Source organism: Spea bombifrons, chromosome 3 (genome assembly GCF_027358695.1).
Source record: "Spea bombifrons isolate aSpeBom1 chromosome 3, aSpeBom1.2.pri, whole genome shotgun sequence".
In the NCBI taxonomy this organism is placed as follows: domain Eukaryota; kingdom Metazoa; phylum Chordata; class Amphibia; order Anura; family Pelobatidae; genus Spea; species Spea bombifrons.
The window spans coordinates 45,460,626-45,532,714 of record NC_071089.1 but is presented as its reverse complement, the minus strand read 5'-3'; the positions used below and the strand labels follow the sequence as shown (position 1 = coordinate 45,532,714).

Here is a 72,089-nt window from a genome sequence, read left to right as displayed (position 1 = left end):
CTGCCTAAGGCTGCCTTAGCCACATATGGAGCAAAATTAAATATTAACCTTACAAGATTAGCAAAGGAAAGAAAATAACCTGTATAAGGTAATGTTTTGGGGTTTTTCTTTTCCATCCTTCCATTTTAATATTTCAATGAAATAGTAGACATTATAAATCAAAAGTAATCCTTGTGCATTTGAAAATTCCTGCAGAACGGTTCTTGCTATAGTGACAACACCAGTTTCTAAATGTAATCTTTTATACTTAACCACCAAAGCGCATTTTTGATAATGGTTGTCAGCATAGCAATGCAGTTGTTGGGCTTCAGCTTTCATGATTGTCATCATTATGTTTTTATAACACAAGTGCAAGAAGAAAAACAATGATATTCCTTAAAGGTAACCCCACTTATTAAACTACATTACTAGATAGCCAATCTTAGCCCTTCTTGGACAAGACACTTGGCTGGGTTACTTCTTCATAATTATTCCCTGTTTTAGTGAATAATACACTTTCAAGATTACCAAGAGGTCCAGTGATCAACTGAGGCAGTTATTAAGTAATTTTAATTGCAGTATTACATAGATAGCTTGAAAAACACAACCATGTTGGGAAAGCCATTTGGAGGCCTAGGGAAAAATGCAGAGTTGGTCAGCCATGCCCCTACATACTTTATTGCTGCTTGAATGTCAGATGCTGTCTTTATTATGAGGCCATTCGCTGCATACACAAGGTTACACACTGCAAAAGGGTGTGATTGCATGTATCCAGCAAGCACATACTTTATCGGCCTTTGCAGTAAGTCAGTTCCTGAAATTTCATCCCTGCTAGATATTCCACTGTCATCTGTAAGTGGTATTATTATTATTGGAAAGTGGAAGCATTTAGGAACAACAGCAACTCAGCCACAAAGCAGAAGACCACGTAAAATCACAGAGCAGGGTCACCGAGTACGTAAAAGTCACCAATGCTCTGTTGATTCCATAGCTGAAGACACTGGCATTAATATCTGTACAAAAACTGTGCGGCAGGATCTTCATTGAATGGGTTTCCATGGCTAAGCAGCTCAATGCAAGCCTCACATCACAAGTACAATAGTAAGCGTCAGATTGAGTGGTGTAAAGCACACCACCACTGGAGAAGTGGAAACATGTTCTGTGGAGTGACGAATCACGCTTCTCTGTTTGGCAGTCTGATGGCCGAGTCTGGGTTTGGCCGATGTCAGGATAATGTTACCTGCCTGACTGCATTGTAAAGTTTGTTGGAGGAAGTATAGGGCTGTTTTTCAGGGGTTGGGCTAGGCCCCTTACTTCCGGTGAAGGGAAATATTAATGCTTCAGCATTCCAAGACACTTTGGACAATGCTATGCTTCCAACTTTGGAGGAACACTTTGGAGAAGGCCCTTTTCTATTCCAGCATGACTGTGCCCCAGTTCACAAATCAAGGTCATAAAGACATGGTTAGATGAGTTTGGTGTAGAAGAATTTGACTGGCCACAACAGAGCCCTGACCTCAACCCCATTAAACACCTTTTGAGAGCCAGGCCTTCTCCAACATCAGTGCCTGACCTCACAAATCTTCAATTGGATGAATGGGCCAAAATTCCCACAGAGACACTCCAAAATCTTGTGGGAAGCCTTCTCAATAGAGTGGAAGCTGTTATAGCTGCAAAAGGGGGATAAGCTATGTATTAATGTTTATGTATTTAGAAAGCAATGTCATAAAAGTCCATGTTTGTGCAATGGTCAGGTGTCCTAATACTTTTGTCCATATTGTGTGTCTATATATATATATGTACACACACACACCAATCAACCATACCGTTATGACCACCTTTTGGTGCCAAAACAGCCCTGTCCCGTCGAGGCATTGATTCCACTAGATCTCTGAAAGTGTGCTGTAGCACGAAAATATTAGCATCAAGTCCTATAAGTTGCGAGGTGAGGCCTCGATGGATCGGACTTGTTTGTCCAGCGCATCTTACAGAAGGATTGGATTGAGATCTGGGTAATTTGGGGGCCAAGTGAACATATTGAACTTGTTGTTGTGTTCCTCAAACATTCCTGAACGATTTTTGCTTTGAGGCAGGATGCATTATCCTGCTGAAAGAGGCCAATGCTATCAAAGAATACAGTGTCAATGAAAGGGTATGCCCTGGCCATTTTTCCTGTTACTTACACATTAACTTTGAGGACAAAATTGTCACGGATCCGGCTCCCGGCGTTGGCGGGCGAACTGCCACTCGCAGATGTCGGATGCCCGATACTCCGGCCCCCGGCACCGCTCGCGAACGCCGGGTTCCCAATCCCTCGGGCCCCGGTACCGGAGGACGGACTGCCATCCGCGGTAGCCGGAAGCCCGAGACCCCTTCCCGGAGCTCAGTTGCCGGCAGTCAAAGAATCTGCCGCCGGCACGGGACTCAAGGGGTTGAGTCTGGGGATTCCCCTGCCGGCATACTTACCTCCTCTTCTGGCGGCGACTTCAGGAACTCTGGGGGCACGGCTATGCCGCGTGGCTGGTATCAGGGTGGTGATGGATGGCTGAGGGCTCGGTCGCAACGTCACCTTAGAGGCGGGGTTTCTGAGTGGCGTCGGCTTTAAAAAGACGGAAATCCGTTTCTCCTGCACCCTGTTGTGGTCCTTTACTTCATTTGTTGCTGTGTTCCTGATCTTCATTATTATTGACCCATTGCCTGCCTGACTACTGTTTGGATTTACCTGTTGATTCGTGTACCAGTTTGGCTTGTCTGACTACCCACTCCGTGTCTCGACCCTCTGGCTTGTACTACTACCCTCGGTTCCATTCTACCTGTGGGGTTCGTTTGGAGATTCCTTCACCTTATCTGCTCAGTACCTATATCTACCTGCCCGCACTTGGCCTCCTTACTGTTGGGATCCTCTAAGTCCTGGTTCTCTGTTACTAGGGGCCTCTCTCTTGGTATCAGGGGATTGGGCAGAATAACTCCTGCGCTGAGTGCCATTGTGTGGGTAGTCCTGACAGAAATGTTCACTTTCTGCCTAATATATCCCATCCACTGACAGGTGTCATGATAGCAAGCTTATCAGTGTTATTCACTTCACCTGTCAGTGGTCATACTGTTATGGCTGATCGGTGTATATACAGTATATATTCCTTGTTTTAATTTGTAAACACAATTACATATGTTTATTTTCTGTACTGAACTGTAAGACATTGGATTTAGGGAAGTGACATTTAGTGGTGAGAGGTGGGAAAGAACTAATAATTCCTTTCTGCCTCCTTTGGACAACTCATCTCCTGATAAAGGCATAGGGTTTGTCCTATGATCTCTGAGTACACAGGGAATATTTAACAGACAAGGAGCTCTCATTCATCACACATCAGTCAGAGTTCCCACAGGGATCTCAGAAATTGGAGCTTGTCCCAGATCTGCTAAGCTTCTTTGGCTCTGGCAGCATTGTCCCCTTGTAATATGTGTATTTCCCACTGTATCGGTATGCCTTAGTTTGTCAGTTCTAGTTTTGGCATACCCTTGAATGTATTATTGTAAGAAGAGCTGCATAAATGAATGACACTTTATAAATAAAATGTAATAACAATAATATATAACATCCCTGACTTCTTGAAACTACCATCAATACGATAATTAGTTTATTAGCACATGCATATTTGAAGAAATAGTCCTTTTTAGTATTTCAAAATGCCAAGCTTTCCCATTCTTAGGAATCCTAAAAGTATGTTCAGAGTTTCAAAGAGAGAAAAAGTATTTGGGATTCTTACGTGACAGTCATGCCTATTTTACTTTTCAAGGATCAGGTAGCAGTAACTGATATCTACAAGTGCAGAGGCATTTACACACTCCCAGTGCACTTTCCACTTTGTATTCTGGCAATATCTTTTGGTATTTTCAGATAGGGTTCTACTGCATGGGAGGCAGAGAATCTTATGCCAAAATATACTGTAGTGTTTCTCATACAACCAGGACCATTTTAACGGTGGAGCAATTGAACCAATTACTCCAGGGCACCGGCTTTCCGATGGGGCCATGTCTCTGACCTGTTCCATGAAATGGAGATATGATCAAGTTACCACTTCATGGGACAGATGAGAGACATGGACCCATATGTGTAGACCACATATTGCAGCAACCACCCTCCCTCACTAACACCGGGCACCATGAAATTACATCACTTCTTGGCACGCAGTGTCAGTGAGGGTGTATATGTATGCATGTGTGTATATTTATTTATTTTAAACATACATACACTATATGTATAAAAAGCATTGGGACACTTGGCAAATACACCATTGACTTGGCATACTAAATATATAGACATTAATACAAGGTTGGTCCACCTTTGCCGCTATAACAACTTCCACTATTCTGGAAAGGCTTTCCACAAGATGTAGGAGTGTTTATGTGGGAATTTTAGACCATTCGTCCAGTAGAGCATTTGTTAGGTCAGGCTATGATATTGGACAAGAAGGGCTGGCTCACAATCTCCGTTCCAGTTCATCCCAAAGATGTTCGATGGGGTTGAGGTCATGGCTCCTTGTGGGCCAGTCAAGTTTTTCCACACCAATCTCATCCAACCATGTCTTTATGAACCTTGCTTTTAGTACTGGGACACAGTAATGCTGGAATAGAAAATTGTCCAAAATGTCTTGGAATCATTAAGATTTTCCTTCACTGGGCCTAGCCCAAACCCTGAAGTTTATATGTCCACATGTTGTGTGTGTGTATATATATATTCAGTATCTCACAAAACCGAATACACCCCTCACATTTTTGTAAATATTTTATTATATCTTTTCATGTGACAACACTGAAGAAATGTCACTCTGCTACAATGTAAAGTAGTGAGTGTACAGCCTGTATAACAGTGTAAATGTGGTTTTCCCATCAAAATAACTCAACACACAGCTATTAATTTCTAAACCTTGGCAACAAAAGTGAGTACAGCTCTAAGTGGAAATGTCCAAATTGGGCCCAAAGTGTCAATATTTTGTGTGGCCACCATTGTGTTCCAGCACTGCCTTAACCCTCTTGGGCATGGCGTTCACCAGAGTTTCACAGGTTCCCACTGGAGTCCTCTTCCGCTCCTCCATGATGACATAACGGAGCTGGTGGATGTGAGACCTGAGCAACTTTGACAAGGGCCGAATTGTGAAGGCTAGACAACTGGGTCAGAGCAAAACTGCAGCTCTTGTGGGGTATTCCCGGTTTGCAGTGCAGTACCAATCAAAAGTGGTCCAAGGAAGGAAAAGCGGTGAACCGGCGACAGGGTCATGGGCGGCAAAGGCTCATAGATACACGTGGGGGGGTGTCAGACCAAACCGTGCAGTCAAATCCAACAGACGAGCTACTGTAGCTCAAATTCATGCAAAAGTTAATGCTGGTTGTAATACAAAGGTGTCAGAACACACAGTGCATCACAGTTTGCTGCATATGTGGTTACATAGCCACAGACCAATCAGTTTGCCCATGCTGACCCCTGTTCACTGAGCATAGGAACTGGAAGAAGGTGGTCTGATGAATCACGTTTTCTTTTACAACAGGTGGATGGCAATGCTTACCTGGAGAACACATGACACCAGGATCTATTGCTAGCATCTATTGCTAGCATCTTGGTGCCAGATACCACAGCACACCTTCAGAGGTCTACTTGAGTACATGCCTCGATGGGTCATGGCTGTTTTTTTGCTACAATAGGGGGATATTAGGTATGTGGTTATAATGTTATGGCTGATCAGTGTATATATAGCCAGCAGATTCTGTAGCGTTGTTACAAAAGAGTCAGTAAAATAATTTAAAATCACAAACAATAACAAACTTGTACAAAAGGAGAAGAGGGCCCTGCTCTTGGAAGCTTGTAGTAGTTGTGGCTATAAATTCTTATGTTGAACATGTTCATGATGGTCATAACATTTTTCTTGAGCCAACAAAGGTAGGCAATACTCCATATTGGAGTGGCAGAGCAAAAGGTGAAGAGAATGCTTTGGATCCATTTGGTGCCTCTTTTTAAATTTTCTTTGCAGCTTCTTTTGCAGAATGTGTGTTTGACAGGAGTGAATATAGAATGTTGATTATGCTGTAGAGAGAAAAAAGGTTTTGGCTGCAATCTAACTGGGCCATTAGCTAGGTTTGCAACAGAGCTGAAACCTAGAAATCATAAGGGCTGGCCTAGTAGCCAATTCAAGCAGTAGAACGTTATTGTAGAATAACACTTGCTGGGTATGGCAATTATTGTTTAGGCTTGACTGTGCATGAGTACAAAATGTTGAAGGCGCTTACGAGTTGGAACTCTCTGGACTTTACAGCAGATTACTAGCCTCTGCATTGGTATCCCCAACAGGGTGATATTTGGCCTGGCATACATCCTACCGAAGTGTCAGCTCATACCTTTTTTTTCAAAGTCTGTTGAGGATAGTAGTGCATAGTGGCCAGCTTACCCCAATGTATAAATATCCCTGCACATATATGTAACTAGCTCTTGACCCTTATGCAGCCACATCAACTTTTTGTCTGCTATAATGCACAGGAGAGTGATAGCACCAAGCGACTGTTTCTGGGAAGTCAGTCTTAATTGCTATTATTTCTGCAATCTATAGCATTAAATGAATACAGACTACTGGTGTCATATTGTAGGTCTATTTGACCTCACTTGCCTCCAAACATTTAGTGCTACCTCATTGTCAAAGATCTATATTATAAATATGTCCTCACACTTCTGAAAATCATTCTCAGTTGCACAAGTTGCAAGATTTTTATTTAGAAGTAAGAGTGAATACAGACATATGTTGATCCTTTAGCAGCCAGGTCTCTACATGAAAGCTTTCAACTTGAATATTTATTTCCCTGAGCAAGCGTACACTATTTAAAGACTCTGGGGATTCCCTGTAACATTTGAGGTCACCAACTCAATAAATGTGTAAGCATTAAATTCAGTGGAGCATTTCTCTAGTCTATATCATGCTATCATGCAAAAGAAGGCTGAATACTTTAAGAAATGATATAGAGCAAGGCATAACCTGGACATTTGCAAGTATTTACTAGACTTGGGCGCTGGCCAACTCTTTGTGTTTGTCTTCATCATCGTCTTTGTGGGGAAAAAATCTTCGTATTCCACAAATATCACCCGTTCCTGTGTTCGGTTCAGGTGAATATTCGTGTACATTCTTCGTGTTCATTTTTTTTCTTTGTTTTTTGACATTTTTTGTAGAAGGGGTTAATATGGGGGTTAATCAGAATTGGTTAAACGTTGTATCTATTATTCAGTATTAATTTCTGAAGTGAAATGGGGGATTTTATAACAGGGGAGTTTCCATCTAATTGGGCAAACTCCACTATAGTTTATTACGGCAAAAAAAAACAGCAGTAATATACTGTAACTATAGGTGGTTTAGTTTTGACAGACTCTTTTGTCCCAGATTGTTCCATGACCACTTGGGTGCAATGTGATCCATCTGTCTCTGAGAACACGACTCTCCCAATATCTAGATTGACACCCACTGGGGGGCCAGCACGGGCTATAGTGGGCTCTGACTGTTGTGCGGAGGAGGGGTAGGCTTTTTGGCGGGAAATTTGGGGGTGGAGTTGGGGGTAGATTAAGGCTTTTTTTCCGGGCTCAGGAACCATTCTTGTGGTTAGCTTACCTGGTTGCGTGTCCCACTCTCCCTCCCTTTATTTTGTTTGTTGGTTTGTGTTGTTTTGTCACAGTCTGGGGGGCGGCAGCTTGCCGGGTATCCAGGGGTTAATGTGGTGATAAGTGAATGATTGGTAACATCTGGTGGGAGGTTCTTGGCTGTCAGTGCTGGGAACCTCAGGTCAGGGTGGGGGCATCCGGGTATCTCCCTTCCTTAAGTGGTATTTGGTTATGGTACCTGGATTACTTGGCAAGCTTGGTGTTTTCATTGTGTTTATTGTATATATTTATATGTTTGTGTTTTGACTCATTGTCCTTGTTAACGCACCTATGTTTATTGTTTCAGGTTTTGGCGTGACAATGACTCTAATAAATAAAATTGGCTGTGGCCTTTTCTTATCCATATTCAATGGTGTGGTGTCATTATTGGGGTTAATGGGGAGTTAAGCCTAGCCCGGAAAATCAAAGCTACAACAGTCAGCATGCTCAGGACAGTTACCACAGTTCTTGCACAAGACTCAATTGAACACTGGCCCTCTTGATGCTCACACCTCTCTGTGCATAACAGCAAGTGGAAAGAGAAATTAACAGTGGTTGGGATCTTGAAAATAATTAGAACATGAGCCAAAACGTTCTCATATGTATCTTACCATTTAATTTATCAAAATAGATTCATTTGTCTATTCACAGAGCGGTAGCCCCATGGAAAAGTACCTTGTGCCCACAGATAAATATGGCGGTAGGTCTGTAATGTTTTAAAGGTTGTTTTTCTGCCAGAGGACCTGGACAGTTTGATGGGATACATGGCATCATGGACTATCAAATATTAACATATATTAGATGATCACCTGACTGAATCTACCAGAAAGCTTAAAATGGGCCGTGGATCTGGGGACAGTCTTTGTAGAGGAATAGTCTCAGTTCCTTTGCCATGTATTCTGAAACCTCATCATGCATGAGAAGATTCAGAGCTGTTATCGTGGCAAAGGGAGGTAGGACAAACTATTTACTATTAGTGTGCCAAAGATTGTGCCAGACACATATTTCACAATTTTGTATTTGTTTGGCTAAACCTGTTTTGTGTTTGCAAATTTTTCATATACATGAGAGCAGAGTATTTTTGTGTATTTTTTTAAACGATCAAAAGGTTAAACAAAAAAACAATTTTTTCATAGCCTTCTTTGCTCATATTTATCAAAGGTGCCAATATTAGTGGGCACTGTATATGTTCATTAGCAAAGGGCTGGAGAGGGGTACAATAATTCGTGTTTGCAGGCAACAGTAAAGCACATTTTGCAATTTTGGGGCTGCCTTTCTGCAAATGGGGTTGGGGATTTGGGCAGAAGTAATGGTCTCTTCAATGCTAAATACAGGCAGATACATCCATCATGCAATACAATCAGGGAGGCATCTAATTGGCCCCAAATTACTTCTGCAGCATGACAACAACCTCAAACACATATCAAGATTCATTGGGAACTATCTTCAATATAAAGAAGAACAAGGAGTCCTGGAAATGTTTGTGTGGCCTCCACAGAGCCCTGATCGCAGCATCATTGAGGCTGTCTGGGAGTACATGAAGAGGAAGAAGCAACTGAGGCTGCCTAAATCCACAGGAAAAACTGTGGTTAGTTCTCCAAGATATTTGGAACAACCTAGATTTCAGGTTTCTTAAGAAAATTGTGTGCAAGTGTCCCTAGAATAATTGATGCTGTTTGGAAGGTAAAGGGCAGTCGCCAAATATTGAATTGAATTAGATGTTTGTACTGTTCACTAACTTTGCATTTTGTTAAATAATACAAATAAACTATTAAAGTGTCTGTTTTTGAAAGCATTCTTACATGTTTTCAAACCTGAGTAAAACTAGAGTCTATATATATAAAGACATATAAAAGCAATACAACATATACAGAATTTCAGCCTGTTGGGTGACGTCGTACTATTACAGGTAACTAAGCTGACAAAATACTGTGCTCTGCATGTGCATCTTTAGACCAGACTTGGCTCAACCACAGACCGCAACTCAAGGAAAGTCCATGTGGTATATGGATAGTTTGAGCTGACTCTGCATTTGCATTCTTCGACTTGAGACAATGCTGGCTGGTCCAATGGTGACGTAAATCATATTTTTCTTGTCACACCTGATCAACAGTTTTGTAAATGAAAGCAAAATAAGAAAACGAAACAAAAACAAGGGACAATAAAAGGCATTTGGCTACTCTGTCTTTATAATTTCTTAGATACAGTCTATCACCCGTTACCAAGCTCTTCTTTCCTATCTGCAGAATACTAATCTTTTCAAAAAGCTGCCTTTAAAAAAAAAATACACATCTATCTGAAAACCAATCTGATAGCAAATACATGCCTGCAGAAAGATGATTCAAGTTATATCTATAAACCTGTCACTCAGACTCCACTGCAATAAAAAATATATTTACCAAGGTTTGGGTGGGTGCTGAAATATGTGCGTACTTGATAATTAGAAAAAACATTAGCCACAAAACTGTAAAGAAGAAGATATATAACAAAGGTCTACAATTTATAATTCACCTTATAAGGCTGACAGCCACATCTAAGGACACAATAAGGACATAGTTCTTAAACCCTGGGATTATTTTTTTGGTAGACTGATGGTTGATGTAGGCGTTTATTTATGGAACAATTAGAGATCTTCTTATTTGCAGTACAAACAAGTTCAAAGGAGCAGGTGTCTTTGCACATTGGTGAGGGGAAAGACACACAGCCTACCAAACCAAATTATCATCAAACAAACTTTGTGAATATAAACTATAGCCTTTATTAAGGTCATAACATATGGTCTTCTGTATAGCATATATAAATTCCTAAAGGTGCTTTAGTCATCCAGTCAGATCATTATATACAGTACACTATATGGGACACCTAACCATTACACCAACAGGGATTGTTGGAGTGTTTTTTGTGGGAAAAAGTTACCCATTCATCCAGTAGAGCATTTGTGAGGTCAGGCATTGATGTGGGACAAGAAGGCCTAGCTCTCAATCTCAATTGCACCAAAACCCAAAGGCTTTCGATGGGGTTGAAGTCAGGGGCCTGTGTGGGCCAGTCAATTTTTTCCACACCAAACTCTTTCAACCATGTTCTTATGGGCCTTGATTTGTTCACTGGGACACAATCATGTTGGAATAGAAAAGGGCCTTCCCCAAACTGTTCCCACAAAGTTTGAAGCATAGCATAGACACACACCTTTCACCTGAACCCCTCATTTCCTGCTGTTACCCCTGTTTTGTACTCAGTATGTCTTTATCCTGCATGTCTCCACACCCTGCTGCTCTCAAAGGGTTAAATTTGGTGCCCTCTAGTCTAGCTTAATTTCATTTGTTAGCCATTAGTGAAACATCTGCCTTCTGTATGCAATCACCTTATCTGACCACTTGTGAGACAGCCCTATAAATTCCTAGGCCTTACTTGGAAACAAGCTTCCTTGGAAATGTAGCTGTTTTGGCCTCTTCCCCAGTGGACTCTTCATAAGTGGGCAGTAAAGAGTTACACTGAAAATAAACCGGAGGAAAACGACATACCAGGTACCACTGCAGAAAGCAGGATGTCACCTGCGCCGCACCCCGTTCCGTCAGACTCTCTACCTTGTACGCAACTTTCAAAACCTCTTAGAAAACCCACCTGTTCAGGGAAGCGTACAATATTCCTTCCCATTACTCCCAACCATCATAATTAAGCCATCTGAACAATCAACAGCTTCAACACATCATTGGAACCAGATCAACTCATCCCTATCCAAGCAGTCCTCTCCTATTGGCTCACTTCCCCCTCAACCACCGACTAGATTGTAAGCTCACAAGCGCAGGGCCCTCCTCTCCTTTGCACTAGTTTGTTATTGTATGTGTTGTTGTATGTGATATTGTTCTACTGACTGTAACAGCGCTGCAGAATCTGACGGCGCTTTATAAATAAATGTAATGTAATGTAATAGCATTGTCCAAAATGTCTTGGTATAGCACACACAGTATAGGTAAACAATATATTTTAAAATTTATTTGCAGACAATTGCAGACAATACTAACCTAAACACACTAACAATTCTAAACTGTATGGTTTATCCATTGCTCAATCCCATTTTCTGCAATAAAAAAACTTTAATTAGCATATTTTAAGAGAACAGTATGGGAAAATCCCAACAGACAGCATCAAAGTTAATCCTATCTCTAATATATATATTTCCCTGGCACCATAATAAAAGAAAATATAGGCAAGTGATCTGTTTTCAAACGTGTTTTTTCTTTCATTGCCATAGGCATGCATGTGGGGAAATCCTGTTTATAAATTAGCAACTAAGATATATAATAATATAGTGTTATTTCATACTTACAATGAAGAACATGACATGTATGCATAGCTTTATTTGTGCACTGACAACCAGGATGCTCTGGGTTCATATCAGGCTAACTAGAATACATAGATTAGAACATGCAATGCATTGACTCTGGGTGAAAATATGTGAGATCGGACTTTTAAAAAATGACAAGTATATTTCTTGCACTGCTATTAATGTTTATTTATTTTTTATTTAGAAAACGTACTCTGGGACAGCAAGGAAATTACACAGATGTACAGACAAAGCATCATAGAAGAATGATAGAGATGCATTGTCAGTACTACAATACTAAAGTTGCTTGAAATAGTTTTGCATACTGCAGGCATTGACTTGCAAAATCTTTAAAAATTAAATTAAATTCTTAAAAAAAAACAAGAACCACAAGTACCCTAACTTGAGACATAATGAAAATTAATGTGTAAATATATATGTATATGCGAGTGTAATATACAAGCAATATGTGCAAAATGTAAATAGTGTATATGCACTACAGTAATGATACTCATTATCTCCAGCATGTTCTTCTCTTTTTCATCCTGTGTGTCAAGATTCTGTGATATCAGTAAGGATTGATAAATAATCATAGTTATTGACAGGCTTGGAATTTCCGGTGGCAACAGGAGAGATACCATTTTTGACTTTGATCTAATTTGTTTCAACTGTATTACTGGATGCAGTACGTGCATTCCATACATAACTTTTGATTTGATCATCAGAACCCCTTCATTTGGTATTGGGAGATAGAATGACAGATGTTTCTAATAAATATGCCTTTTTTAAACCCCTCTGAACCTTTTCTACATAAAATCCTTCTTATCCTGGAGGTGAGAATGTTTGGTGGACATGAGCAACTCAAACTGTTGAACAGCCTTAAAAGCAACAACTATGTGTAGAAAATATGTTTAATAATGAAATTGTATTATATCAAATGTATCATTTGTTATTTAAGAGCTTTGCTAACTTACATTAAAATGTACATAAAATGTTATTCATTCATCTTAGTTTCCACCAACATATACATAATGATAATTGTTACAGCTCGTAATGTCACAATGTATGTGGCGTTACCGAAAATGCTGCATGTGCTGTGGTGTCAGTGAGCTTCAATGCTCTTTGTGTAAATTAAGTATCCTATGCAAAACAGCTTACATCCCAGGGGAAATGGTGGGAGACAAAATGTTACATTATACAGTAAGAGGTACATGGTGTGTACACCAGCCCTGTTTGTGTAATACACAAGGTGGTGATTCAGGTTCCTCTAAAGTCATCAGGCTGAGGCAACATACAGACTCGTGCTTTATAAATGTTGTTGCCTCAGCCTGATGACTTTAGAGGAACCTAAGTCACATCCTTGTGTATTACACAAACAGGGCTGGTTTTACATGGGTTACTTGAAAGAGAATAAACAAAATTGTAGGGGCTTTTCAAAAGTGGATAGAGTATGGGTTACAGTTAACAACAATTTAGTATACCAGCCAACAGTAGTAACTACTAAGAGAATATGCCTCAATATTAAGCCACTGTACAAGTATATGTTCATTAACATGGAGTTGCAACCAAATAAAATCAAAACCTTGAAGATATGTCCATCACCCTAAATGCCATGAATGAGGAATTGCTGTGGAAAAAAACACATAGGACAATAAATGGTAGACAAGTTAATTGAATACGTGAACTTGTTTTGTCGAGCTTTAAAATTAAGGGGGTTTACTCACTAAAATTAGAATTGACCAACTCTACAACAGAGTTTGTCAGAAGAAATAAAAATGTATTTTGGCAAAATAAAAAATCTAGACTATGTAAATAAGTTTTTTTAACAGAGATGTCTAGCAGTGCAAGCATGGCTGTGTAAAAAAGTGTAGTGTATTTTATTTGTCACTTTTACAGATAGGATCTGTGGTGAGGATGTAACGTTTTTAATGGACACTTTCTTTTTCATATTTTCTTTTTTATTTTATGTAACCAGAAATAATTCTTGGGGAAACAAATGAGTGAGTTCCTCAAGTTGAGTGAAACAATTTCAGAAACAATATGCTCTGAGGTGCCCTTCAGCACGGACCCCAAACAATCTCACTGTGACATTCATGGAGATTAAGAGGTACTACCAGACAGGCCCATAGTTCCCACAATGGAACGGTACCCACTGACAAGCAAAAAATGGTGGGTTAGGAGATATGTAAGCTAGGTCTTCTCTTCAATTTATTACCACTCACATACAACTGATATATCTGTGTCGAAACTCCAAAGATGGAAGGTGAGTAATGAGGGAATTATTAGGAAGATGCAGTTTGTATTTTTATGTCTCCTCTTCAGAATCTTTCACATGATAGTTGTTGGTCAGTTTAAACAGCTTAAATCACTAATATTTAGGAACACAATTATGTAAAAATGCGACAACTGTGGCCATTTCCTTGGATACTATAGTTGGAAAGTCCACTTTCCAACATCAGCATCGCTATATACATAACCCATGATGTATGATACAAAAAATGGTTAGAGCATCTGCAATTTGACTACATCTATTAGAAAATACACATGAATACACTGAATAAATATGCTACATAAACATTTGGATTATAAAGTTATATTAGGTTGTATTAAGTTATCGTATCTGGCTAATCTGGGATACAGCTAATAAATATTTCGTAGGGCACGAGTACAAAAAAAATTATTAAATTTGAAAGCATATTAAATGAGAAAATAATTGTAATCAACAATTGAATAATGAAGTACATTGTCTATTACATCCTTTTTTTAAAGGTGAGCATTCAGGAAATGCAGAAAGGAGGACATTCATGGCATAGTAAAATTGGTTTATTATCCAGATAAAAAAAAAATCCTAGCCAGGTACATGTTGTTGGCAGGTAAAAGTAATCACAGGTAGTCAGGATTTCCCAGTCTGAACAGCCTGCACAATTGAGTTCCCTGTTCATCATTTCATTTAACCACTTTAAGCGCTTCAAATACTCCTACTGGAAATGGTTTAGGGTGGGAGAGGTACGTAATTAAAGTGCATAAATGTCGTATTGTGAAAAATATACTGTGAAATAGCCATGGGGCATTTTTTACTGACTCACAACTACTACTAAAAACTAAACAGATGCTAGTTCATGAATTAGCCAAAACACTCAAGCAAGACCTTTGTTTTTTGATTTTATGGTAGCTCTATTCATATTTGAAAGCAAGTTTGCTGTGTTGCCTTAAGCCCCATTTAAAAGGAGGTTAAGTGGCATGTCCGCTACATCAATGCTAATAGGTAAGTTATGGCTTGTGTAAAATAAACCACAGATTATTATCTTTATTCAAACTTTGGCACTCATTTGCTCACACGCCCACGTATGCCAAATCTGAAATTGGAAGGTAACTGTCCATGTATCTTGTTGTAATATAATTGCCGTTTGTAATATTTTAACAAAACTGGCTTCAAAAATGGAGCCCATGAATAACAACATTATTGTAGATGATTGAAATGAACCTTTCTGACTCCCATAAATAACAATATCATAGTAAGTTAGACCCAAATCTTGACCATTGGAATTAAGGTAGTAAAATTCACAACAGCAATAGAATGCCAACTGATGTTTACAACTACTGTGCCCTTGCTGGACATTTATAGTTTAGAAGATGACCAAGCAGAAACCCCTGAAGAAAAGGTGAGGCTACAAATCAGGAAAAGGTTGTGTCGTATACTAGTCAAGGCCAACTTGACTTAGAATAGCAGGTCTGGAGTAGGGAGTGGTCCTTCTGCCACAAGACGGGGCACTTTGCCACTTAGTTATAAAGGAGATCGCTGATCTCTCCAGCTGACCCCTTTACACTATGGCTGGCACAGCCTCCATAGTGTGCTGTAGCCAGCGCGGCGCATCATTAAGAGGTGAGAAAGCAAGGACAGCGGCCATGAGGTTGTTTTTTTGTTTTCTTTAAATTGCTGTGATAAAGGTTAGAGGGATTCAGTATTTGACAAAAATAGAAATATCAAATAAACATAACTTCTTTTAAAATGTCATGCTATCTGCTCTTTTTTTAATATGCATGCAGATCAAGGAGTGTAGCTCTAACATATATTGTAGGATGATCTCACGATTATTTTTAGGAAATATGCTTTAAGGTAATTGAGCCTTAAAATATCTCTAGCTATCTTTATGCATAATGACTCCAGACAGGACAATTTCTTTTCATTAATTCTAATACAGCTAACTTTCTCCTGGCTTACCTATTTGTAGAAGGATGGGGAAGTAACTCCACCAACAGGTTTCTAAAGAGTTGTCTGGTATCTCCATTAAGAATAATGCAATTTTAGATTGGAGAATGTGTCTCTCCTAGCCCATTTGAATTGGAAAGGAACAGATCTTAAGGTATCTCTCTAATGAATGATCATATTATGAAACTTTACAAAATTTAACCCCTTGTCAAATATGAACTGTATTCCACTCAGCCTTTAAGCAGGCATAATACATCAAAATGGAACTTTGAAGGGAAATCACACAGTGATTTTAAAAAAAAGTGCAAGAGAACTATGATGCATTGGTTTTGGGGTATACAGAGAGTTAAGGCATCTAGAGGTTTCTGCTTTGGCACAGTACATTTGGGGACAAGGTATCTCCAATACTTTAGATGCATTTATAATAGCATGTTAGGACAGATACACCAATCAGCCATAACATTATGACCACTGACAGGTGAAGTGAATAACACTGCTAAACTTGTTTTCGTGGCACCTGTCAGTGGGTGGGATATATATATATGGGTTGCATAGCTGCATATAAAGGCAAGTGGACTAGTCTAATTAAGGTTATATCAGTTGTTTCTGTCAGACTGGGTAGGGCTGACAACAGGTGGGGTGGGGCCGATGTTGTTGACTGAAGCATAGACCATGTAGGAATAATTACAGAAAGTCATAATCAATGTTCCCTCTAATTTTTCTTAGATGGTGTGTGCAGAAAATTTCTCTTGTGCAAAAATTTTCCCAGAGCCAACATTTTGTGCGCACAATATGCTTCTGCAAATGTTAAATTTAAATTGTTATTCTAGATTTTTGGTACAGCTCGCTCATGGTTAATAACACTACATTATAGTGTGATAATATAGTATTAGTTACACAGCAGTATTACTTACTGTAATGTTTTTTCAAAGGTGAAATTCTCACTGCATAAGTAAATTATGAGTGAATCATGAGCGGAGGCTCCGGTTCGCATAAAGGGGCGTACCTAGAGTATTTTGGCACCTGGGGCGGATCCTGTATGTTGCACCCCCCCCACACACACACCCACCTTAAAACTGCATAGCTTCTATCGTTAGGCAAGCATTGACGTTGGTACAGCATAACACCTATCACTATTTACTGAGGCAGACATTAATGGTGTTACAGCATAACTGCTATTATTATATACTGAGGCAAACATTGACGGTGGTACAGCATAACTGCTAGCATTATATACTGAGGCAAATATTGACGGTGGTACAGCAGAACTATCATTATATACTGAGGCAAACATTGACGGGGGTACAGCATAACACCTATCACTATATACTGAGGCACGCACTGACGGTGGTACAGCATAACACCTATCACTATACATTGAGCCAGACATTGACAATAATGCAGCATAACCCCTATCACTATATGCTAATCCAAACATTGATGTGGTGTAGGCCTACCACTTCAGTGTCTGTTAACAGCAATCGTGGGCATGCCTGGGCATGATAGGAGTGTGATTGCTGTTAGCAATCATATATGTATATATATTAATATTGTTATCTAATTTTTCTGTCCAATGTTGGTGTGTTACTTACTTTTAATAAAAGTGTAGTTAACACACCAAAACTGGACACAAAAAAATCAACAACAATATAATATATATATATATATATAATTGCTAACAGCAATCACACTCCTATCATGCCCAGGAAGCCAGTACATGCTGGAACCTGGGCATGATAGGAATGTGATTACAGCCTCTCTATGCCATGGTATCCCCCCCCACTTACACATCCATGCTATCACACACACTCACAAACATTCTGCATAAAATACAGCTTAACACCCATCACTTTCACACACTTACTAATCGACTTTCATTGAATGGTTTCCTACCTGTCGCTGTCACATTTCCTCCTCCTCTTCGTTCTTCCTCTTCTTCTTCTGTGTCCTGTCCTTCCGGTGCAGTAAAGGCGGTGGGCGTGGCTTCAGTGTTGTGCGCCGGGATATGACAGTTGCATTAACAGACCTCCTGCTCCCTTGATTGTTTTTAAGCCGGTTTTTGCTTTCCGTCTCTGGAGGGGTGCCGTGCGCACAACCAGTAGCGGACCTAACACCCCCCCCCGCTAGGTATGCTACACTCGGTCGGAAAAAGGAGAGTATTTATTCCTTTTATATTTTATTATTCTTTTATCCACTTTCACTGTGAATACTGGTGTACATTTTACTTATACGCTATACATAATATTGTGTGCACAATTTTCTGATGTGTCGGCTTTTACTTCTGAAAGCTATGTGCACGCGCACAAGCGCACAGCTTAGAGGGAACACTGGTCATAATAGAAATCATTAAAATGCTTTTAAATTGTTATCAGCATACGTGGGAACTTCTTAACTCCGACTACCCAGAGCCTTCCCTTGCGAGACGCGGCAAGGACTGCCCATGACGTCAGCGGGAGGTCCTGCTGATGTCGGTGGGCGGTCCCGCTGACAACGGTGAGCGGTACCGCTGGTGTGGGGTGCGTTCTCGACGATGACAGTGGGCATTTCTGCTGACATCATGAGAAACACTCCAATTTAAAGGGGAAATTGCTGGGTAGCGGGGCGTGTCAAGACCCCGCTCCCACGACCTGGGGGAGAATCAATGTGGGTTAATACGGGGTTAACACGGTAACAGTAAGCAACAGCTTTGGCGTCAGGATTTTTAAAGGTTTGTAAGAGCGACTCTATTGGACGCCGGCACGGGCCTCCTCTGGCATCAACACCTTTTCCTTAAACCATTCCTGAATCATTTTTGCCTAGTGGCAGGGCACATTATCCTATTGAAAGAGGAGAATACCATCAAATGGTGTACATAGTCTGCAACATGCTTAGGTAGGTGGTACATGTCAAAGTAACATTCACGTGAATGGTAGGACCCAAGGTTTCCCAGCAGAACATTGCTTAAAGCCTCACACTGCCTTCTTTACATCCTGGTGCTATGTGTTTTTCAGGTAAGCAATGCACATGCACCAGGCCATCGACGTTATGTAAATGAAAACATGATTTATCAGACCAGGCCACCTTCTTCCATTGCTCCATGATCCAGTTCTTATGTTCATGTGCCCGTAACCACACGGCCAGCCTCCACCCCCTCCGTGCAGCCCTGACCGCCCATGACCCTGTTGCTGGTTCACCGCTTTTCCTTCCTTGGACCATATTTTGATGTTTCAGATTACCTTCCTGGATCTCCCTCTAACTGGACCAAATGAAGGGAGAGCAAGGTCTGTTCATACAGACCTCTGCTTCAGTGCTCCATCGCACTGTGTGCTGGCAACTGATGCTGAGCGCCAAACCGCGAAGAAGGAGCGAAGAAGGAGCACTGAAGCCGAGAAAGGAGCCAAGAAGAAAGAAAAGGAGAGACGGAAAATTACGAGATCACCGAGTCCAGCAACTATGAAAATGTCTGCCATGATTCATGTCCATGACTATCTCTGGTTAAAATGAGTGTTGGTGTCAGTGTACAGGGTTAAAATAAGTACGTGCATCAGTATAAGGTTAGAATAAAGGTGCATTTGTTTGCGTATCGTATGAGTGTTTGTATATCGGTGTACAATGGTAGACTGTGTGAGGTGTCAATGTACAGTGTCAGAATGATTGTGTATGTGTGTGGGGTGTCAGTGGCTGGCATGTTGTCTGTGATGATGCACAAAGGGGTAGATTTACATAAAACTGTTACTTTTCTTATTTAGTTTATTATTTAAGTTTTATTTATTTAAGTTTTGAATGCCTGTAATTTTCTTTTCTTGAGAAAATATTTGTCCACTTCTAAAATCTAATTTGGAATACGTCAGCCTCTTCTGATTCCACAACTGCGCATGTGTTCCCATGGTCCCCCTGTGACTATGTTTTTAGTCACGGTCGTCTTACTGTCTCCGTAATCGGGGCCATTTTGTTATAGCCGTACACATACTAAGCGATGTACTACGGTCTTCGAACAAATGGCGTCGGCAACGTAAGTGAGCGCTTCACAAAGGCGACTCTTTCAATGCGATTTTTACGACACTGGCTTTAGGGATGGCAACGTTGTGATCTAGCGGTTATGTCGCTTTATGACGTCTTTACTGTGGCGCCTGCAATCGCAAGGGCTCCGGAAGCAGATGTGGAGGTTTTGAGGCCACGAGTATAGGGTGAGGAGACGGCGTTCCATAGCAACACAAAGCATGGCTAGACACCGGAACGTGCGGGGATACAACTATGATGATGGTAAGGAGATAATACGGCATGGGTGGGCGCTGCTGAAATCATGTATGCGCATGTGGCATATAAGGCCTGTAGCTTAGGGCATGTTTGTGTGAGCAAAAGGGACAATGCTTGTTATGTGTGTTTAGTATGGTGCTTATCCAGTGCGCATATGTATGGGGGAAGGTTATGGGTCCACTGTGCATATGGTTGGCTGAATACATGGACTCCGCCCTCTTTTCATATTAAACTATCGGTGGTGAATGCACTTGCTGTATGTGTAGGCGTGTGTGTGGGCATTGAGATAACTGGATACGTGGATGATTGTGGTGTGTGTGTTATATATATATATATATATATATATATATATATATATATATATATATATATATATATATATAGCGTGTGTGTGATTAGGAAGAGGATAGAGACTACACCTGGTGCACATGATGCAAAATAGAGCCACAAATGTAAATAAAACCAAAGGTAATATTTGTATTTGCATTTGTGCCTTCTGGCCAAGCTTCTGGGCTGAAGAAGATTTGCTGTATTCCTGCTACTGGTACTAGCTGCAGCTTAAAATTTGCTTTATGGTTTTGGACCATTAGAGACAGGCTTTCTGCTATTGCTGAATACCAAAACTATTGCTCAAAAAAAGATTCTTTAATCAAAACTTGCATTGTTACACCAAAAGGTGGGACTGAGATTGTTGCCATTTGGAACTGAAAGCAACCCTTATACAACAAATAAACAATATTGATTTTAAGTGATAATGACGGAGGAAAGAGGAAAAAAAAAAAACAGGTTAAAGAATGCAGTTAATGTTTTGCCTAAATGGGTCAGTAATATTGAGATTGCACATTTGGCTAAAACCATGTTAAAGATTAAAGGTGCCCTTTAATGTCCCTGACACCCTTAATAAAGAGTGCTTGAAACAGCCAATCAGCGGTAGGAAAGCTCTCCCAGTAAGATCAATGGGTGCTCTTGCCGTGTGTGCGCTAAATAGACCCTGCCCCCCAGTTTCACTGAGCCGGACCTGGCATATGTTCCATATGTTATCTACTGAGAAATGTTTTTTGGGCGAGCCCATCTCGTACACAGCTGAGGAATGGGAGACGGGGCAAATGCAAATGAAGGATAATGCAGAATCCCCCCATACATCTGCAAAAAACAAAACCACGAAAATATAAAGGAACCACACGTTTATCATACACGTTAAAGTGCATGTGCTGGCTGGAGTCTCCCTCTTACCAGAGAGATTGAACCCATTAACATTACGGAGATTGTGTAATAGTTGAGTAGAAAGTTTGGCTTGCACTGAAAAACTACCGTATTTGCTCGATTATAAGACGACCCTGATTATAAGACGACCCCCCAAAATCTGAATATTAACTTAGGAAAAAAAGAAAAAGCCTGAATATAAGACGACCCTAAAGGAAAAAAGTTTTACCAGTAAATGTTAATTCATGTAAACTATTTTTTTTAATAAAAGCTATGATTGAGAAAAATATTTTTGTTTTTGTTTTTATTTCTTGTATTTTCCAACCTGTCCCCCAGTTACGCACATCTGCCCCCAGGCTTGCCACACCAATATGGCACTGTGGCCCATGATATGCCTTTTAACCCTCTATATGCCACTGTGCCCCATGGTATGCCTTTTGACCCCCTATGTGCCACTCTGCCTCCAGAAATGCCTTATACCCCTATATCCCATTCTGGCATTTAGGGGGTTAAAATGCATATTATGGGGCAGAGTGGCATATAGGGAGGTATAAGGCATTCCAGGAGGCAGAGTGGCATTAAGGGAGTTAAAAGGCATTATATAGAGCACTCTGCCTCCAGAAATGCCTTATACCCCTATATGCCACTCTGGCATTTAGGGGGTTAAAAGGCATATTATGGGGCAGAGTGGCATATAGGGAGGTATAAGGCATTTCAGGAGGCAGAGTGCACTATTAAATGCCCCCTTAACGCCACTCTGCCTCCTGAAATGCCTTATACCTCCCTATATGCCACTCTGCCCCATAATATGCCTTTTAACCCCCTAAGTGCCAGAGTGGCATATAGGGGTGTAAGGCATTCCAGAAATGCCCTACACACACACACACACACACACACACACACACACACACACACACACACACACACACACACACACACACACACACACACACACACACACACTTACTTACTTACTTACTTACCGGTTCTTCCAATTTCCTGCTGTATAGCCGGGGCAGCGGGTTGACGTCTCATTCCGCGGCAGCCGGAAGGAGGTGGAGTTGGCAGCGGGGGTTTGTATGCGTCCGTCGCAAATACCTTCCCCGGCTGTCAGAGATCAGGAACTCTTGAACTCTGATCTCTGACAGTCGGGGAAGGTATTTGCGACGGACGCATACAAACCCCCGCTGCCAACTTCACCTCCGGAAGCACCGGTAAGTGTGTGTGTGGGGGGGGGGCGACGACAGGAGGATCCAGGTCCCCTGCAGCGGTGCGGGGGATCTGGATCTTAGTCTCCTAACCAGACCTCTATTTGAGGTCTGATTAGAAGACGACCCCGATTATAAGACGAGGGGTATTTTTCAGAGCATTTGCTCTGAAAAAAACCTCGTCTTATAATCGAGCAAATACGGTATTCAAAGTTTAAGTGCCTTGATACTTTGTGGCTTATACTTAATAAAGAAAAAGGGAATATCCACATTGGTCTAAGGGAAAGCAAGTGTGACTCCACATCGTTTTCTATGTTGACCCAATAAAAAATGGCATCGTCTTTACCTAAAGACGATGCCTTTTTTTATTGGGTCAACATAGAAAATGATGTGGAGTCACACTTGCTTCGGGGACCTTAGGGGTCTCTTATTTAATCTGAAATAAACATTTTTATATATAAAAACCAACCATTCCAGGCTTAGTACAAGCAGGTGTAACTGTACTCTTGTTTTGTTTTATTATTTTTTTTATTATTTATTTCTTTTGAATTAGTACAACAAAGCAAGCGGGGTGCTGGGTTTTATAATAAGAGGCATTATTAGAAGAAAGTGGGTGGTGGTTCTGTCGCATTATGGTGCTCTGGCCAGTCCTCTGTCTGGAGACTCCATTTCCATGTGAGGAATTAGTCCAGAGACAGGCCTGGACTAAAATGGTGTAGGGTTTGCAAGACTAAGGGAACTCCATGTATTTAGCTTGGTGGATGTCGCAAATACTATTGTGTTTTGTTTTTTTGTAGATTTTGATGATGATGACCTCTATGGACAGTCTGTGGATGATGACTACTGCATTTCACCAGCAACAGGTTTGTGTTTAACTTGGTGGAGATATTGCTTCCCTGGAAGCAGCAGCCTCATTTCAGCATATTCACAGCCAATAACAAATTAATAGAACAGCGCCATAAAAACAAGACCTGCTTTTTGGATTTTATTTTATGGTGATGTTCCAGCTGCTAAATTAAAAAGTCTTGTGATGCTCGGTTAATCGGTTCTCCTCCAAAGCAGCCTGACCATAGGTCATTAGTGGCGATACTGCCAATTTCCTGAGTGGAGTGTTAGGTTAGAGAAATGTTTCACAAACATATTGTAAAAAGCAAGCTGTCCTTTTGCGGAGCTGTGGATGGATGGGATTTAAATGTCTGACTCAATCAGTCATAGAAACTATGCTTGATAAATGAGTATCTTTAATTCAAACTTTAAGGACGTGTAAATAAAGATGAAGCGCTAAATGGATGTGGTAAGTGCTGCTGATTCACAGGGGATAAACTCCAAAGGAAATGTGAATATAACAGGAAATAGTGTCAGCTCCCAACAAGATCTTGAAAAATATATAATTCTTCCCAAAACATATGTCTCACGTATTGTGTATATATTCATAAGCATCCTAAGGACTTGAAAGATATAAAAGGGGGGGGGGGAAGACATATGGTGTAGTATAGAAAAAATATATCAGATACGTCTACACCTCTTAACCTCCTGGTACCCGCCTTTAATCTTTTTTTGGAGAGAATTGATTTTGTTCACGCTGTCAGACACCTGAATGCTGTGTTTCAAAGAAAGAATTACGAATGGGCCAGGTAGCGCCCTGTATAGTGTAAGAGTCTCTCCTTCACTTTACCACATATACCATTTATTATTTAACATACTACACCATATCTTTTCTTCCCATTTTATGTATTTCAAGTACCTAGGATCTTTATGAATATATACAATCCGTGAGACGTATGTTTTGGGAAGTATATACAATTTTAAAAATAATTATGATTTTGTTGGGGGCTGATGCTAATTATTTCCTGTTTAACTTGCACTTCAAGGATATAGTTCTTACTCAAAACTATTTGGCTCGTGTTCACAGAGATTGGCGATGACCTCGTTTTACTCTGATTCAGGTTTTTTTTTTTTTTTTATGTACGCATGATGCGTCCTGTTGGTAATTTCCCAGTGCCACAGGCACTCTGCATACATCGTTTTCCTGACTGACGGCAACCACGTGTGTGCTCTCACTTCATAGTGCGAGCAGGTGTTTTTTTTAGCAATGTTTAATGTGGGCTTTCCCAAATAGCATTTGATTTATGTTTTAGAAAACCATTGTAATAATGATTGGGCACAGGGTGCTCGAACTTTTTTGGGCTCTTCACTTATACATTTAAAACTAGTATGCATATTAGTTGCTTCTGTATCTATGATCTTAAGTATTGGGCACTTAGCTTTGCTTCTTTGATTGGATGAAAAAAAGGTCCTATGTTGGTGTTTGAATTAATCTCATTGTTTCAGACTACATGTTGGCACTTGTCTGGATTCACTCTCTAATGACTGCAAATCTTTTATACAATTATGACATCTGTCAATAGGATTTTATTCCATTCCATTGTGTGTCCTTAAATTAGAGATCACTGCTGTGAACACAGGGTCTTCAACACATAGTAACAAGTAACTTGTAGACAAGGATGGATACAGCATTATGTTAAGTAGAACAGTGTGGATCCATTTCAGTTGAGAAGTCCGTAGATTGTCCAAGGTTCACTTATCAAATATTATCTTTTATTTATTTAGTGCCAACAATTTACGCAGCTCTTAATACAATACATATATTCAAGGGGTATGACAAGACGAGAATTGACAGACTAAGACAAATAATACATTGGGTGGAGGGAGCCCTGCTTGCAAGCTATCAATATGAATGTACATCCTTGGTTTACAGAAAAAAACTGAAATGTTTAACATTGCTATTGGGGGAAAAGCTGCTCATTGAGTCCAAATAAAGCTCACGCAAGGTTACTTTGAGTGCTGATTCAGCGCGGTGCCCAGCGACCTCTAACTCTCGTCCCCATCTGACATCCTGTCTGCTGAGTGCTGGAATATGACATCTTGGTGCTCCAACTCTTATCAGTTTGGCATAACATTACTTTGGAAGTTGTGCTGAGGCTGTTTGCATTGGGAAGCCTGATGTCCCTACAGGCCAGTTTGTCCTTGATTATGTGGCAGAGAGGCTGCTCTCCCCCAGTGCCTGCCACTCTACGACTAGTCAACCTAGTTTGTAACTTTAAGATTATAAGAGCAAGACTGGGGCCCTCATAACCCCACTGTTCTTGCCAGGAACTTTGTATGAAATTGTCATAAGGCTAGATGGCAAACTCATTGGCAGGGTCCTTTAATCCAGTTTTGTGTGTGTGTGTTAACCTCCATATTTAAATTGTACACAACACAAGGTTATTGTTGATAAAGCGATGTTTAGTGCCCCTGACACTGCCTCTAAAAAATGCAAATTAAAGTGCTTTTTATAGAATCCCTCCATGCATTTGTGGGGGTGACAAAATGGTAATTTGGTGTCATATGCATATGATGGCTGCAGCATACCCTTTAAGCTTTGGCTTATAGTGGCCCTTAACACGTTGTGAAGATAAGGCATATAGGGGAGGTCAGGATGACACGGTACTTTGTAACATTGGTTATAGGTCGAGTATTCCCGTCTGTCTGTGTGGAGACTTTATCAGTCAGGAATGCTGAATCACAGATGTAATTCCGTGGCATCAACATAGTAAACACCACATTTTGCTAAAAGACAAGGGTTAGTGATGCAGAGTAATATATGAAATATGTTGGACTAAAGAATTGTATATGTTTTTTGTGACCCAACACAAATAAGAGTATTCTTAATCTTTTTTTAAATTTAATAACGTTATTGTTTTTTTTTTGTGGGGGGGTGTATATTGAACATAATAGATATGCTCAATTAGAAGTATACATGTGCTCTAAGTGTGAGTTTCTGCCCTCTAGTTACTAAGGTCACCATTCAAATAGTGTAAAAATACAATAAAAATCTCAGATTTGCAAAACTCATTTGTAGAAATATTTGGTGGTAAACACATTAATCCAATCTATATGTTTTCAGTATTCCTGTCACGGTTGCGTTAACTTTATATTTGGCTACCTATGAATACCTATAAGCATACCTGGGAACTCTTCGGGTTTGACCCGGAGATTGCCAGGTGAGCGCTGCTCCTCCGGGTCAAGACCCGAATCTGCCGGGTCGCGGGAGCCGTGTCTTGACACGCCCTGCCCGTTTTTTCTTTACATATGGGCGTTTCCCGCTGCCGTCAGCAGGACCGCCCGCCGATGTCAGTGTGCAGTCCTGGCGGGCCCCGCAAGGGAAGGCTTAGGGTAGCCGGAGCCGAGAAGTTCCCAGGTATGCCTATAAGGTTCTTCTAAACGATTTGTTAAAACATTTAGTACATAATGCTCTGTATAATGCTCATGTTTTGATTTGACACATTCTAAAATGTTCCAAGACTCATCTATGGGTCCCATGTCTTTATACCTACTCCTCTTCCTGTAACAATGTACAGTAAGGACCCTTTATTTGTTAAAGATGGCAGCCAGTGGTACACATTTAGAATGCCTTAATGTACTTATTATTTTTTTTTTATAGCTGCTCAGTTTATCTATTCAAAAAGGGACAGACATCAAAGCTTTACTGAACCATTGGAAGAAGAGGGGGAGCTTGAACAGGATGAAGACATGAATAACCCCAGAGGAGCAGACACTGCCCTAAGTTCTGTTGATCAAGGTAAATAATATTTTATATGTATTAAATGCCTTTTTATAGCATGATCTTGTGACATGATTGTGTGAGGATGTCTGTGAATTGCTCTGTGCCTTATTTATTAGCATGGTTTGTAATTTTTTTTAGTCTGGCTGAACAAAGCCTGGACAGACAGAGAGAATCTTGCAAAGTACCATTTCTTTTCACATGTATACTGTATTTCATTGACCTGTTGGCCTGCCATTGCCAAATACTTTGACAGTTGTTTTCCTGGTGTCTTGTGTTAACGGAAAGGGCTGGCTGCTTTATGCGTCATTTTTCATAGATGTAATGAAAGACTTGGATGAAAATTTGTGGAGTAAATCACAATATGACATTTGCATCTAATAAATTGGTATTCTGTTGGATGTGCCTCTATTGTGTAGCACAGTAAATACATCAAGGTAATTTATGTATGGCTTGTTTTTAAGCTAGAATGATAAGATCTTATAGTGTGTATTTTAATCTTAGGTGTCCATATTTATTATCTAAGTTTTAGGCAGAAGGTACATTTCCTTCTAAGTACATACTGTACAGTAATATAAATTGGCTATTGACACTGGCACACAAAGCTTTCTTTAAAAAAAAAAAAAAATATAGAAAAAAAAAACTTTTTGCAGCCTAAAAATCTCATTGTGTGTTTGGCACCCTGTCTCAAATTGAACCTTGCTCTAGATACCTGAAGAACAAAATGTTAAGTGGACTGTTTAAAGCCAATATTTATCCCTGCTTTTACATTTCATTAATAAAGTTATATTTAAATCGAGTTAAATGGTCTAGAATAGAACAGTATTCAAGGGCCATCACTGCATTGTAGTTACAAAATACACTTTCATTTATTACCATACTATGAACTGAACCCAGTTACCCGTCGTGCCTGTGGTCCACTAAGATTGTGCAATTATGCATGAACCCATTTGACAAGTTTTGAGATAGCATTCCTGTACACACTATAATGGACTGTAAGTTCATAGTTAATATAGTGAGACTTCTTAAACCCTATGCAACTGATTTCACTGTGGTAAGAGCGAAGCTCTTTGTTCTGTGTCTCTCTCTGTTGGCTGGCCCATCGTACTCACCCAGGTGAGTTGAAACCTTGACTTTGCTGCCTGCCAGCTGGATCGACAAGTGAGTTTTGAGCGTTGCCGGTTGCAACTTTGTGATGCCCTACAACCACAGATGCAGACAGTTGTTTAACTCTAATTTAAGAGTTAAAACATGTTGTTACTATTTGTTTGCTCACAGATTATTCTCTCCTTTATTTAATACTATAAAAAAATGTTTCTAAATTTTCTCCCTCATTTATTTTCTATAATAAATAAGCTCACCCATTTCAAAACAAAGTAATTAAAAAAAAAAAAAAAATTTTGCTGCAAGGGTGATCACGTCCATATATTGTGGCCAGAAAAGAGCTGATTACCATATAGGGTAAATATGATCTACAGGGTGGGGCTTTTTCTGTTCTCAAAATCGCTTGGCTCCCAAACTTACCTCTAACCTGTAGATATGTAGAATAAACTATACAGTTTAAAATAAACTATAAAGTTAACCATGTTAAGTTCTCTGATTACTGTGAGGGACAAATCGTGTGGCCTAGGACAGTGCTATCATTTTCCACAGGATATGAGGAGCCCTCATGTAATCCACTTAGTAAAGAGCATGGTGCTCCATGCCGTTATGATGGAGTAACCCAAGTGTTATGAAGTTTTGGTCCAACTACTGCTGGAGAGTTAGTTATTGATTGTTTGTTACAGCTCGTCTTCACTCATGCCTTGACCACATGAGAGAGGTGCTTGGAGACACTGTAGTGGAGCAAGTTATGATTGATGCTGTGTTGCAGTGTAAATTTGATGAAGCCAAAGCTCTGGACCTCGTATTTCAACAGGACAACAACAAAAACATAAAGTCTATAAGTCAAGCTGCATCTTCAGCAAGGCCAGCAAAAGGTAATTTCACAGTAGCTGTGTTTGTTTCTGGTGTTATATAAAGTGCTGTACCTTTTAATCTTTTCTCACTCTAACAGAATCAGGTTTCTGGTGATTACTAGAACATTTCACAGTATGGAAGAGCATGTTTATAAAAAAATAAAAAAAAAATATGCTTGGTAAACCATGTGATGATTAGTTTCCAAATGGTGCATATACGGCGCCTTGCTAAAGTATTTATACCCCTTATTACATCATAATACTAAATTACAATTGACTTTTTTTTGTGAAATTCCCTTTTGTAATGGCTTGCATAAGTCTTTAACCTGTGTGCTACATAAACATCAGCTTTATTGCCAGTTACATTTTGTTAAGGATATGTTTTAAGTATATTGAAATTTGAAAGGGAAGTCTCTGACAATTGACAAATAAATGCCTTTATATCTTTTTTTTTTTTCTCTTTGCGCCATCATTTGGTCCCGCTGATGACCTGCTTCGCCCCTTTTCCCCCCTCCATTTTCATTGACCGTCATGACCACTATTGGCTATTGTAAGGTAAGAAGCCATATTTCCTTCTTTACAAACCCTTGCAAATGAGCAGTGTATGCTTTCTTCATTAGAAAAACATACACAATTGATAAAGAATAAACCAGCACAGTCTTTCCATTCAAATTTTAGTTTACATGATATGTTACTTGGTGAACCTGATACATTTACAACATCTGTAAAAAATGAGCACTGTGTTTCAGGTTTTTCATCCAACTTGTCTCTATCCGCTTTAATAAGTGACGGTGTATCACAAACATTTGGTGGCTTTAACTCTGGCGTCTCAGATATCAGTCTAAATGACTTGATTTCAGACTCAAATATGGACACGTGTATAAGCAAAGAATCAAACTTGCTAGCAGCTAGGCTTTCTGATATTTCCTTTCCACACTTAGACAGCACATACAAAGATCAGGGACTGAAGCAATCTCAAGAAGAGAGTACGTTTAGTAGTGGTACTTTGGATGTGTTAAATTATGACCAGAACTGTGAAGTGGGAGGTCTTTCTAGATCCCCGATGCCAGACAGTCAATCAGATTTGTTCAGTGGCTTACAGGCCATGTTACATAATACTGATGGTTTCCACACATCAACTAATGAAGGTACAACATATGGAAGTTCATCACTGGCCGATCTCATACAGAAGCACAACGAGTTGAATCCACTGATGGATTTCTCCTTTAGTACTCTTGAGGAGAATTCACCCAGCGGCAGAGAAACACAGGTCGGATCTCTCCTACCTTTGTCTCAGCTTTCCGATCAGTCACCCACAAAGCTAACCATACCATTGTTGACAACATCTTTGTCATCACTAGCTGTTTCTGAAAACGCTGGTGCCAAAACATCAACTCTGTCATTGTCAGAACTAATTGCTGAAGCTAATGTGTCCGCCTCTGAAGACGTCCAATTAAATTTAACTCATGCAATGCCTTGTCCAAACATTGACCTCAGTGACCTTATTAAGAGCCCTAAAGGCATTGAAGAAAGTGCTGAATCAGTGATCTTGCCTAAGGAACAGGTAAAACCCAATTACATGTGTAAAAAAGCTACCCATTCAAAGAAAATGCACAACTGTAAAACGAAAAGAAAAAAGATTTATTGGGCCAAAACCTTGAAAGCCAAGCCATCAGCTTTTGCTTTAAGTCTGTGCTTTGGTTACGCCCCAAAAACTTTTGGGGAAAATATTTTAATGCTTCACAGAGGCCACATCGGTAATCCAGCAGAATTAGCCACAGATATGGATCAACCTACACTAATACCATTTAATTTTCAAACCCCTTCCCCTGATGACATTGTGAAAGAGAGTCAGAAAAAAGCTTTTTGTTAAGTAATGGCAAGGCACTGTAAATTTTTTTTTTTTTACAATTTTAATCTTACACATTCACATTTAGATTTGGGCCCTACTTCTACAATTTTATGAACCGTGGTAATTTCAAGCTATACATGTAGTTATTTTATAAATGTTTTAGTTTTGTACTCTGAGGTTTGTGACAGGAATTTGATTTTTTTTTTTTTTTAAAGAAAACAATTTTTTACATCTTGAGGAAATGCAGTATTGTAGAGACACATTCTACATTTTATAGTATTGTTTCAATACACTTTTAAATGTATTACTAAAATAGTGGCCACACTATATTCTTTATAGATTTTGATGCTTTTTGGAGTTGCAGACTGGTTGCCATATTAGTTGTAATCAAGGAAATTATTTGATAAACCCATAGAGTACATAAAATGTATATGTTCATTATTTTGGTAGTAGTAGACACTTGTGTACATCCCACTAAAACACATAAGTGGTAGAGGAAAACCTCCTTGGCCTTATTGGCAATTTAATTTAATCTCCTATTCTTTACTCTTAAATTACTGCCAGCTAAACCATTTGCCTTTGTAGAATAGGAATACTTTTTTTTTTTGCACTTACATGGCTCAGTAAACCGACTCATTCAGATAATGTAGAGCAATGGAGCGCAAGGGTGTAAGTTGTGGGGTTAACATTAAAGCCCTTTTTAACTATTTAGCTTTTTTTTTATAAAAAAAAAAAAGGCTGCGTTGTCAATAAAATTAAATTTCTCTAACCCATTTGTGCCTATGAAGAGTTATTAAAATATAGCCAGCTGCCACAAATAACCCTTTATAATATCGCAGTAAAAGGTGTTATTTACTATGCGTTGTTGGCTCAGGTTTTGACCTGAGATGTTGGCTTTTAGGATTTATCATCTCGCCCTGTTTTTTAGTATGTGTAAATTAGTTTTTAATGTGAACAGAAATTTGACTCTACTGCTAGATTTTGTCGCTAATGTGCCCCAGATTTTTTTTGGCGGGTTCTAGACTACGTCTTAGTCCATAGTTGAGGTAAGCTCATCATGTCTTTTTTTTATTAAGCACACTTGCTTTTTTTTTCTTTTTTTTTTATCTCTTCTTGTACGTATAGGTAGATAAGGCCATAAAATCTATTTATAAAATTTGTGTGTATATACATCTCACAGTGCACAAATAGGGGATTACGCAGCTTTTTGTATATGCTCTGATCTGCCATCTGTGATGTTTTTTTCTTTGTTTTTGATTTTTTTCCCCTTATGAAAGCTAAAGCTATGTATATATTCCAGAATAATACCAGGAAGTAAATATTTTCAGACGATCTAAAAAAAAAAAACAAATTTTTTTTCCTGTACTATAACAATAGATAACTGCCAGGTTCTTTTTTGTATTACACTGTTTTAAATGAAATGCATATTTTATCCGAATGTCAGTATACCTGTTGTATATGAACTTAATAAAGGAGATAAGAGGAAATGCCAACAACTTTTTGTCTGTATGTGCTATATCTATATAGTTTCCATTAAATATATTTGAAGGATTTGTCACACTTATCCATAAATAGATTGAATCTATTAAACTATTTCTGTCCCTGTTTACTAAACATGGCAAGTGCCTAGTTGTGACTTATCAGTGTCCTATGTGCCTGGCTGCCCCTGCTCATTATTTTTACATAACTCCAGGTTGGGTAGCCATTGTAGGGCCTTGAGAAAGCATGACCTAAAATGTATTTCAGTCTGTAATTTTTAAATACGCATATCTACATCCCTTTGACCAGTGTTATTGTAAGTGTTTTGGAATACTTGCCTGCAGTGATCTCTTACTGATCTGTAGGCACTTTAAAGAATGTGGCTTCCTTTACAACGAAGAATGACGACATCAGTGTAGAGTTCAATAAGTTGTCTCTGATTCAGTTTTCTTATTCTTGTTAACCCACCTACACTGGAAAAAAACTCTCATGCGTATTGTTTGTTTTGTTTGAGTTTAACCCCTTAATGACAAAGCCAGTACATGTACGGGCTCAAAATGCATTGTTTTCAATGGGGTTAGGGACCGCCCATTGTCCTTAAGGGGTTAATGGCCTATAAGTATAATTTGGTATGGTATCGTGGTAAGTTATTTTTACCTATCAGTAGCATTATCTGCTGATCTGTAAGTAGCAGCTATTGTAAGCACTTATTTTAGCTTTAGAGCATATTGAAAATAGTACTGTAAAAATGTTTTGCAAACTACTCCAGTTGTGCTAACATTTCTTGATCTCTTAATACTTTCTAAACCTTGCTGACCTGCCTCATGGGACTTTAAGTTAGATACCGTCTATATGCTCTTTATTTAAAAAAAAAATATTGTGCTCTTCCTTTATGCCCCCTAACTCCACTCTTGAAACATTCTTCAGAATCATTTGGCAGAGCCCTTGTTTCATTGATGGCCCAGAAGCCTGGTTAATACTATCATGCCAGATAAATTCTGAGAGCATTCATTCCTGAACCCTACTTTTCCCACTGACTGAGCAGCAGACCTGGTGGTGCTGCCTGCTGGGTGGTGGACAGAAGCCACTAATGTAAATGAGCAGTATTTTTGAATTGGGAAGATCTAAGCAAACACTGGTAGCATAACTGCTGCCCCCCCTCAAAACCCATGCATGTGGGGTATCCCCGTACTCAGGAGATGTTGCTGAACACATATTGGGGTGTTGTGACATATACCAGGAGCTGTAAATTCATACCTAAAGTAAATGTGTGCATGCAAAGAGTTAAAATACCAGCATTTGCAATACCCTGGGGTGTCTAGTTTTCATATTTGGTTTTATTGGGCACACTGAAATGGCCAAGCTCAAAGATGTACCAAATAGGGCACGAGCAGTGGATCACCAAATGTCAAATTTCAACATTGCAAAATGCGCATGCCCCAAATGTGGCCCTTTTTTCCCCCAACAGCCAGGCAAACCCATTCATGTGGGGTTATCACTGTACTCAGGAGAGGTTGCTTAACATATATTGGGGTGTTTTATGACAGTGACTTATACCTGTTAATTCACACCTGAAGAAAAATGTGTGTGGGGGAAAAAAACGCCAAAAAATGACTACCACAAAGTTTGCCAAAGACTGGTGGTAGAATTAGTGCATGGAAAGAGTTAAAATACTAGCCCAATTAGGACACGGAGGCACAATGACCACATGTCAAAGTTAAAAAATGTGAACTTCCCAAATGTGACATTTTACCTCCCAAACAACCCAACCAACCCATGCATGTGGGGTGTAACTGTACTCGGGAGATGTTGTTGAACACATATTGGGGGGTGTTTGACAGTGACATATACCAGGAGCTGTAAATCCATACCTGAAGTGCAATTTTTTCTGGTTAAAATACCAGCATTTGTAGCACCTTGGGGTGTCTAGTTATATGGTTTGATGGGGTAAATTGCATTGGCCGGTTTTAAAGATACCCGAAATAAGACATGGGGCAGAATGACTAGATTTTGAAAAAAAATGGTTTCAAAATAGCAAAACGCTACTTGTACTTATTGCCCAATAACTTGCAGAAAAAAGCAAAAAAAAAAAAACATTGGGTATTTTTAAACTCAAGACAAATAGTAGAATCTATTTAGCAGGGTTTTTCATTAGTTTTTTTGTAGTAATTGATTTTCAAATATTCAAATAAATGTGAGTATTTTTGTTTGTTTTTTTCAATTTGTCATCATTTTATAGGAAATTAAATATGATCAGAAAATGGTACAAAAGCCCTTTTTCACCTGAAAAACAATATATAACTTGTGTGGGTACTCTATATGGGTGAGGAGAAAATTAGAAAATTACAGCTAAACACGAGCAGCGCGAAAGCGCTAAAACAGCCTTGGTCCCAAAGGGTACAAAACACAGCCTGGTCCTTAAGAGGTTAAAGCAAGACCACCAGCAATGCGTGCTTCAGGTAGACTGGTACCATTGATTAACTGATCAATTGTGTGGACAGTGACCGCGTAGGGGCAAGAAACTGGGTGCACTGCCCTACGTTGGTCCTAAAAAGGCCACAAAGGTAAATGTAGATTCAGCAATTTTTTGGTTCATTTTTGGGCAATGACTTGCTTCCTGGTTCCTGAATTTTCAGTAGAACTAAATGGGCAGAACCAATTTGTGGCCCAATGCCCACATTCACTCTCACACTTTCATTTTCCTTCACTCTCTAAATGTTTCCCTAACTTTGTTGCCGACCACTTTTGCGTCTTCTTCTGCATTTCTGTGGTCATAACCAAAATGGTGGTGCCGCCGTATTGCCCTCATGTTAGGGCAAAATAATGGTGCTTTCGTGACATCTTTTCCCGATTGGGGAGATATTAACGGATGCGGCACCATTTTGCCCTGAGTTTACATGCGGGCAACATAATGGCACTTTAAGTGACGTCCTGTCCCTCAATTGGAGTGCCACCTTTTTGGCGTGAGATTCGTTGGGGGTCTGGCCTTGTTTTCGGGGCTTTGTACAAATCCAGATGCGCAAGTCTAGTAAATACGTCACTGGGAATGAACCACTGTGGCATCTTGGGTGAGGAATGTGCAGATAAAGGATTTTTTTAAGGATTAAGGAGAGGTTTGGGTTGAAGATGACCCCTAGGGATTAAGCCTAGTTAGTAGGAGAGAGAGTTGTATTTATAGAGATTGAAAATATAGGTACTGTGGTGGAGATGGAGGGGAAGGTAATGAGTTTAATTTTAAATATGCAGAAAGAAATACAGTGCTAAGAAGAAATTTCTTCTGTTTTTGCACATTTGTCACATTTAAATGTTTCAGATCATGAAGTGAATTTTATTAGACAAAGATGGCCAGAGTGAAAACAATGTTTTGAAGTGATTGTATGTATATAGGAAAAAGTTATCCAACCTCTTCTGGTACTATGATAGTTTTTTTTTTTTAAATCATCAGTTAACCAGATTTAATTGAGAATTTTTGGTTCAGTTTCACTAGATACACCCAGGCATGATTACTGCCAGCCCTGTTGAATCTGAACATCAATTAAATAGAACCTGTCTTCCAAAATTAAGTAGGCTAAAAGATCTAAAAAAGGAACGCGCGATGCCATGAATTAGAGATAAGAAAAGTCATTGACATCTATCAGTCTACAAATGATATATATAAAAAAAAAAAAAACCCTGAAACAGTGGTGAACCTTTCCAAGAGTGGCCGGTTTACCAAAAGAGTGGATCAACGACAGGAGATAACCAAAGAACTGCATGCTTCACTTGCCTTGGTTAAGCTCAATAAGAAAGAATCCTGGCATCCATGGGAGAGTTGCAAGGTCGAAACCACTGCCGATCAAAAAAGCCTTGTCTCACATTTGCCAAAAACCATCTTGATGTTCCCCCAAGTCTTTTGGGATAAAACATAGGTCCTGTTACATCTCGCGTAAAGCTAACACAGCATTTACATCATACCAACAATCAAACACAGTGGTGGTAGTGTGATGATCTGGGGCTGCTTCAGGACTTGTCTTAATTGTTGGAATTAATCCTCTACCAGAAAATCTGTTATATCTGGCCATCAGTTTGTGACCCAACGATCAAGTGCAGTTGGGTTATGCAGCAGGACTAGCAACTTCTTTGAATGGCTCAAAAGGAACAAATCAAGGTTTCGGAGTGGCCTTGCCCAAGTCCTGATCTGAATCCAACTGAGATGCTGTGGCAGTTCATACTCAAACCCCCCATATGGCTGCAAATAAGGTGTGGAACAAAATTCCTCCACAGCACTGTAAAAGAAAAAAAATAATAATAATAATAATAAACCCTCTTAGTTGTTATATAGGTTTTGATGAAGTCCTCACCTTTTAATAAATTACATAAATAAAAAGCTGCATTTCGTCACATTGTCTTATCTTTTATATTACAATTAGTTTAATCTGAAATATTTATATGACAAGCAAAAATATAAGAAATATGGAAGGGGCAAATACTTCTCACAGCACTGTAGCAGACAAGCAGTTAGTAATACAGATTATGAGATAAGGAGAAAAGTCAGGGAAAGTCAGGTCAGAGTATAATCTGCATATGAATAACGGAAGCCAAATTAATTTGTTTAGTATTTTTGGGCCTTTTTAAAGAGTATGCCTGTTACCAAGTATCAGTTTTGTAAAAAGTACAAACGCTCCCTCTCCTGGTAGAACCATTTATTGCAGGTTCTTATGTTTATTGCTTTTATTTTAAAAGACATTTTGCTGACCCTTACAAAATGTTTGACAGGGTACAAGGTAAATGTTACTGTTAATAATTGCATTATTCAAAAGATCCCGTTTTTTTTATCCCTTGTGTAGCGAATGATCAGTCTGCAATGTATTGCTTACCTGTTTCCATTATAAATGGTAAACGTGTAAAGCTGGCACTGTTTCATTGGACAGCAGCATGTCCATTTTGTTTGAGATGTAACATTGCAAAATGCATTTGTGAGCTCGCATAGGCATGCATATGTCCCACTTGGTATTACCACCAGAAAATGTAAGCATGTCTTTCAACTAGATTTTCTGCTAGGAAAATGCATAAAGTGAAATGCCCATCGTAATGCAAAGTGAAATAGGCAGTTGAAATGTTAAAACTCCCTGTTCAGTGAATAGACCCAAATAGAGCACACACTGTTCGACGTTTTGTGCCCCTTAGATGACCTTTTATGACCACCTGCCTAATATTGTGTAGCTCCCCCTTTTGCTGCCAAAACAGCCCTGACCCATCAAGGCATGGACTCCACTAGACCTCTGAAAGGTGTGTTGTGGTATCTGGCACCAAGATATTAGAATCAGGTCCTTTAACTCCTGTAAATTTGCGAAGTGGGGCCTTTGTGGATGTGTCCTGGTGCCATGTGTTAGCTAAGGGATGCGCACGCACCCAGCTATCCATTTATGCTCACTTGCCCATTGTAGGCACTTTCGGCAGTGGACAGGGGTCAGCATGGGCACCCTGACTGGTCACCAGCTACGCAGCCCCATAACAAACTGCGATGCACTGTGTGTTCTGACAACTTTCTATCAGAACCAGCATTAACCTTGTCAGAATTTGAGCTACAGTACTTCGGCTGTTGGATTTGACCACAGGAGCCAGCCTTTGCCCCCCACTTGCATCAATGAGCCTTGGCCACCCCTGACCATGTTGCCGGTTCACCGCTTTTCCTTCCTTTGATAGGTACTGACCGCTGCAGATCGGGAACACCCCACAATTTAACCTTTGTCAAACTCTCTCAGATCCTTACAGTTTCTCATTTTTCCTGCTTTAAATACATTGACTTTGAGTATGAAATGTTCACTTGCTGCCTAATATATCCAACCCACTGACAGGTGCCATGATAACAAGATTATTAGTGTTGTTCACTTCACCTGTCAGTAGTCATAATGTTATGGCTGATCTGTGTGTGTGTGTGTATGTATGTATGTATGTATGTATGTATGTATATATATATATATATATATATATATATATATATTACACACACACACACCTCTATAGATAAGAATTCACATTCCTTCTATAGGATTTGTAGGTTTTACCCAGTTTATAATATGAGCCACTGTATGTTCCTTTGTATCAAATACAATTTTAATAAAAACTTCCTGATATAAGTTTATATACCCTTGCCTAAAAATCTTTTATTGCTGAATACGCTAACCATCATGGGGTTGGTGCCAACCAGGGAAGGAAGAACTTTCAAATCCTGCTGATGTTGGCGATTTTGACTAAGTTGTCTTAGTTTGAGGAAAGGTCAGTAGGCAGCAATGCCAATTAGACCCAAAGTCGTCTTCGCCTCCCTACCTTTCTTTGTGGATAACCCACCATGCTGCACTTAATTAGGTAATACCTACTTTAAGCTTACACTCACAAGCTGAAGGATGGGCAGCTTAGAATAGCTGCAGAAGTGAGTCTAGGAGAGGTAGAGGAGAAGAACACGATGGCTGGGTGAATGCTTTGCTGTCTCTAAATATCCATGTACTTGCCCCCAGGCCCCGTTGTGAGGGTTACATTTTTTGACTATATGGTAAAAGTCTCAGAATTGATCTTGATATAATGCATTGTTATTTTCTCTTAAGAATAATTTAATTGCATTTCTCCAAATGACTTGCTTTTTATAAGTGACCGGTTTGTACACCACAGCAGGGGATAAGTGGCATTATAAATATACCAAAAGTGGCTTTGTATCTTGACCTGCAGTAAGAAGTGTTTTGTAGGGGGAAAAGAAGGTAGAAGCGTTTTGTAGTGGGCGAAAATTATTTTTTTTTTTAGTTCTCTAATTATGGTTTGTAATCAATTACCTGTATTGGTCTGTATACTGTTAAAGCTTAGTTAATAAATTGTATAAGGACTCGCATTTCTACCATACACGATGAGCAAGCTTGGAGAACTCACTCGGTGCACATCATTCCAGGGTCCAGTTTACGGAAGTTTGAGCAACTGGCCTCTGGAAGATCAGATTGGAGTTCTGGTGAAGCATATTGTATCATTGAGAGATCTGGAGAAGAGTATCTTGCTCAGCAGAGTTTAGATGGGGCATTTAGCAATGAGGGAGGAGATACATCATAAGTGTGACGGGAACGACCTGTACCCTGACCGGGTACTCCTGCCAAATGTTGCTTCCTCCTGCCGGGACACCAACAATTAATCCCTTCAGTGCCAGACAGAACCAGCGTTGTAAATAGAAGGGGTGACGTCGTTGCACCAGAGCTGCGTTGGCACTGTGGCTAGCCAAAGCTTAGCTACACCGTATGGCTATTGTCCCGAAAAGGACAATAAAGGTTCATAGCAGCCCACCCCAAGCATCAGACAACACTCATGTTGAGGTGAAAACAGGACTTGGTTTATTTGGAAACACACAGCCTTATATACAGTCCAACAATGAAAGGGCCATACATCACATTAACATATCCACACCCTGCCCAGACAGCCCGGAGCCACACTCGGGCCACCAAGCCCCGCAAAAAGCGACACGATCAGCTGGGGCGAGCCCAAGCGCTAGTGGTTTAATGTTTACCCGGGAATGAGCACGATATAGCTGAGCGCGTGCTCAGTAACCGTGTTGGCTGACCCCCGCTCTTCTGGAAGTCACAGCGACTGGGGATCCCTAGGAGGCTTCCTCTCTGAACCTTCCCTGGTCTGTATCCCACCACCTGTGGGCTAACTCCATGAAAGAGCACTCTGATGGGGTCAATGGTGTCCGGGTTATGAGGGGTTAAAGTCCGTGGGCAATTGCTCGGGTCTTAGCCGAGAAACAGTTCCAGAGGATCATGGGCAGGACCCGGTCAGGCAAAAGGGCACGTGATATACTGGGGATACAACAGGGAAAACAAGAACCACACATAAACCCCCTCCCAAAATGCAGGAACCCCAAATCTCTCCGAGCTCCACAGTCCTTAGAGTTTCTGGTACTTTGGGAAACGTGGCACTTCGTACCAGGGCCCATAGTCTGTGGAAAGGAGGCTGGCACTCGTCCCCCTCCGGAGGTCTGTGGCACAGGGGCTTCTGTGACCTTTCTCCCTCTTCGCAAAGAGACTAACACAGGAGGAGACCCCAGACGGGTTGACTCTGAAGTTGGTCAGTCCATCCAGTCCCAACTGGTCCCCTAGCCCAATTGAACATACCAGCCGCTGGAGAGAAGTGCCGACTGCCCCTTCTCCCTGGAGTCCACTCAGCTGCCATGGAATTGGGCCAGCTGCGCCATCTCCCAGGACCACACTCCTGTATCCCCTCCTTGGTGCTCCTGCTGCCACTGGGAAGATGGGCTGGCTGCGCCATCTCCTGGGTACTCTCCAAATGGTTTGCTGTCTCCCAGGTGCCCTGGTTTGGCATATTACAGGCTGAGTGGACAGATTATTGGGAGGGGCTGAAGAGGATCCAGTTGTTTTGGTGCACATTGGTACCAATGGCAAAGTAACAGAAAGACGGAGAGTCCTAAAAGGTAATTTTAGGGAGTGAGAAATGGACCTCTAACGTAGTAGATACTACCTGTGCCGTGCGCTACACCAGAAAGACAGCGGGAGATTAGGCAAATGCATGGCTGAACTCTTGGAGTAAGAAGGAGGGCTTTAAGTTTGTAGATCACTGCACTGATTTTGCTTTGGGGGATGATCTATAGTCATGATAGCTTGCACTTGAATAGAGGAGTGTCCAGTGTGCTTGGGTAAAGGAAGGCTAAACGTTTGGAGGGGATTTTAAACTAGGAATAGGGGGAAGCCTGTAAACCACTTCAAACTGGCTAGAAGGTATTGACCCCCAAAACAACAACAGAATGTGCCTGTCGCATGTGTGCTAAAAGAAATTACAATCTTAGCACCAGGTCTACAAGTCTATTCTTTAGGGAATAAGATTTTATGAAATCACAATAATTTGTCCATGAACTTGACAACTATGACAACTAAGAATGTGTAGATTTAGTAGCTCTTAGCGAGACATGGTATAATGAGAAAAATGACTGGGACTTGGTAATACTCTTATAAAGAAAGGACAGAGAAGGCAAGAAAGGGTCAGGGGTGCCCAGTATGTGAAAGAGTTTACATTTTATGCTAACACACATATTGTGTCGAATATAAAATCAGTCTGGGTTACGTTAGAATTTGCTAATAGAATAGTAGCTCATGTAAGTGTAATTTATAGACCCCCTGGAAAAGTTGAAATTGTATAATCTACTAATTGAGGAAATGGCTAAAATTACATTATAGGAGGAAGTTATATTTAACCCCTTCAAGACCGGGACGTACCTGGTACTTCCTGGTCAAAGGTCACCGGCAGACTGGGGAGTACCAGGTACGTCAACGATGATGCGCGATCCAGCGTCGCTATGAACACTGGGATCGCGAGGGGCGGCTTCTAATGACCGCTGGGTGTTCCCAGCGATCCGTAGTAGCCACTGCCCCTCAATTCCGTGCACGTGAACGCTTTGAAGCGAATCACGAGCATGGAATTTAAATGTTTTTTAAAAAACTGCGGTCTTCAAGGGAAGATGCAGTTTACAAATGTTGGTCCTGAAGGGGTTAATCTTCCTTTTGTGAACTGGAAAACCAAAATAGCTGGTTATGCCAGGAGTACAGACATTCTAAATTCCCTACTGGAAATATCTTTAAAACAAGTATTTAAGGAGCCAACTCATAAGGAGACCATATTAGATTTAGTGTTCACAAATGGAGAATTTGGTATCGGATATTACTGTAGTTGAACGTTGGGGCTCTAGCGGTGTGGTAGTAATCTGAGCTATTATCAGACTGGAGGGGTTTAAATCGAGTCCAGGAGAAATGGCATTATTTAAAAGTTGAATTAATGAAGGCAACAGAAAATTGTATTAGACTGGTCAGAGCAAAAAATTAAAGAAACGACTGTGCAGAAGTGACCAGAATAGTACATAACAAAAGTTAACATTTAGTACATACAAAAAAACCTAAAGTAAGAAATGTAGACAGATATATAGGATTAGGCAGAAAGAGGCAAAACAAGCTTTAGAAGCTTCCAAGCTACATGCAAGAGAGAATAGCTCAGTCAGTAGTATTCAAATGGAAAGTAAAGTAAAAAAAAAATTAGATTAAAAACAAAAGAAAGAAGGTATGTAGAAGTGGATAAAGGTCTGTCTGATGGCCTCAATGAATATTTATGTTCTGTTTTACAGATGAAAATGAAGGAAAATACATGTGAGTTTAAAGAGGAGAAGGTTTTACTTCAACTGTCAAAGTTAATGGGGCCTGATAGGATACACTCAAAGCTATTAAAAGAGTTTTTAGTGGAGTACTATCAAAACTGTTAGCGGATTTATATAACCAATCATTTGTAATGGGAGTAGTCCCAGAGGTATTAGAAAATCTTGTGCCCATTCACAAGAAAGGATTGGGCAACTGTAGGCCAGTAAGTCTTTAATCAGAAATGGGAAATTAATGGAAATTATGTTAAAGGGTAGGATTGTTGAACATCACATGGGTTTCAAGATCAGAAACATGGGTTTACTTCAGGGAGATAATGCCAAACTAATCTTATAGACTAAAATAATAGATCACGGTAGTTGACATTGCTTATCTAGATTTCAATGAGTCTTTTGACACTGTCTTATCAAGGAATGTAAATTTATGAGGATTAGTTAGTGACTAAGTGACCGACAACAAAGGGTTGTAGTCAATGGAGTACATTTGGAGCAACATTACCAGTGGGGTACCTCAGGCAGCTGTAATTGGACCCATTCTCTTTAATAATTTTATTAGCGATACTGCAGAAGGTCCTGATGGTCTTTTTGCTGCAAATATTTGGAACAGGATTGATGTTCCTGGAGGGATAAGCCAAATGGCAAACAATTTTGGTAAGCTAGAAAAACCCAAGGGCAGAGTATAGAATATTTGATAGCCTTAACCTCAACATCTGAGAAAAGGGATTTAGGGGTAATTATTTCAGAGGAATTAAAGCTAGGTAAACAATGTGATAGAGCAGCAGGAAATGCTATCAGAATGCTTGGTTGCATAGGGAGAGGTATTAGCAATAGAAAGAGGCTCACTAGTGAGACCTCAATTGGTGTATACTACAAAGTACTGGATACTTTATCTCCAGACGGATATAGGTACTTTGGAGAAAGTTCAGAGAAGGGCTATTAAACTGGTTCATTGATTGCAGGATAAAACTTACCAGGAAAGGTTAAATAATTTTTAATATAAATATGTTTGGAATAAAGATGTGACTGGGGATATGATAGAAACATTTAAATATATAAATGGGAATAAACACAATAAAGGAGAATACGTTTAACCCCTTAAGTAACAGGTTGTTTTATTTTTTGTACCTTTTGTGACCAAGGCTGCTTTAACAGTTTTATGGTGCTCGTGTTTAGCTGTAATTTTCTCCTCTCCTATTTAATGTACCCTCACAAATTATATATTGTTTTTTTCCAGTACAAGGGGCTTTCTTCAGATACTACTTTTTATCATATCATCTAATTTACTATAAAAAATGATGATGATATGGGCTTAAATTAGCGGAGCAAAGGTGTAAAAGTAATATCAGGAAATGTTACATTGCTGAGAGGGGGCTCGGATTACCTTGCTGCTTGAGAGAGGTGCGCTTACATCAAATCAACAAAGAATGCTTTCTACCATGGCATCGCAATGCATTGAAAAGTCCTAGGGGAAGATGGTGATATTTAACACAAACAGTGTGACAACATGGGACATTTTGTCAAGGATGGCACCCATGAAAAATTAAGAAGATGAGGTCTGTAAAATAGAAGACGTTACTATCCTTACAATGGAGGTCACCACCAAAAATTTAAAGATATCCTGCAACTCCTATGAAACCGAATTAAAGCAACATCGTAGCCTCAACTGGGGGACATCCACACTCGAGGTACAGAAGAAATTGTTCGGCTGATGTTCACAGCTGGCTGTCGTTGCTCTACTGGACTATCCGAGCCGTTACCCACCTCTGATCTGCAACTTTTGTAGGTGCAAGTTGGTAGTGGGCTATATCCCTGCCTACAGGTATTCTAATGTCAAAGGACAGGCATACTGGCACTGGTGGGAGTGTGTGCATTTTTCATATAGGTATTTTTGAATATTGAGGTATGGTAGAAGTTGAATGTGTTTAAACAGAGTATTTCTGATTATTGGGGAAGATATGTTTGTTTTGTGTTTTTTTTTTTTTTGTTTTTTAACGTTTATTTGTTTAGGGCAGAGAAAATGTTACTGTAATAAGCCTGTTGAGCAGTTGCATGGATTGGCAAAAAAATTAATCCTGCAATGTATGACAAGAGTACTTTGCTAGCTCTATTGCTGGCAGACGCTGTCATTTACAAGTTTTTGGGTTTTTTCTTCTTTTTAAGTGACATCAAACGTTTACACTTGGCACCATCACTCTAATATGGGAACTTTAAAGCCTTGCGGCACATCTAGTACAAAGTGTGAGCACTGAAAGGTAACTTCATATTTGAAGAGACATACCAATTTTAGTGACAAATATGTTTAAGTTAAGGAGATATACAGCATCCATCCAACATTTTGATCGCGTATTCTGATTTACTGCTTCCATGGTAAATATTTTTATTTTTGTGTACAGACTGAAATACTATTTTCAAGTAAATATTCATGGGTACTTAGGAAAGCCCCTGCTTCTTCTCTAGCAAGCGGAAATAACCTTTTGTTTTTTTCAAAGAACAAAAATCAGTGCTTTAGATCTGCAAAATGAGGTTATTTCCCATTAAAAGCAAGAGGATATCTGTGTAGGTGGCTAAGGGGTTCATCCCGGACTAATGAGAGTTAAGGATTTGGCATAGTAGCAGTATCTGCTTCATATTTATTTCCACTTGGACTTAGTGTCACATCTTTCAGACAGAATTTCAAATATATTTTTGGTCCAGCAGACATTCTAGTAGTGCATGGTAAAGATAGGAGTAAAGAAAATGTTGCCTGTCCCAAATGGGCAGTCATTATTAGTGTTTTGCATTGTCAGCTGACATAAGTGTGTTCTTCAATTGTCCATAAGGCTGGAAACACGTCTTACTTATCACTCTCATGTAGGAACCTCAAAAATACTAGTAGTATCAGATTTGTGACAGAACACGTTTGGTTGATGCTGTCATCAGTATTATTAATGGGAGAAAAAAAAACAGACAAAGCCTGTACATGTATGGGCTCAAAATGCATTGTTTTCAATGGGTTTAGGGACCGCCCATTGTCCTTAAGGGGTTAAGCAATGTAACATTATGTGCCTGAGAACATGAGAAACTAAACTAGTTAAGAATCCTTAATAAAAAAAAATCATAAATACATATAATATAAACATGGCATATAATTTAAAACTGCCATGTAGGTGTCATAAGATAAGCTAAACAAAGAGATAAAATCTCAAGAGTAGTCTAGTCATGATTTCCAGAGGGCTAATGGTCTACTGTGCCTGTCCATGGTGCATGTAGGGGTAGTCCATTTGTGTTTTGATAAATTGGTTGGGCTGTATAGGCAATGGGGTTACATGAACAAAATAAGGCTTTATTTTAACAAGAAAATACAAACTAATGGCTGTTTTGCTGCTGAGATAAGCAGCTATTTGACTTTATTACCCAATGTTTTCTGATTTAAAGGCAATGTTTCAAAGAGAGGAATTATCACCAATGACCAAATTAGAAATTATGAGGGAAGAAGTCAAGAACAAGATCTACCTTGTTTTTTTATTTCTACTGCCCCCTTTTAATTCCTGTTGGAGCAGGTGAACTTCAGTGAATATCAACTCCCCACGCTGCCAAATTGTGGATTTCAGGACATCTGATCTACATCATAGATTTTGTTTAGATTTCTTTTATACCCATCTACAAGATATGGCCAAAAGTATGTGAACCCCCTCATTATTGAGTTTAGGTGTCTTAACCACACAAATTGCTAACAGGTGTATGAAATCAAACACACAGACATGTCATCTCATTAGACAAACATTGGCACTATATTAGGTCGCTCTGGAGAGGTCAGGAACTTGAAAAGTGGCACTGTCCTGGGATGCCACATTTGCCACAAATTAATTTATCAGCACAAGCCCTGTGTGTCAAAAGCTTCATCCAGTGGTTTTCCATGGCCGAGCAGCTGCATGTAAGCCAAAAAGACTGATGTCCAATGCTTAGCATCAGCTTGAGTGGTGTAAATCAAAACTGTAAACATGTTCTCTGTAGTAATCAATCGCCCTTCTGGATTTGACTAATGCCAGGGGGAAAAAATACCAGAATACCTAGTGCCTACTGTAATGTTTGGTGGAAGATGGTTAATGGTCTAGGGCTGTATGCAAACGTCAGTCCTGAAGGGGTTAAAAGCAGCCCTGCGGAATGGTGAGTTATTTCTAAGCTGTCTGCCAAACATTTGCTCAAAAACGAGCTCAAGGCTTGGAAGATTGTATGAATGTATTTTCTTATTACAAAGAAGGCATTGCTAAAAATGAAAATGTATTATCTGCCGGTTTTTTTCATGGTGCCGTCACATGTAAATGGTTGTAAAAGTTAAAAGATCATACAATGCTGACAACTTCTGTAAAAACTGTAGAAGTAACTAAAGAACATACCTCCCAAGACTCCGTGATTAGTACCTAGTCTGCCTTTCCAGGGACTTGAAATGATTGCTTGGTTCTAGTGTCAGAGGTTACAGAGCTAAAAGTCAAAAATCTGAATAGACATAACTGGAAATTGGGTTAAAAAAATTAAAATGTTAGTAAAAAAATGTTTTAAATGCCATGCTTGGTGGCATAAGTAGGCATGTATATATAATATATATATATATAATCACGTAATACATTGGCCCCGTCTTTGCCTATACCTCCAACCACTGCCTAAAACAGATCTGTTCCTCTTTGGCTATTTGAAAGTTTGAGAGGACATTCACTTGAAAGACAAGTTAACTGGGGGTTTGAGGGTCTGACATTGGTTCCATTCTAGACCATTTGTGACTAATATCTGCACCTGATTAAATAAGCAGAAGCATAAGGCAATTAATTTAGGCGTAAAGTACTTCACAACGTTGTCTTGGTGTACAGGCTTCAGGAAATGGTATCTGACTTTTCATTCAAAGCTACCCGAAGCTCATTTTTAACATGCGGCTTACGTGCAAAAGGAAAGAAGGACCTGAATCCTGCACAAATATTTAGCAGTCCCATATGATGTGTTCATTTTTATAATTTTTTTCTACTAAATTATCTGATTATAAAAAAATATTTCTGATTCAGTTAAAAAATGCTCAATAAAAGTTAAGATTCTAAGCTAGCCAGAATATGAAAGATTGACAAAAAAAAGGTTGTTTCTAAATGTGCATCTTACTTTTTGACTTATTGTTGGTGGGAATATGCAGTGTGTGTTTTGGATTTTCTCAAAGCTTATTTTTTCTTGGAAGTTGCGGTCGGGTAACATCTTGCTTAACACTCAGTGTGACATCAGTGCAAATACTTTTTTCATCGAGTAGTTGCACAAAATACTATTAAGGCATGGATTGAAAGAAGAAAAAAAACCATTCAAGAAGTCTCTAGCCTCTTGACTAGAAGTATCATTTACAAAACCACATTATCAATTGCGGCTCCGTTAACATGTTGTGGTCACAGTTGTTACGCGTTTTTCTCAGGTAAGTAAGGAACAAACCACAAGTCCTCCAGAGACTAAGAGCACACGCAAAAGTTTGCAGGTTTTCAGAACAGTAACATATATTTTTCAGAAATTGTATTTATTTCCTTTTATTATGCCTACAAGACTTTTTCTGTCATTGGTAACAGTACTATTTACTGATGTCCATACAAAGCATCACCTGTTCAGGCTGGAACTGGAGTACATTTTTGTTCATAGTGTTAACTTTCTAGAAAGGAATTTGGGTAAGGCTAGGTTTCCACTTGGTTTTTTTTTGCTAAAAACGCCAGTTCAGCCACATGGCGTTTTTTTAGTGAAAAAACGCTGCAGCCAGATGTTAGCTGTTCTTCAATAGGAAATCGCACAATGCCATATCCACTTGGCGTTTTTTTGTTTGGCGTTTTTTCAGTCCTCTTTGGCGTTTTTCTGCTTTTTTGGGCTCTGCGGCAGTTTTTCAGAATCGCAGCATGTTGACACTCTGGCGTTTTTTGCAAGGAAATCTTGGCGTTTTCTCCAATAGAAGTCTATGGGAGAGAGAAAACGCCATGAAAAAGCCATGTGGGTTTATTGTCTTGGCGTTTTTTCTGGCGTTTTTTCCACAGTTACAATGCAGAGGATGGACCCAGTATCTGTGTGTCCTATGAGAAATAGGCTGGAAACAAACAGTTTCGCACAAAACAAAGTTCATATTGAATTTTACACCATTTGGAACAAACATGCCATTACAAACAAACATACCCAACCGGATCCTGCGTGCCGAAAGCAACAGCAAAGAATTTGCACCGTCATTTGGGGCCAATCTTCCTAGAGGAGCAGACATTCTGAATAAAGCATGCCTTACAAACCACAGAAAAGAGACAAAAGGGTCCGCCGAGGCGTTTAAGTAGAACTCTACCAAGAAAATGACATCAGGAGGGGGCAGATACTTGCCATTTATCCTAATCCCTTTTAGCTGGGTGAAACTTCTAACTTGTAAAGGCTGGAAAAACTGCTTAAGGTCAAAAAAGCAATTTCCACAGGCTTAAACGCCAGAAAAAACTCCAGAAAAAACGCCAAAACGCAGGTAAATGCAGTGGCAGTTTTCTTGGCGTTTTTCCTGGCGTTTTTCATCAAGAAAAAAACGCAGGACAAAAACCCAAGTGGAAACCTAGCCTAACTGTGTTTTAATCCGTGATGTATATGGAACAAAGTGTGTAGTTGTAACCAAGTTTTATCAGATTGCAGGATTATAGGGAAAAAACAGATTCAATCTGGCTGCATATTTAGGTATTTAGTGAAATAAGGTATTTAGTTAATTCACAATTTATTAAACGCGTGAGTGTAAGCCAGTGAAAACTTTGGGGACCTTTTATAAATACGAGCATGTTTCATAGTGTTTTGCAAATAATTGAGGCCCAGGTCATTTATAAAAACCTGTACAATAGCAAATGTTTTAGTTAAGTAGGGAGAACAGATTGATCGGTGGTTATCTGCGTGCTATGTGACTTATCTGTACACCATTTGTGTTTAAGCTCATGTAGTTATCTCATGGAAGCTCAGTCTTTTTTTATGTAACGCGCAGAATTTATCCACATATAGAACTTTGGCTCAATGCTGTAGATCAGATGGAATGAAATGGATACCACAACCAGTATAATAACTTCTTTTTGTGCTTTACTGATCCCTAGCATCCAGACCAAGGCTGGTTACACTGCCTATTCCTGATGTAACATGGATTTCCCTTTAATGTGTTCACCGAGATTGCAGTATACTTTATCATTAAGTCTAGCAGAGCGCCACTTATTAGGGTGTGATATTCTAAACATTTGCTGGAACATATACTCAAGCAAATTTTCCGCATAATATGGATTTTTCTGCAGAAAACTTTTAACTGTTGCCAGACTATCGTTGAATAGGGTGAAGTATGTGGCAAAAAAAACCCATAGTCCTAGATCTTTGTGGTTCAGAAGATAAAAGTTATTACCTAAGCAGTAGGCTTAACCTTAAAACCATTTGTGGTCGCAGTTAACTAATTTGCACAACTGAAAAGATGTCGGCAATCAAGTCTAGCCTCGTTTGTTTTGGCAAGTGGAGGTATAATCAAGCAGAACATTCTCATCAATTCTTGTCTGTTTTAAAAAAATAAAAAAATAAAAGAAATCAGGCCGCAAACTAGCATTTTCAGACATGTCTAAAATTACTTTTTTTAACCCCATTTCTTTCGCTAATCTTTAACTAGTACTCTTTCCACTGTCCCTGCATGTTTTATATATGCTTGTTTCCTGCTAGGAAAAACAAGAGAATTGTCATCACCACCCGAAGCACAGTATGAGATTGTTCCCAAAATGGCCAAAATGATAGTTTCTGGGAAGAAACAAACCATGGGATTTGATGTTCCAAGGTATGTGTTTTTTTGTTGTTTTTTTTTTTTTTTGGTTTATTGGAACAAAATGAAAACACCAGGAATTTTGTCAATACTAACCTCCATTGTCGTATGCAGCACTGTAATTTATCAAGGAAAAAATTTATAATATATATTAATTACTTTCCTTTGAAGCACTTGTCTCCCTACCGTTCTCGACTACAAGGAATAGTTAACGTGGTTTTGAAGAGTAATTGGGTGAATGCTATGATATGTTTTTAAAATGATTGCTTCCTCAATAAAAACACCATTAGAATGCCAGTAAACTTATATTTATATGATTATAAAATGAAGGATTTGAGAAAGTCACAGTAGTACTGTAGAGGCGTAACAGTGTCGCTGTACCCCGTACACATTACTGTTTTTTTAAACAAATAGCTGTGTTGCTTTAATCGGTATGAAAACTTTCGTAATGGAACTATTTGAGGTATTGGTGACTTTTCTTGTGCAATGATCGTGAGAACTTTTACCAAGTTTCAGGTTTTTGTTTCCCACAAGAATAATGTTTAAGGTGCAGCAATTAACTGTTTGTTAGTAGGAATCTAGTCATCTGTATACTGTACACTTAAGTAATGTAGGACATCGTGGCTTTTCACGGCCTAGTGGATTTTAGTTGTCCTTTAAAAACAAAAAAACTGCAGTCGTTTCCTACGAATACAAGCTGATTATCTGTTTTTGCTAGCATTATATAGTTTGTAATTCTACTCGAAAGAGATGGAGGAGTCTTTAGTTGAAGGTTGACACCTTTTTATGTGGCCAGCATTAAAAAATATGTAATTATATAAGATTTTCGTGACCACAGAGGTCTCTTCGTATCCAAAAAAAGGTACTGAAAAGCAACCATTTTTTTTATACTGTACAAATACAAAGATATTGGCATGGGCCAAAAGTGGCACTATCACCAAATTAGTCCCCCCCCATTAACCCCTTAATGACAGCCCATACATGTACGGGCTCAAAATGCATTGTTTTCAATGGGTTTAGGGACCGCCCATTGTCCTTTTGTCTATACTGCAATAATTAGTTTATGAAGTAGAGCCAGTAGTACATAAATAACAGAAGTCATTTTGACCAGATGCTCTTTTAACGGCATATACAATCTCCACGTGATTTTTTATGATTGAGAAAATATTTGGTTGAATGAAAGGGAATTCCTTGTGTTGCTCTTCAATTTTCATGACATTTTTGTTTTACTTGTCATCTCGGACAGGATATGCGACCAACTGTGAAGGCAAATAGGACCTCACATGGACAAGTGGGGTGATTTGAGTCACTCGAGATCATTAACATTTACAAAAAATAAGTACAAACCTGTAGCTGCTTCAGGATGGTTTTTAAGTAGCAAGTAGAGGGATGACTAATTTCTGAGTCTGTTACTTTTGGGGTTTTGCATTTTCTGTACGTTTGAATGGCCGTTAGCAGTACTGTTTATTTGTCTTGTAACACTTTGCAAGCTGTGTCACTTTGCATTTCATGACCAGGTTCCCCGCTTTTCGTTCTGGTTTTTAGTAAAATTGTGAAGGAAGTGGATCAGACAATCAATTGTTGCAGGCTGGTGTAAAAACTTGTAATTGTAGGATTTCAAGCTGTAGCGGATACAGTGGTTTGCAAGATCTGGTATTTACAGGGAATTCCAAAAGATGGTGCTATTCATTAGGAAATATTTCTGCTTATAGAGAGCACTGCTTTAAGCTTTTAATCACTGGTGTGATGCTTGATGCTGCCATAATAATCTGAACTGTACAGACCCCCTGAACAATCACTAAACATTTTCCATATCACACAGGTTGAACCTCCTATGTCAAAATACAGACTAAGTAGAGCAACCTGTGTCGACATATGGGCTGCTTAGCCTTGTTTGCCGTTGTTCATTAAGGCACACTGTCCATGGAAAATGCAATTTTATACTTGATTGACATTTTTCGTATAATTAAAATCTGATAAACGGTTAGAATAGGTGAAAGATCTGTTTAGCCATTGTCAAATTTGCTGAAATATTGGAAAACCAATTTCAAACTAATCCCGTGTTCTGAGTTTATTTAGCAACTGTTCCTGTTTCTTTTCGGTGAAGTCGGTGTAATCCTGTTGTAGTCTCCCCACCATAGACCATTCGTTATTAACAATGGTTTCAGTGGGGACCAGACATAATTTCTGTCACTATCACCATTGTACTACACTGCAGAGTATATGTTGGCACAATAAAAAGGTCACCTTTTGAGCATCAGTAGTGTTTTTTTTTTTTTCCTGCTGACCTCTCGCCCCACACAGTTTATATGGTATATTACAGACTTTTCCACAGATAAGCGTATGATAATTGGATGCTACCCCATGTTTCCATACTTTTAGTAAGTTGTCTTTCCTAATGGTCCAGCGTGTGGATCCAGACCCAGGAGTTCTGTTTGTTGTGATGCAAGATAACAACATGTTATCTTTATCGGAAAGAAAACATTAGTTGATGACATCAGTGTAAGGGTATTGCTTATTTTTCAGTTATTTTTTTTAAAGAAAAGTGGGATTTCATCTTTTAAGGATGGAATTGCTGGAGGTAGCAATAATCTTACAAAGGGCAGTTTATTTATTTGATCTCTTTATAGCATGTATTTGCTTAGATATCCCAGTCAGCAAGAAAAAAAAATCAATATTGTTGATGGTACACATGACCATGTATTACTTTGGTTTCTGCAGCGCAAAGCCAGAACTTAATGGGCAAAATGCCAGCACGAAAACCCCATCTACAGTTGAAGCTTTGGATGAAGCAGATAATGGCTCCCAATCCGTTGCATTGCCTAACATGCCTCAAAGCCCAGAGGATCCAAATGCTGCCCCTACCCTTTTGAAAAGCGCCAGTAAAACCAAACGAAAACTCAATATTAAAGAAGAGCTGGAGAAAAGGCAAGGAGGAAAACCACTGCTAAATCTTGTGGTAATAGGTAATATTTACTATGTTACACTCAAAGGATACTTCTTGATATTGCTGTTGATACTGCTCTTAGGGGCAGAACTTAGCACACCGATGTATACTATGGAGGACTGTGCTGAGCTGCCACAGCCTTTAAGATGCAGAGCCCTGGGATATGACCTCTTATCTCCGAGTTCGGTGGTGGGAATGTAGCGGGTGGCTGAGGTCTAAGGCAGCAGTTGAGGTAAAAGAACCACTGCTTGGTGGTGATGCAGTAAGCCTCTCCAGCACAACTGGCTGTTATATTGCGGTTTGTTTACTTATTATTAAGTATTATTAGTATTACGGTACTTGAAAAGGAAGGTCCCATCCTTCCCCCAATAGGTTGATATCCCTTTTTGTTTTCCTTGTGCAGGTCATGTTGATGCTGGTAAAAGCACCCTTATGGGGCACCTGTTGTACCTATTAGGACATGTGAACAAAAGAACTATGCATAAATATGAGCAAGAGTCCAAGAAGGCTGGAAAGGCATCCTTTGCGTATGCTTGGGTGCTTGATGAAACTGGAGAAGAGAGACAGAGGTAATGTTCTTACGCTAGCATAAGTCTTTGTTTTTACTGGATAGATTCTGTAAACAGACACACAGTTCAGCAATGCAAAAAATAAACATGCATTTTCATTTATAAATGTGGTTGGGGTTTTTTGTATTGTTTGCTATGAATTATTTGTCAGGGGCATTGCTTGTATTTTCATTGCCATTAGAGGAAAGGGATGATTTCAGTCATGATTTTTGGATCTGTGTCCTAAAACACTTCATGTGAAATATTACGGTGGCTAATGTTTTTCTTTTCTTTGTTTACAAATATTTAGGGGTGTGACGATGGATGTAGGTATGACTAAGTTTGAAACCAAGTCTAAGGTTATCACGCTGATGGATGCTCCAGGACACAAAGACTTCATCCCTAATATGATAACTGGAGCTGCGCAAGTAAGTACTGTATTTGCTCGATTATAAGACGACCCCCAAAATCTGAATATGAATTTATGAAAAAAAGAAAGCCTGAATATAAGACAACCCTATAGGAAAAAAGTTTTACCAGTAAATGTTAATTCATGTAAACTATGTGAACAATTGTTTGTTAATAAAAACTATGATTGAGAAAAATATTTTGTTTTTATTTCCTTTTTTTCAACCGGCCCCCCAGTTATGCACATCTGTCCCCAGGCTTGCCACGCGTCCCCAGAAATGCCTTATACCCCATATATGCCACTGTGCCCCATGATATGCCTTTTAACCCTCTAAATGCCACTGTGCCCCATGATATGCCTTTTAACCCTCTATATGCCACTGTGCCCCATGATATGCCTTTTGACCCCCTTATGTGCCACTCTGCCTCCAGAAATGCCTTATACCCCTATATGCCACTCTGGCATTTAGGGGGTTAAAAGGCATATTATGGGGCAGAGTGGCATATAGGGAGGTATAAGGCATTTCAGGAGGCAGAGTGGCGTATAGAGGGTTAAAAGGCATTTCTGGAGGCAGAGTGGCATTAAGGGGGTTAAAGACATTTCACAGAGCACTCTGCCTCCATAAATGCCTTATGCCCCCCATTTAACACTCCCTTCCCCTCCCTCCTCCAAACTTACCGGTGCTTCTGAGTCCCCTGGTGCTTAGTCCGGGCAGCGTGTAGAGCTCTACGCGATTCGCGTAGAGCGGAAGTTGTCTACGCGAATTGCGTAGAGCTCCACACGCTGCCCGTCTGGATCTTAGTCTCATAGTCAGACCTATTTGAGGTCTGATTATAAGACGACCCCGATTATAAGACGGGTATTTTTCAGAGCATTTGCTCTGGAAAAAACCTTGTCTTATAATCGAGCAAATACGGTATATACATACATTAAACATAGTGATGAACAGTAGACTTCACAAAACATTAATTGAGCTCTGTGCCATGTTAAGAAAATATCACTTTAAACCTCTAGAGGAAGGATAACTGCATAAAAACATAAAACAAACTCTTAAGAAGCAGTTTCCATGGCAACAACCATAGAAGAATCAGTGGTCACTTTTAGGTTGCATTCCCTGAAAAAATGCAAATAAGGCAAACTTTTTTCATTATTGAATTCTAATTCTACAGTTTGCTGTAACGATAGTGAATGCCGTGGGATAAGATAATAGCGCCTTTAAACCGTTTTTATTTGAGGTTTTCTTTGTCGTTTCTGTTTCACTGTGGGTGCATCGTTCACAGGGATTCAACAGATATGTTTTTTATTTTGTTTTCTTTCTTTTAGGCTGATGTGGCCATTTTGGTTGTAGATGCCAGCCGTGGAGAGTTTGAAGCAGGTTTTGAAGCTGGTGGACAGACGCGTGAGCATGCATTGCTGGTGCGCTCTCTTGGTGTAACGCAACTTGCAGTTGCAGTCAATAAGATGGATCAGGTATTTGTTAACTTTCTACGTAGCATTCATTTAACAATCACTCCATCTAAATTATGCTCTGTGCTGACAGTGTTAATACTACAGAGCTATTTTATTTCTTACAGGTTAACTGGCAACAGGAACGATTTTGTGAAATCACTACCAAACTTGGAAACTTCTTAAAACAGGCTGGTTTTAAGGTACAGTTCTTCTATATTTCCTACGCAAGAAACAAACTAAGGCTTAAATCTGTACATTTTTGTTTTAATCCACATCTCAAAAGCGTTCTGCAGCTACTTTTTTAGAAACTGGATTCTGTAACGGTCTTGATTCCAGTGACACGCATTTTGTTGACTCTGAGACAAGTAGTTGGGGTTACATGCTAGCACAGGCAGTAGTGTTCATTTCTGGTAGAGACGAAATGAGTGCCTTACGGGTTATCTGGGCCAGTGATGTATCCTGGTACAAAACCAGGGGAGCGGTGATCAAGTCCCCGGTATCCTGCTGCACAATGGGCCGCTTGCAAGGGAGCAACCTGTTCACATTATTGGAGGCTGAGCTGGCTCATCAAGGCCTTCATAGACTTCATTAAGAGGTGCTGCTCTTTTTAAAGCCTCGGGTGGCCCCACAGGTACATGCATCACCGATCAGAGCAGTCTGGCAGAATGGACCTTGCACTATTGATGGACCTTCTAAATACAGTACTCTGCTGACATGGTTTTTGTCCACGTAGGAAAGTGATGTGTCGTATGTTCCTACAAGTGGTCTTAGTGGAGAAAATCTAGCTAAGAAGAGTACAATAAGTGAACTCATAAGTTGGTATAAGGGACCATGCCTTATTGACCAGATTGGTAAGAAAAACTTCCCTTTTACCAAACTTTCATGCAACAGATTGTACTTTTGGCTTTTGTGTGTCAGTCTTTCTATTCCTGAATTTCATAATTGGCATACTCTTTAATCCAATAGTATCTCTATTATACTACCATATAACCTCACAACACTTAGATATTTTTGCACATGTGAAGGTAACATTAATATTGCAATTTTAAAACAAGAAAATTCTTTTGAGCCCTGTGAGGTAGGTCTGGGATCGCCCCTCGCTGAGGTCAAGGGACAAGCGCTGTCTTCATTCAATCCAGGCACACAGCAGTAAATTCGTGCAATCTGACACAGGGTCAGGTTTATTAGAAAGGATGCAGGGACAAAAGAAATATAACAGTAACAAAAGAAACACCTTGCCTGTCCGGCACTTACTATACATAGGATGTCCCTCACTACCATAACATACTTAACATAACATAATATGTCCAGCAACCTTTACTTACAGGTCTCTTCCACAGACAGGCTTTCTGTGTCCTCAGTCAGAGAGAGCTACCTGCCCTCCTGGCTTCCCTTTTATATCCACCCTCTAATCCACTTAATTAATCACCTAGCAGGTGGAAGTCTCAGGTGTTACTCCACATAGGAAAGGAATCATACCTCCCTTCCACCACCAATCCTACATGACTGTCACAGCCCTTAAACTCTACTAAGAACGCAATATTTTCTCTTACTCAGATTCCTTTAAAGCTCCTCAGCGTTCGGTGGATAAACCGTTCAGATTATGTGCCTCTGATGTCTTTAAAGGTAAGTAATATGTCATATTACTTTTAATGTGGAGTGTAATATAACTTTATATATAGACTGTGTGAATTAAGGGGTATTGATTTGTAGAGATAAAAACGACTTTATTGCATGTGGAATATAATATGGAAACTCTCTTTAAAGGAAATATGCATTTTTCACCATAATAAAATAATTTTAAGGTTGAATTTGAAACAAGAATCATTTGAACGATTGTATTTATGCTTCTAGACCAAGGCTCTGGATTTTGCGTTACTGGAAAGATAGAAGCAGGCTATGTCCAAAGTGGAGACCGCTTACTTGCCATGCCACCCAATGAAACTTGCACGGTAAAAGGTATGCAAAACAAGATTTCTTTACTAGAAGAACAACCTTTGGTGAGTTTGGGGCCAATAATAACTTCCGAAAGCCCCGTCTGTGCCTGAAACTACAGAAAGCATCAAACTGATACCAACTGTTATGAAATGAATCCAAAATCTTGAAACAAATTTCCTCACAGGTGACTCTGCACATCTGTAGATGTATTGTGTACTAACAATTGAACGAGAGGCATTTCACTTGTTTAAAGCTTTTTCACACGTTCTGATTTTTTTTTATTTATTCTCTGTTTCTCACGCTACCGGATGAACCCCACATATTTTTTGTTTATACGGTACATTATTTTGATAATCAGTCTAATAAAAAAAAAATCAAGCCTTTTTGGCTTTAAAATGCTGATTTTTTTTTTTTATTTTTTTTTTTTTTTTTTTTTTTTTAAGACTGATTAACAAAATCCCTAGAAATAGAATTCCTAAACATGAAATAAAGATTTTGCCCATCTGATATGAGTGGCAGAATCACTTCTATTTCTGCTAGTAACGCCTGTACATATGCAACCCAGCACCCTCCTTGCTTTTTCCGATGCCTTATTTTATTGTCTGCTTACCTATCCTAACTTTTACATTTGTTGAAATTAGGTAAATACAACCTTAGATGAACAACACATGACATTACACTTATTCTTCAACAACAAAAAGCCAAAATTAAGAAGCCATGTGTGAAAAACTAAGTGCAACTTATGATTCAATAGCTTGAAGAACCACTTTTAGTAGCAGTGACTTGAAGTAGTCGTTCTAAATGACTTTATTAGTCTCTCACGTTGTTGTGGATGTATTTTGGTCCACGCGTCTTTACAACGTTGCTTCAGTTCATTGAGGTTTGCAGGCATTTGTTAATGCACAGCTCTCTTAAGGTCCCGCCACAGCATTTCAATCGGTTTAGGTCTGGACTTTGATTGGGCAAAGTTGCAATGCAACACCTTGATTCTTTTCTTTTTCAGCCATTCTGTTGTAAATTTGCTGGTGTGCTTGGGATCATTGTCCTGTTGCATAGCCCAATTCCGGACATTTTTAGATGGTCTTTACATTTGTCTCTTAAATATTTTCGTATACGGAGGAGTTCATGGTTGCCTTTATGACTGCAAGGTCCTGTGATTGCAAAACAAGCAAATTATGATCCCTTCACCACTGTGCTTGACAGTTGGTATGAGATGTTTGTGTTGATATGTTGTTCGCTTTTCACTAAACAAGGCACTGTGCATTATGGCCAGACATCTCTGGCAAATGCTCTGAAAAATACCCTTCGTCTTAGAATCCAAACTCAAATAGAGGTCGGACTATAACACTAAGATCCCCCACAGCGCTGGAGGGGACCTGGATCCTCCTCTCTGATTGGCGGCTGGCATCTGTGCGGAAGTGCATCTTCCACTACTGCCCTCCACTTCCACCAGGGATTCTATGATGGAGCACCAGCGTGACATGGCCTTTCCGGTTATCCACCATAGAAGTACCGTCCAGCAGCGGCAGAGGTTGTCTGCGCGCATTGTGCAACGTTCGCTGGCTGCCAGAGAGGTGGATCCCCCGGTGGGCGTCGTGCGCAGACAACCTCCGCTACTGCCGGCACTTCCGCTGGGGCTTCTGTGATGGAGCACCAGCGTCGCATGACCTTCTGGTGATCGGTCATAGAAGCTCCAGCGAAATGTTATATAGCCAATAATTTATGGTACTGCATAAATGACGTGTCAAACTTTTCCATGGGCTTGGCTTTTTACAAAAGCAGATTGTACACAATGCAGATGTTTATAAATGAGTGTGAGGCAAAACCATGAATATATTGTTCCTGGATTTATCTGTGTTTGGTTTGCCACATCAAAAAAAAAAAAAATAAAACCCAACAAAGAAAAAAAAAAAACCCCCGGCTATACGGCTATTTTCCGCTCATTCTTTCCTTTGACTAATCAATGATTGTGAGATGTGATTTTCTTTGGTTCTTGTTGAACCATCTCATCTCTGATTTTGCTCATTTTCAGGAATCACCTTACATGATGAAGCAGTTGACTGGGGAGCTGCAGGGGATCACGTCAGTCTAACATTAACCGGCATGGATATCATAAAAATCAAGTAAGTGAACAAACTGACATCTGACTCAGCATCGGTTTCATATATTAAGAAAAGGGCGTTGGCTGCGACCATAAAAGTGGTTTTGTTTTTGGCCAGAATTGACTGTTGCTCGAAGTTTTTTTTGATTTATTAATGAAACTGTGTCTGAAACCAAGACCCAGGTAAACAGGAACGTCGAAATTATTACTTGGCAGTTTGTAACACACGAAGTGTGATGTACTAAGTTGACTGATATCAGCTGTCACCACAATATAACAGTTACATTACTTTTTTTTTTTTTAACCATACTATATTCCTTACTTTAAGTAGTGTTATCCAGGTCTGCGGGTTATATGTTTTGCATGTCAATAGTGAGCGAATTGGAAAAGCCATTTCTATGATATTTTGCTGTCAGACAACTCAATTTTCTCAGTGTCAGACATTGTAAAAATTGTCAGGTGGGCTTATATTTGAATAAAGAAAATCCTGTACCATGGTGTAGGCCTTCATACAGTGGCAAATGTTGATTTTATCCCAATGACCAATATATATATATATATTTTTTGCTTTGGATATTAGTGAAAACAAAGAGCAGATGAATTCTACATTCCCACTAAAATGGATGTGGATCATTTCAAGTTTGCCTGTTATGCTGTTATGTGCCCTGTGTATAGCACATGGAGAATGTAACTATTTCTGTAGTTTGTTATATCCTATACATTTATGTTGTCGACATGACAAAGGAAAAATTTTTTGTATAGATTGAGTGGGGTTTTGAGATACACAAGAATTGTTTTTAGCTAGCTAATGGCATTATCTTCTGCTGCTGCTTTCGCTAAATCTACGATATAGTTTGCAAAAGTCTGAGGTATTGGAATGAGTGTAGCATTGCTCACAGGAAATCACAATCTGATTGCCATGCAGCTGCCTAGTAGTGTATTTTCACACTTGGCATGCTGCATTAACAATCCTGTGCAGAAGATGAGCAAATGTTTGATTTACTGCCCGGTAATTCAATTCAATTTTTTGCCCAGTTTTGTGTGCATGGGGTAGATATTAACTGGGGTTAAAATGCAGCAGAAAATCAAACCTGAAATGAAAGCCTATTTAATATTAATATTGTTTTACAATGGTGTTCTTTTTCTTTGCAGTGTTGGCTGTGTGTTTTGCAGTCCAAGTGAGCCCATAAGAGCCTGTACCCGTTTCAGAGCCCGAGTTCTCATCTTTAACTTTGATATTCCTATTACCCAAGGTTTCCCTGTAAGTGTTCCATTGGGGAGATTGCATTCCGAATGTGTTTAATATCCCTTCAAATAGCCTAACCTTTATTAAACGACTCTATATTGTCTGAAACTCTATAACTGTATGTAGGTCTGGAATATGTTATATTTTTTAGTGATCAATACACTGTTTGATTTTAACTAGAGAAAAAAGTAACCAAAATCTTATTTAGAGGAAAGCTGCTCAATACTGCTAATTGTCCATATAAAGGTGATTACATATTAGGTTTTAACAATTTATGGAAAATTATTACTTGTAAACATGTTAACATCTGTCAAGTTTTTTTTTGTTTTAATTGTCAGAGCACCTGACTGCATACACTCTTATCATAAAACAAAAAACTATTTGTATTTTATTAAACCCTTTCTATGCTTTTTCTTACTATGTTCTCCTGTTTTGCTAAATTTCAGGTAATTATGCACTACCAAACTGTGAGTGAGCCTGCAACGATCCGTAAACTCATCAGTGTGCTGCACAAGAGCACAGGAGAAGTCATGAAGAAAAAACCAAAGTGAGAGTCTTGATTTTAAGGAGAAGGGGGTTAATTGATTCCTGTTTTAACCCCTTAATGACAATTGCCGGTTCTGGCACGTCATGCACTAACATCCGGTTAGTGAAAATTGACGTGCCAGGACCGTCATGGCTTTAAACGGGTGCAAAAAGGGATCTACTTTCGCTTTCTGCACCCAAACGTTGTCGCTTTAATGCCTCGATGTCAAGGCATTCAGCAACACTGAGATCGGCATCGGGGGCCTAAAAGAGTTTAGGAGGCGATCAACAATCGCCTCCTAAACTTCAATGGTGTTGCTGAAATGCCTCGATACTGTCGAGTGATTTTGAGTGATTTTGCCACTCGCAAGATGGCGGTGTGTCCTTTTTAAAAAAAAAAAATATATATATATATATATATATATATATGTGTGTATATATATATATATTTTATATATAAAAATATATGAGCAAGTCCTAAAATTAGCGCTTAAAACAATTCTCGCAAAAAATGTATGATTTGATGGGGTAAATTGAATTGGCCGGGTTCAACAATGTCCTAATTAACACCGGGGGAGGGGGGGGGGATAAAACGCAAAACAATGACTACCACAAAGTTTGACAAAGATTGGGAGTAGAATTAGTGCATATAACATTTGAAATACCCTGGTGTGTCTAGTCTTCAAAAATATATGGTAAATTATATGGGCCAGCTTCAAAGATACCCAAAATGACACCTGGAAAAAATGGTTTTGAAAGCAAAACTTGCCCTGTAACGTGCAGAAAAAAGCACAAAAAAAAAAAAAAAAAAAAACATAAACATTGGGTATTTCTCAACTCAGGACAAATCTATTGAGGAGGTTTTTTCATTAAGTTTTATAGATGAGTAAAAGTCAGAAGAAGTCTATTTTATACTTTTTTGAATGGTAAGTGATATGATACAATCAAAACAATGACATCTAAAGAAAGCCCTTGTCCCGCAAAAAGCAATATATAACTTGTGTGGGTTCAGTAAACAAGAAAATTACAGCTAAACACGAGCACCGCAGAAATGTTAAAACAGCCTTTGTCACAAAGGGGTTAAACTATTCACCAAATGTAATAATTGAAGTGGACCTGTTATCTGCACAGAATAGCTAAAAGTTTCATGGAAAGTGTATCTGTACATTGTGAATTACATTTACAACTTGACTTGTGCTGAGTTTTAAAAAAGTGGTCCTATCCTTATGGCAACAACTGGAATATTACTGCTAACTGGACCTTTGGTTACTATGGTGATGAGACCATTCTTTGCAAATTTACATCACCATTATTACAAAAACTTTATTAATAGAGCACCAGCAAACAATGTAGTGCTATTACAATTGGGAGGATATGGAAACTGCCAAAAATACTGAAACAGACTATTTAATAAATGAAGAATGGCATTAACACTCCTTGCAAGCAAATTAGTGTTTCTTTGTGCATATTCACTATGCAATGTTTGCTCTTATAAACTGAGTTGATATACACATCATTTTCCTGAAGTAATGGCATACCATTATTTTAATGGCATACCGTATTTCCCCATTTGTTAGGACGCTCCCATGTATAAGACGCACCTTAATGTTGGGGCCTGAAATTTGAAAAAAATGTATTACATAGTTATTGAACGCAAGTTTTAATCATCATAAAATTCATACTCATCACCCTCATCACTCCCATCCATTAACTGCCCCTAAATTAACCCCATCAACCATAACTGCCCCTGAAGACCCCATTGACCATGATTGCCCCTAAATTAACCCTTAAGACCCCATCAACCATAACTGCCCTAAATTAACCCTAATCACCCTGTTAACCATAACTGCCCCTAAATTAACCCCCACCTCCCCCAACTTTCAGCAGCCCAAATATTAATTTTTTACTTACTGTTAGATGAGTTGCTGAGCCATGTGGACTGCAGGGAGGAACTGTTAAGCAGAAAGGGGCACGGCCAATCGTCAGTGTGACTGCAGGGAGGTACTGGGAAGTAGTACCTGCAATCTACAACCTACAACCCCTGTATAAGAGTTTTTAGACCCCACATTTTTTGATATAAGGTGTGTCTTATACATAGGGAAATACGGTATACCCAAGATATAATTTTTTGTGGTATCATGCAGGTTTGAGGTTTGACAAAGTTTGAAATTAATGCTCCTCTCTTTTTTGAATTAGAATGTTCCTTGGTCATGTTTTTGACATTGTCTTTCAGGTGCATAACGAAAGGAATGAATGCCATCATTGAGCTACAAACACAAAGACCCATTGCCCTGGAACTGTACAAAGATTTCAAAGAACTTGGAAGGTTCATGCTGCGATACAGTGGGTCATCAATAGCTGCTGGAGTAGTCACAGAGGTTGTCTTCTCAATTTCTACCACATCTTTTTTTAAGATGTTCTCATTTGTTCTTTTTGTGACTTCTGTGTTTCCCCCCCCCAGATTAAAGAATGACACTAATAAAAGAGGACTTCCACAACTGAACTAAATCTATTCAGACTGATCATCTGGTTCTCAGCTTCCAGAAGGCCTGGCCTAAGTGCAATTAAGAGACATGCATAAGCTTAGAAAAACCTCAACTCAGCTTCCAAGTGGAGACAGCTTACCAACATCTGCAAAGCACAAAACAAAGAACACAGATTCTCCTTTGTGTGCTAAGACCATCCATTATATTTGCTAAAGTGCTCCTATATTTACCGTCCCAAAACAGATAATGAATGCAACTGTTACTGGCAGAAGAGACAATTTAAGTTACAGAAGCAATATTCTGGAGCATAGCATGGATCTACTACCATGTAGCCAGAGGGCATGTTTACAGCATTTTCTCAGATGTCTGATTCTCCATTTTTCTTTTTTAAAAATATGGTTCATTAAAGTATTAATCAAAATTGCTTTTGTGACAACAGAACAATGCTTAGGAATCCCTTCCTGGTATTTTTTTTTTTAACTTTAAAGCATGACTGAAAGGCTAAAAAGTTTAAACTTTCAAAACGTATACATTTGCTGTGTTTATTTTGAGTTAGAGTGGAGACTGTGCCAAGATTTAACTAATTTTATTAAATGATCAAAATGGATCTAAAGTATGGTGGAATAAAAAAGCTGGTTTGAGCATACTACATGTCTCTTAATATTCTATTATATAGCTGAGTGATACCTGGACTTTAACTTGGATACTTGTGTTAATTTTAGTTTATTAAAACATCCACATGGCATTCATTGTTATTTTAGGTGTTTTTTGACACAATTAAAATACCCTCCTGCCTAAAAAAAAAAAAAAAAAAGTATATGTGATGCAATAATCCCATGTAACATGGCATTTTATGGCGGGAGCCCCCACGAAGCAGACGAAAACTAAGCAAAAAGCTAAGGATTTTTGTGTGAAATTCACAGGCCCTTTCATTCACACTCTTACTCTCATTCTTGTTCACTCTCATGCTCTCTAAAAAATATCCCTACTTTTTTTGCCTTCTGCATCGTCTTCTTAATTTCCTCTCTTCTATCTTCTGTCTTTCATCTTCTTTCCCTTATCTTTTGTCTTTGTCTGCATCTCCACAAACGTAACCTGGCGCAAACTTCCGTCAAAATGGTGGAGATAACGTCACGCAAAGTGCCACAATTTTGCCCTAAGGTGAACTTCTGCTAAAACCGTGGTACTTTCACTAACGTCCACTCTCTTGATCCTCCAATCAGGAGAGAGAACATCACGCAAATTTCCGCCTTAATCGCTCTATTGCTAACGTCCTCATTCCCGATTCGATGCCGCAGAAAGTGCCGCCATTTTTGTGGAGGTTTATGCCAGGTTATGTCCATGAAGAACAAAGAGAGAAAATGAAAGTCAGAAGAGAGAAGATGCAAAAGTTGTCGACAGAGAAGGTAGGGAAACATTTATAGAGCGTGAGAGTGAATATGGGCACTGGGCAACGAAGTTCCTTCCCGAATTAAATCCATGTTTAGTAACAAGTAGCTGTTGACTCTTCTTTCTTAGCTGTCCTCACTGAAATGCAATGCAATGCGATCAACATCAGTGCAGTGACAATGGAAAGTTAGAGTCATCATACGCATAGCAAGGTGTCATTAATGAAGGGTAAAACGTTGCTTACAAAAATAAAGGTGAAATTGAAAGTTTCCTGCCTGTGTGTGTGTGTGTGTATATATATAAACCTATGATTACGCTCCATTGTAAGGCGTCCTCCTACCAAAGTGCCTGCTGAGGTTGGTGGAATGAGGTAAATAAATTCCGTATTGTTGACGGCGAATTGAGGATGCGTGTTATAGGTCCAGGTAGGATGTTTCTTGCAAACACAATTTATATCTATGCCAGCCCAGAAAGATGACATAATAATAAAGGCTACAAATATGACCGTCTGTGGGTTTGGGAGCACAGCTTTTTTTGTGTGTGCCGCATTGTGGGACAGACTAGTAAGGACTATGTGCACGCAGTTAACATTCCAGAGTGGAAAAGCAGTGTGCAAAAGGTTTAGACGAGTGAACAGAAGAAAAATCAATATGTGGTGTACTCTGCAGGTAGGTTGTTCCAAACAGCTTGGAGAACTAACCGTATGTTCCTATGTGGATTTAGGCAGCCTCAGTTGCTTGACTCTCAGTGTAATCCCAGATGTTGAGCTCTGTGGGGGCAAAAGCATCACTTACAGGACTCCTTGTTCTTTACGCTGAAGATAGTTCTTAATGATTTGGCTGTATGTTCGGGTCATTGTCATCCTGCAGGATTAATTTGGGGCCAGTCAGATGCCTCACTGATGGTATTGCATTATGGGATTAGTATTTGCCTGTACTCCGCGTTAAGGAGACCATTCATTCTGACCAAATTCCCAACTCCTTTTTCAGAAATGCACCCCACCAAACTTGCAAGGAACATCCACCATGCTTCACAGTTACACTCATTCTTGTGGCACTCTCCAGCCCTTCAGCAAACAAACTGCCTTCTGCTACAGTCAAACATTTAATATTTTGACTCATTAGTTAAGAGCTGCCATTCTTCTGCCGGTTTCCTTGTTTTTGCGAATAGATGCTTGGCCTTGATTCTGTGCCGAGGTATGGCTTTTTGGCCGCAAGTCCCACGGTTTTCTGTCAATGCTGTGCTGGTGGCACTGCTGGACATCTTCCATCTGTGAAGGTATGTAAGCATGATGTGTCATTCCTCTGCGCGGTTTCCTCGGCCAACCCCTGCATCTACAGTCCTGAACATTGCCTATTTCTTTGTGCTTCTTTAAAAAGAGTTTGCACAAAACACCTTGAAACCCCATGCCTGCCTCTGAGAGACCTAGCTGATGCAGTATCACTACCTTGTGTCTTTTTGCTGTTCTCAGTCTTGCCAAGGTGTGTGACTTTTCACATTAAAATGTATTCAGCAACCTCACATTGCCTACAAAAACCCTGACTTTGTGCAAGTGTACCAAGATGAATTGATGCTTTTTTTTTATTTATTTTTTTTACAGGCAATGGGTGGTCACACCAAACATTGATTCGATTTTGAGTTTTCTTAACAAATGCAATTTTTACAGCAAGCGTTCATATAACTGTATGTATTATATATATATAAATCTCACGCACAGCACTGCCTACAACTGTGGCAAGGTGAGCCCACGGCTTAGGAGGACAGACAAGATAACCTTAATTTTACCTAGTTTGTTGACATGCTGTGTTATATACAGATTTTTGTATCACACGTATTTAAATGTAATTTCATAGGGCGCTTCACTGGTGACCTTTTTATCCTAGTTTTTTTTTTGCTGCCCATATTTGTTTCCCACATCTTTTTAATGATTTACTATTACTCCATCAGACCGGGTGAAAGTGCACAGAGTTTTGTTTTCTGCTGTGTATTTGCAGAAGTAAGGGGAGTTGTCCCAGCAGCATTATTTTTTTGTAGTCCAAACTCCAATCTAATCAAACCACTGCTAACATGGAGGAACAACAGTCATTTATAGTAGTGCAAAATTATATTGGTGGAAAATTTGTTAATAGTGAACATTTTATCGATTCCTATAATCCTTCCACAGGGAAAATCTACTGCAAAGTACCAGACAGTGGTAAAGACGAGGTGAGTGTGACTTGTGGTGGTCATGTTTTACTCTTTATATTAAAATGAACATTAAAAGCATGATTTTATCTAAGAGTATAACTGGCTGACTGTCCTGAAAAGAGCACGTATTAGTTTTATGTAACCTTTGTTAGATTATTCTCTATATTGTCTATGAAAATAGGTATTATACTGCTATCTAGTGGCTTCTGGATACAATAATACTAATTGTGGTAATGTTTAGAGACAGTTGCATGCTGTAAAATGTTTTGGGTTTTTTAGATGGTTTTTGATCACTGCTTATTCAACTGCAGTGGGTATCAAAGTAAGAAGAGAGAGAAACAGTTTTTCCCTTTTTAAAAATGAATAAAATTTAAATTAAAAATCATTACTTACCCAGGGACTCTCCAATCAAAAAAGCTTAAAATAAGTGAACTAATAAAATTGCTTTGCATTATATCCTCCCAATAGAAATAAATAATCCCTGTGATGCCCTTAACCAAAAAGGTTTTAAAAATATTTAAAGCAACAAAACTATAAAAATATTTTGCAGAATGTTAGAGAGCATTTTAGTTCATCCAAAATGATAGACCATAAAATGGTTTTAAAGAAGGCCATCTCAGTCCTTGAAAGGGAAAAAAACAATATGGAACATGAATAGGTAAACTAAACACTAAGAAAGGAAAAAGAATAACATATGGCTAAAATCATTAAAAAAAATAAATAAAAAACTCCAGTCTGTAGGATGGGAAATACAGTTGTCTAAGTACACTGATGTATATTTTAATATTTATAATATTTTTATTATATTTTAGGCTTTGCAGTTGTTTCTGATGTATACTGACAGTTGCACTGTGTTTTTTTCACTATTCCTTTTCCCTATAAAAATATGTATGTAAAAATATTTTAACGTGTTTTTAGAGAAGAAAATCTTTTATTTTATTTTTTATTTTATTGTCTATCCTTTCCTCCAGGCATTCAAACACTGTCACTATAATAATACTTAAACTGACAGCTCTCTCTGAGAATATGAAATAGGGGAGGATGTAATACTCCATTTAAAAGGGACGATCTTTGATGAATGTATTGTGCTAATACATGGACATCAGGAGAGAAAATGGGGATATTTGGGAGGATAGACATTAACCAAAACACAATACAGATTCCAAGAAAAAAACAAACAAACAAACAAAAAAAAACCCTGAGGGACAACTACCTTATTTATGTGATTATGTATAAAAATGGATTCTGGTTTAAAGTTTCAAAAGTCCTCTTAACATAGCAAAGCATGGCTTAATCATGAAGTCATAGAATCAAGGAAGATATGACAACAATCATGTTAAAAACAACTAGATCTGATGTCTACCTATTTGTATCATATACTATTGTGCTTATTTCCCAAGGTTGATGCAGCAGTTAGAGCTGCTAAAGCTGCATTTCCAGACTGGTCTTCCAGAAGACCCCAGGACCGATCTGCAATAATGTGCAAGCTGGCTGACCTGATTGAGAGAAACCTTGATGGGTTTGCCGAAGCAGAGTCTAAAGACCAAGGTTATAACAATTAGTTTTATTTAATGATCATTAGTGGCATTACAGGAATTATCAACTTCAACTCAGCAAGCTCTACTCACAAGCTAAACTTGTGTGATGGTGGACAATGCATACATATAAATCTAGACTTACATACAAATGCATTTAAACACAATTTAAATCAATTAGCAGCATGTACTTGTTTTGTGGGCTGCGTTTGGCTTAGTAAAGAAAGGTTGGTATGCAAACTAAGTGTGTGTGTGTGTGTATGTATGTATATATATATATATATGTGTGTGTATGTATGTATATATATACTGTAAATAAATTGTGTGATCATGTTCAGAGATAAAACCAAAGATATGTGAACAATCTATTGGGGTATTTTTGGAGGAAATTGCGATTGATGCGTGCTATATGCAACGTATTTGATCCAAGTGAGGAGGTGTACAGACTGCTAGGAAATACCCAAGCGCTTGTTACTTGAATTTATTTTGGGCAAGCCATTTTAGTTTTATGCAAATAATTTTTTGCTCACTTTCCTACCCTGGCATATGCTGGGAGGTTAAGTTCTCTTTTGACTCTGCTTAACCATTTTAAAGGAACCTAGTTTTTGTTTATCATGTTTAGCGGTTTGCATCTTATGCCTTTTGTCTGAGAAAGTTTGCATAAAAATGCCTTCTTAGCAATAAATATAATGCAGTAGGGAGATTAGTATTGGCACAAACCTGTCTTAAAGCACCATGACCTAACTTATCCAAAACAGTGGGGTCAATGTGCTGCGTTTACATTTCAACATCTCTTGCTATAGCACACCAAGCATTAAAAATTTACCTTTGTATTTTTTGTTACATTTCTTGCAGATGCATAGATCAAAGTTAGTTTTAAAGCAGTGTCAGCATAAAGGTGTGAATGACTGCTGCACATTTGAGAGCACTTAGGTGTTCACAAAGCAATGCAGCTTCCACATACAGTATCTCACAAAAGTGAGTACACCACTCACATTTGTGTAAATATTTTATTATATCTTTTCATGTGACACCACTGAATAAATTACACTCTGCTACAATGTAAAGTAGTGAGTGTACAGCCTGTAAAACAGTGTCAATTTGCTGTCCCCTCAAAATAACTCAACACGCAGTTGAGTTAAAACCTTGGCAACAAAAGTGAGTACCACCCCTAAGTGGCAATATTTTGTGTGGCCTCCATTATTTTCCAGGACTGCCTTAACCCTCTTGGGCATGGAGTTCATGAGAGCTTCACAGGTTGCCACTGGAGTCCTCTTCCACTCCTCAATGACATCGTGTTGCTGATGGATTTTAGAGTACACATTGGCATTCATGGTTCCCTCAATGAACTATAGCTCCCCAGCGCTGGAAGCACTCATGCAGGCCCAGACCATGACACTCCCACCACCATGCTTGACTGTAGGCAGGACACACTTGTCTTTGTACTCTTCACCTGGTTGCCACCACACACGCTTGACACCATCTGAACCAAATAAGTTCATCTTGGTATCATCGGACCACAGGACATGGTTCTAGTAATCCACGTCCTTAGTCTGCTTGTCTTTAGCAAACTGTTTGCGGGTTTTCTTGTGCATCATCTTTAGAAGAGGCTTCCTTCTGGGACGACAGCCGTGCAGACCAATTTGATGCAGTGTGCGGCGTATGGTCTGAGCACTGACAGGCTGACCCCCAACCCCTTCAACTTCTGCAGCAATGCTGGCAGCACTCGTATGTCTATTTCCTAAAGACAACCTCTGCATATGACGCTGAGCACGTGCACTCAACTTCTTTGGTCGACCATGGGGAGGCCTGTTCTGAGTGGAACCTGTCCTGTGAAACCGCTGTATGGTCTTGCCCACCTTGCCGCAGCTCAGTTTCAGGGTCTTGGCAATCTTCTTATAGCCTAGGCCATCTTTCTGTACAGCAATGACTCAGATCCTCAGAGAGTTCTTTGCCATGAGGTGCCATGTTGAATTTCCAGTGACCAGTATGAGAGAGTGTGAGAGCGATAACATCAAACTTAACACGCCTGCTCCCCATTCACACCTGAGACCTTGTAACACTAACAAGTCACATGACACTGGGGAGGGGAAATGGCTAATTGGGCTCAATTCCGACATTTCCACTTAGGGTTTGTACTCACTTTTGTTGCCAAGGTTTTAAACATTAATGTCTGTGTGTTGTTTTTTTTTTGAGGGGACAGCAAATTTACACTGTTATATAGGCTGTACACTCACTACTTTACATTGTTGCAGAGTGTCATTTCTTCAGTGTTGTCACATGAAAAGATATAATAAAATATTTACAAAAATGTGAGGGGTGTACTCACTTTTGTTAGATACTGTATATAATGTGTTAGTGGATGGTTACTAGTGCATTGTGGGTATATGCTCAATTTGCTAAAGGCTAGTTTAAGGGGCATGGCTTTACTGAGACCTTTTAAAGTGTTTTTTGTTTGTGTAATTAAGGTAGTTGATAGAAACAAAACAGTATTTACACATTTCTAGCAATATTATTGGTATCATTGCCTTCATGGTCATAAGTAGTTGTGCAAATTAATCAAAAGTTATGTGGATGCATTTATTTGTTTCATTTTTGGCCCATTAGTTTTCAGGCCATCATTTCCTGCCATTTTGGTTAAGATGATA

At 39.3% G+C, this 72,089-nt stretch overlaps 2 protein-coding genes across 3 annotated transcripts in view; both read left to right on the top strand.

Annotated features, from left to right (window-relative positions):
- The first annotated feature begins 20,249 nt into the window (after positions 1–20,249).
- On the top strand, positions 20,250–64,976 carry HBS1L (HBS1 like translational GTPase). 2 transcript variants are annotated; one of them, XM_053458547.1, is made up of 18 exons: positions 20,250–20,424; positions 23,627–23,692; positions 27,316–27,453; positions 29,223–29,414; positions 50,585–50,696; positions 53,403–53,647; positions 54,032–54,197; positions 54,487–54,604; positions 55,909–56,055; positions 56,160–56,234; positions 56,768–56,885; positions 57,592–57,660; positions 57,889–57,993; positions 60,005–60,095; positions 61,226–61,334; positions 61,766–61,866; positions 64,078–64,222; positions 64,306–64,976. In XM_053458547.1, exons 1-18 carry the CDS (start codon positions 20,382–20,384, stop codon positions 64,315–64,317), a joined length of 2,052 nt encoding a protein of 683 aa, XP_053314522.1. In that variant the 5' UTR covers positions 20,250–20,381; the 3' UTR covers positions 64,318–64,976. The 2 variants fall into 2 exon arrangements, with proteins under 2 accessions (XP_053314522.1, XP_053314523.1); XM_053458548.1 differs by lacking the exons at positions 50,585–50,696; positions 53,403–53,647; positions 54,032–54,197; ... (9 more) ...; positions 64,078–64,222; positions 64,306–64,976 and adding an exon at positions 29,954–31,964.
- Positions 64,977–67,767: 2,791 nt separating this feature from the next.
- The window catches only part of ALDH8A1 (aldehyde dehydrogenase 8 family member A1), an 11,540-nt gene continuing 7,218 nt past the window's right edge, over positions 67,768–72,089 (top strand). Inside the window, exons 1-2 of the mRNA XM_053460824.1 lie at positions 67,768–67,924; positions 69,307–69,454. Coding sequence (XP_053316799.1) covers positions 67,787–67,924; positions 69,307–69,454 — 286 coding nt within the window. The 5' untranslated portion in view covers positions 67,768–67,786. The remainder of the gene's footprint in view (positions 67,925–69,306; positions 69,455–72,089) is intronic.

Coding starts and splice junctions, on each gene's coding strand:
- HBS1L (XM_053458547.1), top strand. CDS start 20,382: ATGGCTAGACACCGGAACGTGCGGGGATACAACTATGATGATG. Junction 29,415..50,584: donor TTCAGCAAGGCCAGCAAAAG/GTAATTTCACAG, acceptor GTTTCCTGCTAG/GAAAAACAAGAGAATTGTCA. Junction 61,867..64,077: donor GTCATGAAGAAAAAACCAAA/GTGAGAGTCTTG, acceptor ATTGTCTTTCAG/GTGCATAACGAAAGGAATGA.